The sequence below is a fragment of the Rhopilema esculentum genome, chromosome 20, assembly GCF_057945365.1.
Source record: "Rhopilema esculentum isolate cy_ngs chromosome 20, ASM5794536v1, whole genome shotgun sequence".
Lineage (NCBI taxonomy): Eukaryota > Metazoa > Cnidaria > Scyphozoa > Rhizostomeae > Rhizostomatidae > Rhopilema > Rhopilema esculentum.
In genome coordinates, this window is record NC_142834.1 from 13,222,350 (window position 1) to 13,282,523 (window position 60,174).

The following is a 60,174-nucleotide window of genomic DNA, read 5'->3' on the forward strand; positions in this document are numbered from 1 at the left end:
TAAGCAAATAAATATTTTATATATACCTTGTAAGTTGCTAAATTATTTGATTTGAATTTAAAATTTGCAAGGACCCCTTAACATCGTCAGCTTATTGAGTTGAATAAAAGTTTCCCTAATTTTTTTATGCTCTGGTCCATGGAGCAATCACAAACTCTAAGCTTATTTTATATTTGAAAATTACATACATCCTTTATAGCTTATTGGAGACAAATCTTCAACTAGGGGGGGATTTTAAACAGAAAAATTAGAAACGAAAGCTGCTAATTGTTAAGGAGTGGCAGACATATTTAGTTAGTACGGGCATGAAGAATGCAGTTTACGCTCGCCAGTTGCCAAATATCTAATGCGAACCTTCCCTCAAAGACATCATAGCACAGACAGGCGACAGAAGGAATTGCCAAATATTAATGCAATCATGAATAAAACGTGACGGTTCGTCAGTTGAGAGTTTTCTTGATAATGATCTTGTAGGCTCTGCCATCACTCTCTCGGCTGTTTTACATTCAAAAGCAACCAGAAGACGGTTCTGTTAATGAGAGGCCTGGATCGAGTGATTCAACTTAATAGTTCATTATGCTAATTATCATATAATTGATCACGAATTTATTGCAATGTTTGAAATCAACGTAAATTGTGTGGCGAGACTCTTGGCGACAGCCGCTGGACAAAACCTTGGGTAGGAATTTAACCCCAATTTCAGGAGAAGAATGAGTCACTCCTCTTAGATGTACAAATCATGAAATCCCAAGGTTTGCTTAACCCGAGTTTACATTATTTCGTAACATTGAAAGAGGATTCACACCTCAAAGTCCAGTGATTCGGTAGTGGCGGCCTAAATTTGTTCTCGGATTAGGAAGTCTGATATTCAAAACATAATTACGATCGATTAAAATGTCTTGATGAATTCGAAGATCTGCCCGCACATATATAATTAAATCCAGTCGCCAAAGGCAAAGCGAACGTAATAATAATTCAACAGTATATTGAATGCACTCATTCAGTCATAATGTGATGAAGAGACCAATTTCAGATATCTTCTTTGTCTCAAGCCAAATTGTCGGAACACAGAATAATCAGATATCGAATGACGCCAAGGCTAGCGTTGGATTCAATGATAAATGATACCCTTTAGACTTACAAATGACCGCATTATTGGATCAGCGATTGTTCTCCGTATAATATACTAGACTGATGACGGGATCATATCTGTAAATGTTTGTCTGCCCCACTGAACACGAAATTTCACATCCAAATGCTCAGCCCTTATCGTATACGATTATTGATCAAATTGAAAAATTCTCAAAGCCATCGCTCCTTGATTATCAGAGTTATCTACAACAGATTTGCGACGCGTACGAATGTTTGGAACAATTTATCTCTGCCGTTTTGAGTTTCATCAGATCTACGCTACTTTGTGGTCGATCAATTATGCCGCACCGGCTCGGTCTAGTGCGCCTGTTCAAATTATAAACGATAATCAAGGTTTTATGCTTTTGCACAATATTATCAACATATCAAAATTACGCGAGCGTGGGTCGGAGTCAGCGTCGTGAAAACATTTTCTCCCGATCTACTTAGTCTAGCGACCTGAGGCATAAAGAAGGGGTAGAGTAAAGGCATTGCGAAAGCCCCACTTACCAGGCACAATGATGGACACACATTCAGATGATGATGATATCGTGAAGGTGGAAATGCAGGATGTATACCCCACCTCAAGGCAGCAACCGGAACTTCATGCCCACAACGATCATTCTTCCATTTCTTCCTCAGGACGCCTTGCAATGGATGCATCTCGGGGTAGCCATTATGATCATGTGAGCAATCTTAATGATCAGAGCCCTATTTCGGTTGAGCAACGTGCAGCTGCCATTATGGACCGCATCAAACAGGTAAGGGCCATTTTCGCCCCCTGTTGTATTTATTTTCTTGCTCGTGATATTTCGTGATAGTTTTTTAAACAGGGGAAATAAAGCTTGGTCGATTGGCCCAAAATGGCCTATCCCTCTACAACAGTGTTTAACAGTACTGCTTTCCATTAAAATTTTTTTTGCACCATTTAGGAAATTAGGTGTTAAATGCACTAAGTTACTGTTAAACTTTCCAAATTGTTGATGTTGCTTCTAAAGTTTGCGGGTTTTGTCTCAATATCCATGCATTCTCTCTATCAGAAAGATTTTGCAAATGCTTGCCATGCTGAAAATCAATATTTTACTGAATCACACCGTTAGTGGAATATATAGATAGATAGCTGTATGCATATGCCTGAGGCGGCTATCACACTGATGTTTGCAGGCAATAAATGAATTCCAAAGTTACCCACATTTGTGCTGCACAGTTTATCACCCTCTCTACATTACAAACATTATTCGCGAACTAAAGGAGGCATTTTGCAGACTCTGTTTTCAATAGTCAGCGTTCTGCCTGCTGTTGTTTCTAACAATTTGGAACACTTTTGAGGCCCGATATCTACGTAGCCATGGTATGTATGCATACCACGATCGCGGTATGTATTAGAACAAGCATTTCTACTTCTGCTGTGTAATAATTATACCGGTTGTAGTGATAACGCTTTCCCGTGGGTCTAAATGCGTAATCCGATATGATGCCGCCTTTCATTATGCCATGAATGCTTTGCTTAGGCTAACTGGCATCAGATATACAGCAATAAAGTGATGTTACTAAGGCAGCCACGATCTAGTCAGCCGAAAACACAGTTTAACTAACGTTTACTTGCGAGATCATCGTCACGTAAGATGCCATTGACTTTGGGCTTAAACTAGAACAAGCCGATGTGTTTTTGCTGTAATGTTTCGAAAAAGCTAGTGAAATTATTGCTGCAGTGACACAAAGCCAAAGCGATGAAATTTAAAAAACATCAAATTGCTTTTGATTTATTGCAACTTCAGACTACTGGAGGCATGCCTGCTCTACCTGGAGTACTGAACTCGAATTACAATTCACAATTATTAGCTGATTTCAACTTGTAATTCAACAGTAAAATAGGGCTTCAAATCTGCGTGGAGAGTGAAGTGAAGTCCTAGTAATGAAATTCCTTGGGTTTGATAGTTGCATGTTCAACGGTATGTTTTCCAATGCAAAAGATATGCCTCCTTGCATCTTTGATTTGCATGGAACCACTCCAATTTAAGAGAAAACTCTACCTTTTGTCCGAGAATATAAACAAAAGATTTACTAATAGTGACTATTATGTATGTAACTTGCTGTTAAATTGAAAGAGTATTCTCGATATTTTCCTGCTATTTAAAATTTTCTGGTATGACCACTTTTGTCTCTTATTGTCGCGCCACACAATCCCAGGTAGTTCATTTTTTTCCATGGCATCTTCATACCTGGCTACCAAGTATAATCAGCTACGTATTTCTAAACTGAGGTTTTTGCAACTGCTCTTTGACAAATCATAGATACTCGCTACCAAATTAGGCTTTTCTCCTATGAAGTATATGGTTTTATTTCATCAAATACCACTGGCTTTGAGAGGTATGACGTTTTAGCGGGTGGGCTGACGTTGCTTTTGGTTTTTCGCCCTTTTTGGACAGGCATCTATAGAAACACTTGCATTCGTTTCTTTGTGTTCTATAACTTGAGATTGACTTCAATTTATGATAAAGCGCCTAAAAGAAGCACGGAAAAAATTTCATATTTTGACAATATTCCATATATATGATAAATGTTTAGCAGATATGATAAATATTCAGTGTAAAGAATGAATATTCACGGAATTAGTATAACAAATTCAATATATAATTAATAATTATTTCATATTAATTCTATTTTATAAAAAATGGATAGTCTGTCAAAGTTTATATTTTAAGTCATCAACTAAATCTTAGTCTTTTCTTGTTTACAATATTCCTGACAATGGAAAGGTGACTAAAATAGGCATATCAAAACTTGTTTTAGAAGTAATGGAAGATATGAAGGTCTTACGAGCATTTTATCAGAAAATATCATTGATTCTCATTCTTTTTTATCATAGTGTTTGGTAGGGTACAAATAAAATAATGTATAGATTCTGGCCATATTAAGAGCTTGTTGTTTAATATTGCCTGCTTCCATTACTATATATACAATACGCTTACGGAAAAGAACATACAACTGGCGATTTGGATAATATTATTTCAGTACTTGCTAAAGGGGAATAGTAATGCTTTCTGATATTTCCGATTTTATTTTCTAAAATCTTTGCTTCGTCTAACAATCACACAATATATTCATAAACATTCAGCTTTCTTCTAAGTTGTCCTTTTATCGTGTCTTTAATAGATTCTGGACTGTCATTTTAGCTTGGATCAAAATATATGACTCTGTGACTTCCTGACGATTTAATTCCGCTACTAACCCACTATAAATCATTCCTAACTTTACAATGTTTGATAAAAACGGGACTCTTTAGAACCATCAAGTTGATGAAAGTATGAAAAATCTAGAATAAATGCTTATGTATAAAAATTATAGAATAAAAGTTTGTGTATTTTGATCAATGAAATTGAAATCTTCCTGCAAATATTACGTTGTCTTTGCGTTTCAGCTGATAAAGATAAGCAAAGAAACACAATCTTTAGCTTCTCTCCCCATTCTTTCCGTCGAATTTTGTTACGTTTAACACAAACAGTGCCCAGTGTTATTTTTAGTTCTCCTTTTTGTTTAAAGCAGAGAAGCCGCTAAAACTTACACATTGTTTATCACAAAGTCTCACTCCCAAGATATTGTTTACAAACAGAGATCCAATTGCCGAAAACATTTGATAAAGTAGAGCGTGTTGTTGTAAACAGAACGAAACAACAATCAGGTAGACTTCAGCGCGAGATAACTTACATCGTTATCTTTGCAACACAATAAAAACCTGTCTGCTCGAAAATTTGAGCCAGCAGCATGAACGACATAAAAGGAATTGGTTATACTTTATTTTAACTTATCTCATAGTTTTTTAAAAATATTGCACAACGATTTAAACATGATTTCAAGGACAGGGAGTTTCCCTTTATCTTTATAAAAGTATATAACTTATTAAATTATAAATGTTTAAAATCATCACAGGAAACTTCATAAAGAGCACTATATATATTTTAATATACATAATTTTAACTGAAGCTTTATTGCTTACGAATTCAATCAAGCGAATTTACAAATTTCTTTGTTCAAGTATGGTTGAGTTGAGTAATTACATGTCACATTAAGTTATTAATAAAAGCCTTCGAATGTTGAGAGCAAACTTTGACAGATAAAGAAAGCTGAAAGAGATCAAAGTTAGACCATGATTTATATCACCATTTGTAAAATTATTTTTTGCGTTTGATAGCTAGAAGATCAATGCTTCTATTTATTACAGTCGATAAGTTTTGGAACAGAACTAAAGAGCCTCAAAATATTGCTGAAAAGAGAAAAAGGATTTCAAGAATATTTTATCAAATATAAAGTTGTACTTTTAAAAGGCATGCTTTATTGCTAGATATGTCTGCAAATAGAATTTAATTCAGTTGTTTTCTCAATGTTTTCGTTAATTCTGGTTTATATAAAAACTGTTATGTTTATAGGAAAAAATTCGTGGCAAGATTTTAGGTTGGAGTGCTCTTAATTTAGGTTAGAGTTCTTTGCTTCGTTGACCATTTTCACAAAATTTGGCATCATTGCTAAGCAATTATAGTAGAACGTAGATATTTAACAATACAGGACATTTAACGCAAATCTCAGGAGTTAATACACCTTGCCTCAAAAATAATGCTTTTTTTATTCAATTTAACTCGGAAATGCAGCAACAACGACGAAGATTCAATATCTATTTACTGCAGCATGGAACGTTAAATTGACAACGTCACCCTGTATGCATGTTCATCTAAGATATTCACATTTAAGTATAAGATAAATCACCATAGAATGCTTCCACCTTTGAAGACATAAATAAGTATATGACGAAAGGGAAGACGCTTACATTATCTCTTCGAAATATTTCTTAAAAACTTGCATACAGTCCCTAAATTTACATTACCTTTTGAAGTCATTTTATGAGAATACAGAAAAGGACAGTATGAAAACATTCAATTCAAAGAATTTTAACTCTATATTACTTTCTGACTTCAGTCTTCTTGATTTATATAATTTCTCCTAATTTCCTTATAGCAACACCTCTATATCTTAATCTTAATTCCACACTTTCAGTGATATTTGATTTTTCAGGCAATTTTAATATCGTTTTTACAAACTTTTGAGCCGTTGTTAAAGCAGGATGTAACGGTCATTTTGCAACAAACATTTAATATTGACATTTTCACTTTAATTTTCATCTGTTGATGCTTCAAGTTGATGCTTCCAATTACTACCGCACCATTTACTTGTCTTTGTCAAGTGAAAAAATGACCCAAAATTTCTTAAGCTATGATTAATCTCCGTGTTTGAATAGTTGCCGAAGTCGAAACTTGGAATGTTGATTCTGATCTGTCTTCAGCCCTCTGCAAACACATTTTAGTAAAAGAGTTGGAATATTGTTACATATGCCTTTGATTATGTCTTCAAATAAAGAAGCGAATGAAGATACAATCTTACTTTCCCACTGACGAGTTGTCATGGAGTTTTGGAAACGAGAATATCCTGGAAAAGAACGATAAAGATCGCTTTGTTGCTGAGTCGAAGCAAAAATGGTTAAAGCCTCTCTGATCCGAACATTCATGAAATATGCTACAAGACGAGTCTCTGCTTACTCTCTATTTTTCCATGCTCGAACTTCTGTTGCTCTTGTACCAAAACTAGAAGTATGCTAGCTTGCATACAGATGCTAAAACAGACTTCTAAAACACCGTCTTTTAAAAGACGTGTGAATTCAGTATTCGTACTGTCAATGTCGATATAGTAAATCTGGTTTTAGCATAGAGCTTGTTAATGGAAGAAAACAAACTTCAGTGTATTTTGAACACAGCAAACAAACCAGTGCCTTTTTTAAGAAATTTTAAGTAGGGGGGCAATTTTTGAAAAGGGACTAGATAAACAAGCAAAAACGGGAGATAAGGGGAATTTTCCAGGAAGCTTTTATGATCCCATACTTCAAAGAAATTCATTTCGTATTTCAAATGAAATGAAACAGCTTTGTGTTGATACTTGAAGTTAAGATATTATTCAAAAGTGAAAATATGTCTGATCAAAGTCCCAGAAAATCCATTAAAAAACTGAGAAATAAATTTTATATTTTTTTAAGTTTCTATAGTTGGTTTGATTCATAACGATCTTTTCTCTGAAAAATTTTTTGCTATGGCTGGCCATGTGTCAAACTTTGATGTTGGGATGCCATTCCATGCAATGAACAGTTTATTTCTTAATTTTGATTTTCTTAATTATGAATGTAAAATGTTGTGTGCAGAACCACTTCTTTCAACGGTCATACTGTCAGGTGATACGACGATAATGGCAGACAGCAAACTTTGATCGAGTCCAGTACTTCTTCTAAGCATGTATAAAGTCCTCGTTGAAAAGTCTTGTTTGGCCTGAAATCAGCAAAAGTATCGAATACGTTATCTGAAAACTCTTTCGCTTAATCCCATGATATGCCTGGATTATTTAATTGAATCAGACACTCTAAGAGGGAAGGTAGCTAAAAAATCACTCTGCTAAAAATCTCTTTGCAACGGAACTGTTCAAGGATGAGTGGAATTGGGATGAATCATGCAAACCAAAGACACAATCAAATTTGTGGCACAATTTTATACCTAAATGTGGACAAACACGATCCACAGCTAATTTTGCTGTTGCATTTACTAATCTGAAATGAATGACCACAGTGATACAGGAATTGAACAGTAATTTTAAGGACCTTATTTTTTAAAGACTTGAGTCCTATACTAAAGAGTGCCAATATGCATCTTAATCTAGTTTTGATCCCCTAATTTCCTTCAATCTTTTAGTTTTCGACTGTATAAAAGTCTCCCATGTAAACTTATGAAATCACTGCCATGTAAACACTTATGATATCGTATTCCAATCATTTTCTATTACTTATGGCTCCTGCAGGTGTGCCTCACAATTCTACGTAGTGGTGGCGACAAACAAGGGGTCAAAAATATCTTGAGTCGGGGGCAAAGTCGAGGGATGGTAAGGTAACTGCCCCCGCAGTTAGTATGTTAAAAAAGGCCCCGAAACAAACATACATTAAGTTTCATGATATACCCGTATTCTCTTATGCTTTGCAAAGCAATTTCAAGATATGTGCAAAGGTAACGCTTATAAACTTCCCATCTCAGGCTTTGCACTCACTATGCTATGACTAGTAGCTCTCTAAGTTACAGCGACAAAACAGAGTACTGTACTTGAATACGAGATACTGGCTGATTTCTTATAGGAAATATGCATTAATTAAAATCCTGTGCTTTGTACATCAGGTGGACGTTGCAAACAGACCTCTTAGACCTTCAAAGCTGCAAGGGGAAATTATAGTTTTAAAAATAATAATAATATATTTCTTTATACAAGGTTACTTTTTCTGCAACAAATGTGCTGTTATCAATAAGAGCCTTGTTGAAAAAATTAAAGGAGAAAAAATTACAATAAAATAAAATTAAATATAATTAGAAACTGTATTAAGTTAGAATTAATAGTACCTAGGCTTTCAAGAAGTTGTCAACTACCATTACACGTGTCCTACAATAAAAGGGTTCTTTAACTTCGATTTAAAAATTTCAATAGGTTCTAGGGAGCATATGTCTCCCCATAAGTTCATTATAACAATACGATCCTTGAAAATAAAGGGAATATTTTACAGTATCTTTTTTTACCGAGGGCAGCCTAAGCATGTTTGTGTCTAAATTTGATGTATGCATGATGACAAAGCTGCGTAATAGCCACTCTTTAAACAAAAAAAACATGACATAAGTTAAGTTAAAGCAGAACCTGGGACCGCGGAAGCAGGGGGGCTAAGGGGACTGATGGGGCTGAGGGGGCTTTAGCCTCCTCAATAATTTCCAAAATGTACTTAAAACCATACAAAAAGTCGCCTTGCTTTTGGTTTTAAGCATGTTTAGTCCCCCTTAAACGTTTTAGCCCCCTCAATCGGTAGTATTCTCCAATCGGTCCTTAAACAGAACAGATAGTTAGTTGCAAGGAGCTTGGCCTTTTGTTATCAATATCAATTCAACTAAAAATGGGTAATGACATAATTTACAATCAATCTTTATACGAAGAGTTTATGTGCAGTTTCTGAAGGTTGGGGGTAATCTGTACTCTGGTGCCTTTTGTGATCTCAGAGTACGGTTTCAGAAAATAATTTCTTATCGACCGTTTTCTTAAAGGCGGTTAATTCTGAGAAATCAGTCCATTATATGATCATAAAGTTCCTTTTTGTGCGTAGCACTGGCCTCGGTTGAAGTATTTCTTTTCTAGAAACTTTTGGATGTATCCTTCACTTCAATTCTATCTCTACCTGGTTTGTCTTTTCCAAAAATAATGAAATAGTCTTTAAAATCTCCAGTTATGATTGAACCAACTCTTGCGGGTGAACAGCCCGGAAGGCCGTTTAATGAGATGTGTCTAAAGAGAGAACATGCTCTTGATCCTACGCCTCTGTGTTAATATATCAGTTTCAGGAAGCACTTGATGGTTATTTGTTACTTTTTGAAGCCTAATTAAATCAATTTTGTAGAAATAAAGAGGAGCTTGACAGCATTATTTTAACGTGCTCTCAAACTAAGGAAGAGCACGCTCTTTAGCAAACTTGCCATGACTCCCACATCTTAAACATTCTTTTCTTAATTTTGCTTGCACGGAGGCTCCAGAACATTTTGGGGTTGGGTGCTCTAAGCAAAGTGGCAAACTTTTGTGGTAGTTTTTCCACCATTTTATTTGATGCCACGGCCTTAATATCATAGTAGTATATAAGGAACACCGCAACGCGACGAGAATGAACAACAACAGACACACAAATCAGTGATGGCTAATATTTCCCCCCGGCATACGGGGCTTCATCAGAGCAAAAGAATAAATACATAATATCATATTTCAGGAAGAAACTACTAGAGATATATCCCCCCCCCAGCTTCCCTCGTTATAAGAGCACGTCGTTATAAAATCATAAACAAATCTACTAATTCAACTTCACCAAGTAATTGAACTATCAAATGAGGTGCATTACAGAATACATGATTTTTTCTCTTAACGATTTTCTAACGATACCGTATGTTACCAAAACAGAGGATTGTAGACAAATATTGTTGAGTATCGTTCGCTTTATATTCACGTCGTACAAAGAATATTGAAAAATGTGTATAGAAAGTTTTCTATATCATAAAAGCTGTAGAAATTGAAAATTACTTATTAAATTTAATTTTCTTGAAAAGTAGAAAGCTCTGGGCAAAAAATACCAATTATTGGACCAAAATACCTTGTTGTTAAAGTATTATGGCTATCGAGGCGAGTTGTGATTCTGAAACAGAAGTCAAAATTACTAGCATTAGCATAGAGGCGAAATCCTCTTCAAAACCAAATTGTCTGCATAATGTGACGGAGATTGCCTTTCACCATCAAGAAAGAAAGTCAAAGTTGGCTTGCAAAAAATTATGTATTTCTAAAATGTATGGTTAGTTAAAAAAAACCTGTTTTTCCTTTAAGCTATTATCTTTGTAAGCAAAATCACTCAAACAAGGGTATAATATCTCATCTTTTTCAAATTTTAGTTTTGCCTTGTGTGGCAGTAGATCGACTTTTAGAATATTCGTGCATATTTTTAAATCGAGAAAATGATATCCAAAAAGCTTTTAATCAATCTAACATTTCTTGCGTTTCAAATGTATTTTAGTACAAATTTTTATAACTGATTTTTGCACAAAGGATGTGTGTTGTAGTATCGCACTTTTTCTTTGACAAACGATGCTGGTTGCTTGCCCAATCGCAGTAAAAGGTTTTTACTTTGCTATAAATTTCTAAAGGCAGAGAAATCTCACGCCCCTCCAAATATTAACGTGATGCAAAGGTGTGTCTGAAAATTTGATAAACAAAAGTAATTATTGGTGGCTGGAGGGGTATGTGAAACAACGCAGTATTCTTATGTAGGATAGACAGGCACGTCGGATCCGGGGATGGAAAAAAGGAACGTTTGGTGAGGTATGTGAAATAACGTAACAATCTGATGTGTGATAGACAGGGACATCAAATCTGGTGATGCATTAAAAGAGCTTGCCCCCAATTTGACCTTTTCTAAAAAGTAATGTATTCGAAAAGTCCCCCTTTCCTGCGACCTTCTGCCCTCTTATACCTGGGCCTCGCAAACAACGAACTGCTTCTGACGTTCCATTAAGTATCAGTTGAAAATAACTGTGGAAATCATCGGCACTGCCTACATGTTTAATAGCTTAATGTTTAAAAAGATAGCAGAAAATGCTACGTATTTTTCACATATTGTTGAGATCTCAGTTATTGAAAATTATGTATTGGCATATCCTTGAACGTAATATTGCTTCGTATAAGATGGAAATTTAAATGTCTTTTTACACACACACACATCCTATGTTTTCGCATCTGCACATATTCTGTAGAGTTTTAAAGTATATCTATATTTCTAAATTTCATTATAGCTTTTGATTGCAGGGGGAATTTGATGTTTTTAAATAGGCCTGTAAATGCTTCAAGTTTCTCAAGCTGAGTTGAGGTCTTTAAAACAAACTAAGCCTTTTTCTGTTTTATCAATATTTCAGCAAAAATGAGCTAGTCAATCAAAGTTGAGCCTATTCATCTACACACCTAAATTTTCAGTTTTCTTTACTATGAAAACACCAATTCTATTGAAAATCGATATTTTCATGGATTCATAGCTTCTTTTAATATCAAGGTAACAAATACACCATAAATAATTTTTCAAGTGATGAAAGTTCAAGATGGTTCAAGAAGTAAAATTTTCTTTTTTAACTTTAAAGTAGAATGAGGCATTTTTTCAGAAAATAATTCTCAAGGACTTGGTTTCGGGTCAAAATTTCAAAACGTTGAAGTTGTGTGTACATGCCCCTTAAGTGTCCCATTGCCACCCCAGCAGAGCTTTTTGGAGTCATTGCATTATCAAAAATATATTTATTTGATAAAAAAAACGTGAATCGTTAAAACATGATTGCATAAAACCTTTAAGCGATAATTTTCTTGGATTTTCTTTTCTAAACTAGTGTTTCCTTTAAGAAAATATGTTATTAGGTTGTTAATTATTAGGTTAACAAGACAGAAAAAATGTTTCTACATATTTATGATGGTTTTGCTTAAAGTCAATAAGCTTATCGTACTATGCAAAATGAAAAAAATTTTGCTGTGAATGTCTGCATCCAAAATATAAGAGACTTCCAAGAAAGCAGTTTACTTTTAGCCGTTACAGATAGAGATTTTACCATTTGCAATACAAGGGAGGCTACCGTAATCTTTTAAGTAAATAGGGGGGAGAGGGGCTAATGCAAATTGCACGTAGTGAATGATTTGTACCATGTATTCTTTTGCGTTGTGATGTGACATAGCCTTGTCTTGTCTAATTTTTCGGAGGCCCTGACTTTTTGAAACTTTTCTGAGACTAAATTCATTGTTTCAATTAAATTGGAATACCTTTCCTTGCATCTTCCTGTTTAAAATTTGATTTTTAAGTAGTATACTGTAAGAATTTAAATGCAAAAGAGTGCACCTTCTGACCTGGGCATGTATTGTCGAAAGGACTATACTATTCAATGTAAGTTTCTAAGTCGTGAATATAGCCATTGGAACATTCTGTTTTTCTACCCAAGTAATATACTGATAATCAGTAATAATAAAATGGTGCAAAAATTTTATTTGATTTATCTTCTAATCTTTTTTATCTTATCTAAGTTAGAAACTGATTTTATAAAATGGACGTTTCCATCATTTTAAAAGCATCTGAGGGTGTGACACCAAAATCCAATCATTATCTAAGACCCCTCCTTTCTCCACACGATCCTTTCCGCTTATCCCGGCTTATTTCAATTTTAATCACAAATTCAAGTAATTTATCGTTAAAGTATACAGAAGAGATCCGATGCCACACTCTAGAACATGTTGCAGAAACAGCGCTCAATTAGGCAGAGGACAGTCAAATACGATAAACTTTCCATCTATAGTTCATGCTTGTGCTACTAAAATTTTCCCGCCACTCTAAGGTATTCGGCGTAAGCACCTATGCAGATTTTGTGTAGCCAATCTGTATGAGCTCTGAGGTCATGTGATGAAATAACATTTAATATTGAGAATATACGCTGGCTCAAATTATTTAACCTCTTGTTTTACATAAGCAGAGAGCATGAAATAGCTGTTAAGACGCAAGGGATAAGTCGTCTTTTAGGGCAAGGCTTTAGATAGTGCTTTCAACAGTTAAACAAATTGACCAGATTTTTTTGTTCCTGTAGTCGTCTAGGAGTCTGACGAGGCAGAATTCTTGTCTTTGTTAGGAAAACAATTTCTCTGTCACTCATACCGCTAAACTGTTCTTTTCGTCTGCGGTTATTCATTGTGAAGGAATAAAAATGGTCCAATGTTAAGTTTTGTTTGCAAGTTATTAGGGAAATCCTTTTTTATTACCGATTTCTAATCAAATCGTATCGTCTTTTCCTTAAATCAAATAATGAAAATTTAGTGATTCTGAGACAATTGTTTCTTGGTCGGTCTCTCCTTTTTTCCAAATGATTTTTGCCGATATCATAATATGAAAAGCAAAGTCACCCGCACTGATATCTTCTATGTGAAGTGACTTTATTGGATCTGCTTCAACTCCTGCTCGTTTAACCCTCCTGTCACCTTTCTTTAATTACGATCTTTGATTTGCTTGAGACAGAAACGCACGTGTTGAGACTTGTTTTTGTCTAGTTTTAAACTGGGTATAACATTAAATTTAAACAGGTAAAGCTTCCGTTGTCTCATCAGTTTGAAGCTACCCTTAAAATAAATCGAAGCTCAATGACAGCTTTACTGTAGATATATATTAACATACCTATACAATCTTTTCGTGGTACAAAAGTTAAGAACGGTTTTGAAAAAAAAGCAAACGTTGTGAGTCATATTTAAGCTTCTGAGACTCTCTTCAGAGTTTAAAGCGTCAGAACATAGAGACAAAAACACAAGGCTAGGAAATGTATCGACCCTGAATATAAATTTCCTAGGAACTGGGTATATATATTTCCCAGCTTAGTGTTCTGAGCTAAGCATCTCGGCAATTAATTGTTGCGCTTTTGCGCATGCAAAGCTAGAAATTTTGTCTTTAGATGTCTTCAGAATCACGGAGTAAATTGTGTCTTTCTCAATGGTACAATTTGTTTAACGTAATGATACATTTGTAAAGGAAAGCTTGGAATGTATGTTTGTTGCTGCTTTTCCAAACCCAATTCTTAGTTTTCCAGCCAAAACAAAAACAAATGAAAAAATTTGTAGATTGGCAAGGACTTTTAATAAAGCATGTGTTAAATAAAATGCTTTGACTATAAAGACTTGAAAAATCTAAGCACAATGGCTGTCTCAAATGTTTGATACTAATTAATACTTAGTTTGCGAATAGTAATACAGCGGAATCCCGATAAAACGCACTCTGAAGGGAAACAGAAAATAGTTCGTTATATCTGGAGTTCGTTAAACCAGGAGAAATTGTTTTTAAACGCAACCATATCCCTTGTTTAGGCTATCCCCAACATTGTACACATTTTACTCAAAACAAACAAGCTAGATTCAAGTATCATAATGGTTAGTGATGAAAAATGAAAACCCTGTTCATCTCACATTACAATTTGACTTTCTGTGTGTTGGCATTTATCACTGAAATGTCTTACAACCTTGAAAAGGTGTTAGCTTATGCACGCACCTCATCTCAATTTTCAGCATCATAAAAAGTGCATGTTTGCCGATTTATGTTTTGCCGATAAAAATAATGATTTCCTCTCATGTCCAATGATAAATGAACACCGGCAAAAAATATATCAAAATTACAGATAAAAAATATATGAAAATTTTGTTATATCGAGGGTAGTTAATATGAAGGGACCTAAAAATGTTATACCGAAGGAGTTTGATAGGCAGAATCCAAGGGACTAGAGATTTAGTTCGTTATACCGGGATATTCGTTTTATCCGGGGTTCTTTATATTGGGATTAGACTGCAAGTTTCTTTTAATGTAGGTACTCGTGCTTCTAGAGATACAGAAACTAACTACATTCACTTTTTGTATTCGAAACTGGCCATAAGAAACGAGCACTGAAGAAACTTTAGTACTCGAAGCAAAAAAATTAAGAAAATATTAAATCGTGATAAAACTGAGAACAACGAAATTTTGTAAAATCCAAGCACATGATTGCTCTGTTGGCCTAGAACTTAAGACACAAGGGATAAAAATATACTTCACAGCATCAGCACGGAAGCTAATCTCTTGACATGATAAAAAAGGTCACGAACATTTCATAACATCATTCATGACATCATAATTTAGAAACTCTTAAGAAACAACAAGTATTGAAATTTCCAGAACATTAAGAAACTGGAGTACTCAACATCGACCTTTGTTTCTTATAAAAAATGAGTGTATATTGAGATAATAGAATCATTGGAGAAATGCAGCTTTTATGAATCAAGAAATTGTAAAAATTGTATATAATTGAGAAAAACAACAAAAAACGATGTTATTGAGTTACTGCTCATCTAGTTACAGTTGCCTGTGAACGCATTGGGCGTGAAAAAACGGAAAGCATACTAAAACCATCCTGTTCTTTGCACCGAATGGCGTGTACAGCTCTGCCAATGCGCCATCGAGTGACAGACCGGTATATAGTGATTCTTATTAGTTGGGTAACTGAGTAAAGCAATTGCGAGAATTACTTAGAATTTGAAGTTTTATAAGTTCCCTTTTCTCGGTGAATCAATGTATTTCAATCATAGTAAAAAGTTGCGTATAGACTGATCAATAGCGAAATTATTGTTGTAATCCTATGGCGCGCTGCTCCAATCCACTGGTGCAATGCTTAAAATCTCTTAACGCACTTGGGGGTATTGACCCCAAGTCGGCAGAATAGAGGTCTTAGGGTCAATATTTTGTGTTTCATAATTTCAATTGTAGCTAAATCTATCAAAACCGTGCCTCACTGTTTATAAACTTGAAAGTATGAAATACCCTTCCTTAACTACCTATCTATTTTTGCTATAACAAATATGTTTTGATTTTTCCGAGTTTTACCCGCTTATTTCCCCTGTTAATTTGCCATTGTGGAGGAGACTAAACAGGATATTCGCGGGCTTTTTCCCAAGAAAACAAGCTTTCGAGGAGAAGTACAGTGAGCCGGGGGTGGGGGCAGTCATCTCAAAGAATAATATATCAACCTAATCTTGGTATTTTACCTATAAAGTGGCATTTTGCAAAAGAAACGGTTAGATGGGATGCATTGAAAAGTACTATTGTCGACAAATGCATTCAAATCCAAAGAGAGCATCCACACGAAGTCAATTTTTATACATCAAGGACCCCCTCTACAACGTGCGCCCTTTTCCACGTGGAGAAGTTCGAGACCAATCAATAACGGCTGTTTTCTTTTGCATTCAGTGTGGCATTTGAAGAATAGAGGCAATGAATGGGATTTTGTGGGATAACGAAAAGGAAATAAGCTTATAAATAAATTTTGAAAGTAAGTACATGATCACTTGAATCATTTAAAGAGCAACAGACGGATTGACAGTTCAGTCGACACTAAGACGCATTCCGATGCAAATTTGCGATCAAGTAATTAGGCCCTATCGTCAAATTCTATTCTTCGTTTTATTGATCTTTGCAAAGTAGCTTGAAATTTTTTGATAAGCTAATTATTATGATTGCTTCTCTGTTAACTGTTGCGGGCTCCAACCCGGCATCGGAAATCAGAATTTTTACACTTCGGTTCGTTTTGGAATGTTGATAAGTATAAGTTCAGGGTACTTTTTGGGCCTAATTATATTCATTAGGAGAGAGCAAACCAAGTACCTATGCAATTTGCCGACTATTCCTTTCAGCATTTCAACTAAAGAACCTGCCGAGCGCTAGTTCCCTTGTATCATCCAAAAATTTTGGTCTGTCCTGCCCACGGTGCAGTAATTATTTTTAAGTCTAGTGGAAAAACAGGAATTATTTTAAAAAGCGTGTTGGAGTTGGAGTTCAGTTAAGTTAATTCCAAAACGACTTTGCTATTCAGAAAATAATGTAATTCTATAACTACAGTTCCTTAACCGGTGGTGGCTTGGCAAAAATTAAAAGGCCCTAAAACATTTTTTTGAAAGTGGCCCATGCTAATCCAAACCATTTTTCTAAAATTCGACTTACCATATTCTTGTTTCACAATAATAATAAATGCAAATGATTGTAAACAGCATTTTAATTTACAAAATTCACGGATCTCCCAACCCTATAGATCTGTATATCGGGACAAGCACAGGATATCGAAACTACTGAAGCTGCACCTTGACGCGGAATAAAAAATCAAGTTTTGATGTTTTAGTTCGCCTAAAAATGCACTCTTTTGAAACATTTTTACAAAAGCAATTTTACTAATCGTACTGAAAATTCTTTCATTTTTCAAAACAGATTGTGCAGCAGATAAAAACAACTGTTGCAAATTTGCAGTAGTCCTGAAACACAAAGTTTTTACGTTACTTCTAAAGCCAGGTTACCAGCAGCACTAATCTTACCAAAGGGAGTCTTGTTTTTGGATTTAGTTCCAACAAGAAATCTTGAAATTGTCAATGCTTTGTTTTTCTTTTCCTTCCGGAGAATATTATATGTAACCGACGAAGCTACTTCCTTTGCCAGATTCGTTATTGTATTTAAGACGTGAATGTCTCTGATTACTTAAAACCCACTTTCCATTCGGCGGATTTTACCTGAAATTTTCCATAATGTATGATATTTTTGGGCCCCTCTTTGGGGCCCCTGTGTGGGTACTAGTCCCAGAGCCACATACATTCGATCGCGGAGATGGAAGATAAGACTGGGGGATCTCTAGAAGCTCTCCACTTTGGTTTTTCTTACGCGCTCGAAACATTGTGGCTCTGGCACACAGGGTACTGTATGTGGCCCTTTATTGCTTTCTGGGATGTTTTGCCAAAAAGAATAGACAGATGGTCGCCATTCACTGCCTCATGATGATTTACAGACAAAAGAGATTCTAGTAATTGTCTTCAAGTTTCTTCTCTGGAGGCCCATATCTGCAGCCAAACTAGGATATACAGTGGCCCATACACGCCGCCCCTGGCTTCAGTGAAACTTTACATTCGATTCTACGTGTGAACACTTGGCTAGCCCAGCCAAAACCAGTCATGAAATTGTGAGATGAATGAAAACATGGTACCTTCGAAACTTCAGAAAAGAGATAAAAAGAGTTACACGTGGACGATTGACAATGAAACTAAAGTAAACTAAGATAATTCTGTATTCAGGTTTAAAAACAATCAGGTGGAAAATATGGTTTTGTTTTATTGGAAGTGATTTCCCCTTTGCTAAAAGAATCTTACTAAGATACGATGCTAAGTCTAAGTATATTTGGAAGCATTATCTCGATAAAACGGTTCCTTATTACCAGCACCATCATTTTTACGCCTCTATAATCGACACGTTTTAGACTATGATCCATGCACATCCTAATTCTGTATTGAACTTCTTGCTGCAAAATTTCAATTTTCCTCGTAAAACTTCGACCATGTTATCACATTCGTTTGTTTCGTCACACACCATCACTTTAGAGCAAGTTCTATTAGTTCTTAACTCGAGGTGAAACCAGGATCCATTATGTGTAGAGAGAAATGGTGACTTTTCGAGCAGAAGTGGAATACGACTTGTGCGGTGAAAGCTACTGATTCAATTAATTTACAATACAATTTTGTCAAGTTTCATATGTTTTTGAACTGACCTGTTGAAAGGAGAATTAAACAAAAGCATTCCACTTAGAAGCAATGCTTGGTTAATGAATTTAATTGCCTTGTGTACAATATGATACAATGTAAAGTCTATAAAAATAAAGTAAGATTGGATTTACCCCCGGCATATATTTGTCCCTTAACTTTCAGGGAGGGTTCCCGTTTTTATCTATCCAGATTGTTCCTGTTTCTGGTAAGGGTAGAATCCTGCTGATGATTGGTCAATAGACAGCCAATCAGACACACACGTCTTAACGCCTTCTGTCTTATTCCGACCCGCCCATAATTACTTGAGACATCTAGGCCATCGGCTATCAAAGATATTATCATACTATGACGTTCATTAAAAGTTCTAAAAGTTCCGCTTGCTTGATACTTTTGAGTCTTTTTCTTCCCAATGCGAAGCAGGGATATAAGATTTTCGCTGCTAGTTTGCTAACAAATTATCAGATTTAAAGAATTTCTAAAATTTTCACTTTTTTCAAGGAAATAACATCAGTCTCTCTTGGAAGACAATGAATATTGATCAAGGATGTAAATTTTGCTAAACTTATCACAATCCATAAAATATCACGCTCGAGAAAAGTCAGCAATTGCATGATATCTTGGTTTCAGCTTTAACAAGGACCTATCGATAAAATGCTTCATTCAATCTCACTCAGTCAATATTGTTTTTAAGAAGTAATCAACATGCTTCATATTCAAGTTCTTGTTTAATCATGACACCTGCAAAAGTATGTGATTTTCTTGATGAAAGACAAATCTGTCTAGCCGGAATTAAGAACTCTTAAACTTACTTTTGTTGGACCAGCATAGCTTAACTTATACCAAATTGCAAAATTTCGATAAACACCAGAAAACTCAGACACATCCCACGAAGGCATTTTTGTTTAATGAACAATATCTTTGATAGCATTTTGCAATCTCATAAAAATCAACCCCACATGCTGCCTTGTGCGAAATATATTGCAAGCTTCCTTTTGGCTTTTTAAAATAAAGCTTCACTCGGGGTTTATAATTAATTCATCAACGTCTGAATAATAAGCACAGTTTAAAAGTTTGTTCATTTTCTTGGCTTACGCAGAGTTGCAATGCACTGAATTCTCTGCATACATTGTTGTTCAACACGTTTATGTGACTTTTTTAGAGGCCTGGAACGAGTCACTCTCTTATCAGTCGAAAGGAAAATGTTTTGGTCTAGTGTTTAGCTTTATCATATGATTTTTTTGTTTAATGAATTTATCGGATCTCCCCGTCAGCTGGATTAAACAGAGATAGTGAATGATAATATACTTATGATTTTGGTTACATCATAATATAACTAAATCGACTCAGTCATTTCATCGATTTTTATCGTAAGCTGTCTGCTTCGCTGTAATTTGAATATCTCTTTATTAAGTAAGTCGAATCGTCTCCTTCATAGATGTTCTATAAATTGTAATTTTTAATTCGCATCAGAACGAGACAACACCTCTTTTTCAAACGGATTAGATTATTCAAATATGCATCAAAACTGTGAATCTTTGTAACCTTTTTTTTTGCAAAAACGACATAACGAAAGGCGTTTGTAACACTTAAAGAGTTTGAGATATGATTTTGGTAAAGGAATCATAGATTTTGGTGTTGAGGCTCCCACAATACTGAGGGTATAATGCGAGCTCAAGATTGTTGTGGTATTTCAGATCTTTTTTTTAGAGGGTCTGAAATAGAAAAAGTGTCTGAATTCAGGGCCGGCGAAACGTATTTGAAAGTGGAGGGGCCAAAATATCAAAGTCCTGAAAGGGCTTAGGAAAGGCCGCCACCATGGTTGGCAGCAAGAAAAACTTCAGAATTATGGTGTCTTAGGGATAGCCAGAAACTGTATCTAAAATGAATTTTGACTGAAGGTGTCGCATAGTCGCGTCTATTGTGATGTTGACTTGAAATAGAAAAGTTTTGCAAAATTTTAGAATAACAACTATCATATAGCTCGTAATGAAACCTTTTTTTAGATTTTGAAAGTACCCAAAATAAGTTGGGGGAGAAAAATAAATTAAACACGGATTGATAAAAAACATTAACGTTGAAATATAAACAGAAGAAAACATCTGATCTTAACTTTTTCGGAAATTAAGTGCTTTAACAAAATTTTGCAAAATCCTTCAAACTGTGCTTGTCAAAATGAGTTTCAATAGAATTTATAATTGCGTCGATATTTTCTCTTTCTTAGTAGGAATGGATTATCCAAACGATCAAACTCTGAAGTTTTCTTGTTTGACTTTTTAAGATCAAACCTGCCCATACTTTATTTCTCATATTCTCAAAAAGTTCTTTCCAGCTGTTTATTTTCCTTAAACAGCTGATTTTTCTCTTTTTGTAATGTTTCTGAGAAAGTTTTCGTTAACAAATAGACCTTGTGTGCCAAGTTTAGGCAATGGAGAAAACGAAACTCCGTCAATTTGTGCTGGCACCAAGTTATTCTGGACTAGGTTTCTCGATCTATTTGCTAAGCCAAGCTGTTACTCGTTGTAAAACTTAGACAATGACCGATTTCTTCAATCTAATTCCCATATTCAATTTTATGTATGTCTTCTATGGTAAAGACATAGCAACCAAGGTAAAGCTAAGGACACATTTAAGAGAATACCAGGCAAAGTTACTTACAGAATCATATACTACATTTATTTCCACTTTTGCCTAAAATGTTTCTTTAGCTCTGCAGAAAAGTTGGGAGGGGGGGGGGGGGGTGGCATGCTGCTATTATCTGAGTTGTTTGTCATAACTGCTGTCTGTTGTTGCTTTTGCCAATAAATTTTGCATGTAAATGAAAACCGCAACAGTATGATCAAATAAATAATGAGGGAAAGTAGCCCTTCAAATTTCTAGATAATCGTCATTTGCCTATCAGCTTCAATGGGTTTTTACTTGAGCAAACCTTAGAAAGATCCTTGAGCCCACGGTCTCGAAGGGGCGTCTTTTTTAAGGCCAGCAGACCAATTAGCTGCCACTATTACGAAGTTCCCTCTCTATGCTTTGGCTCAAATTCCAATAGCGAGGCTTCTGCCCTTTTTTCAAGTTCGAACTTCCCCCCCGGAATGTACAGGACTCCACTCCTACAAAACGTACGTAATGATAGTTAGTCGCTAAATAAATGTTGTTTTTATGAATAACAGTGATAAATGATAATCAATGGAGACAACGAGTTTCTAAGTCCTAATTCCCCACACTTAGTAAAAGGGCAAGTCCAATAAGAATGGTTTTGTGACGTTTAGTTTATTCACGAGGAGAAATAACTGGCGCTCTGTGTATCTCGTTTGTCTGGCTGCAGTAGACACTGATATTACAAGTGGTTAGAAACTGATATTTCCAGTGTTTAACGGTATTGGAACTGAAAAGAAGTAAATAGTCTTTCTCGAACCGAGACATGCAGATCATCATGATTAGTTCTCCGTTGCCGTGTGGCTTTATCGATGAACTTTGCGTGCACGTTTCTTTCTACAAACAAACATGAAAGTCATTTTTAAGTCGATGGCCGCAAGGTTGATTTTGAATCAATATTTAAAACTTATAGTCAAGTATAGCAAAGTTTGATAAAGCTGGTTTATCGTCATTTTTAAACACCTGGAAAATTATTGTTGTCTTTGACCCTAAGCCGGGGAATTTGGGAAAAGTTCCTAAGGGCCCCGATTTTGTAAATATTTCTTCTAACTAATGGCAACTTTTATTCAGAGTACGTTAAAACTTTCATTTTAACTGGTCTTTAATTGTTAAACAACTTGTCAAATCCAAAATCGGACGACGATCTGTTCTTATTAGGAAAATCACGTTTCGCTTTCAAGACATCGCTTTCAAGGTGGAAATCTTTGAGCTGCATGTACTGTCCTTTTCACAAAACCTATTCTCGTTTTGATTTTCATTTTAAAATTCTCCATGATAGATTTTAACAGAAATAAGTCACGTATTATCAATTAATAAAATTTCTTGATTTCTTGAATAGGAACTCTCTTAATAGATAGTCGACCCCCCCCCCCTCCCTCCTATTTAGTTATGAAAATATGGCAGGAGTGATAGTCAAAATGAGGAGAGTGTTAGGAAAGCGCAACAGTCGTGAGATGACTATGTCATATTCCACCGTCGTAGATAAAGCAAAGCGGCTTAAGAAGAGGGATATTATTCAATGAGGTGTGTTGCAGCAGGCCCGTAGCTAAGGGGTGGCATGGGGTGGCAATGCCACCCCAGTAGCAAGAGAGTACCAGCTGTTTGCCAATTTTGTTTTCTTTTTTTTAATGGGGTTTTTCTTCGTTTTCATTGGATTGCCGTGAAAATTTGAGTCAAGCTAGTACTGGTGGAAGAAAAATTGCTCAAAAAATCTTTCGCTGCCAAACCAAAACTTGGCGCTACTTGGGCACTACTCAAAAAAATTGCTGAAACAACTGCCTGCAACAACGTACCTGCACCTAGGCAAAATCACATATCATAGGAACAACACTTTTTTGGACAATATACTATGGTACAGTATATAGACAGGCAACGGTTTAAGAAGTAGGGGTGTTATGTGTTGTTATGCCAGAAAACGTATTTCTTGAGTTAGACTTCGGAATAATCGAACATTGCAAAGAAGGCACTTGAAATTACCTCAAAATCAAGATCATCGAAGAAGTTACAGAAGCGAAGACCGTGGATTGGCTAAAGGATGGCCGTATCTGCTTAGAGGGGATATGACCAACTGGATGTTCATTTTTGTAAATTGCATTCTTAAGCCAATAGCACTATAGTAAGAGACCTCGGTACCTCTATAAAAATATGCAGCGAATAGTTTCCTGTTCTTGAGAAAATGTTGGAGGAGCTTATCATTTTTTCTTCAAGCTGTGTGCAAAATCTTCTCCCAAGTGCTGTCAAGTGGCCAGAAAGCGAGCTTTGGGAAGATAGATTCAGCGACTGCATAGAGAAAGCGCGCCGATACCGTCAGATGTTTATAAATTTTTATGCAGTTACTTTTACTCCTGTTACTGCTGGCTCCACATCAACACATAACGACCCTGAAGAGTGCTTGTTTTCTGCATCAACAAGGGTAGATTCCCCTAAGAGAAGTTCTTTGCCGATAGAGAGGGAGTACTTCAATGTCTGGCATTTGAAGAGGATATCTTGATGGAAAACAAAATAATTGAAAATGTTCTAGCTTAATAGAAATTTAGAGGAAGAAAATTGTTTAATTGCTGAAAAAAATGATTTTAGCTTCTTTGCTTCGACTGACTCTACCATCACCACCTCCGACCCTACAAGAACTGCACTTTAAACTTCGCCTACATTGAACACGGGGGCTTGTGTTGCAGGGGCGTCACAACCGGGGGGTGTGGGTCACAAACCCCCTCTAATAGTATCTCAATAAGAAATTTCAGATCAAATCCACTCAGTGGAAAAACGGTTGAGGCAGTTCAGAGACCTTTACGTCTTATAATCAATAAAGGATCATGCAAGGGTAGTTGCTCCGTTGGTTACATCTGATATTTCCTTGATACGAAGGTAAAAAGATCTAAGCATTAATGATTTCAAGATTTCTTGTTGGCACTTAATCCCGCCTTCCCCAGGTAAAAGTGTGCCTAAATCCAGGCCTTCCTCAGGTAAAAATGTGCCTTGTGTCAATTTCAGGTAAAATGAGCTCCAGATATTTTTACATGAAAAAAAATTCCAAGATTGGAAGAGGGATCTTAATTGACAACTAGTACTGCTTTTTTCCTGGCTTTAGAAGACTTTCCTTTCATTCGGTGGCATCCTTGGTGCTGTTTAAAGTAATAACTTTATCCTCTGCTCGTCCTAATATACAGTTTTATAGGGTCGGAAAGGTCCAAGGACAATCATATCATATAAATGTTTGTTGTGAATTACATGAAATTGAGTTAGATTAACAAAATGTATTGCAGAGGTTTGTGCCAGAACTATAGAACTTCAGGTATTTATTTTCTAATCAGGTAAATTCGTTGTCCATCATGTTGGATTTGTAGTTTTATCTCTTCCAAAATAACGTATTCAACAATGATGGGGGGGGGTGGCGGTGGGGGTGAAGCTATCAACTTTCCTTGAAAAGTCTCAACTATTTTTGTCCGGGATTTTAATTGGAAGGGGTGTTGAGAGATGGTTGATAGAGACAAATTTCAATATTCCTGACCCCAAAAGGGGTTTGTGCGAATAACAGGGAGAATAGAGTATAATTAGTATAGGGAGAATTCTACTTGCCTTGACAAAGTGAAATATTTTTTCAAAGCAATATATCTTTAAGCAAGGGCATGATTGTTGAATGATGTATGATCCTTGCATATTTTCTCTCACATATTTGCTAGCCTTACAATTTCATTTGTTGCAATTTCAATTAGTATTTTAGAGAATTTGTTTTTTCCTTCCTATGAAAGATATTAATCAGGTGCATTGGTATCACCAAATTTTGCGTCCATTTTCGAATAATGAAGAAAAAACCCTTGCATGATAATTGTTTCTTATGTTTCTTAAATGTCTTCTCGAGTTTTATAGCTGTACTTTGCCAAATACCGATGCATTTTTTTGTAATTTCGTATGTTAAATGATCAAAAGCTCCCAGCCTACCTTTCCCCTTCCACGCATTTATAGAGAGCACTTTTTGGATTACACGATATATTCGTTTGCTGTGGAGGGGCATAAGCACAGTGAGTCGTTTACTGTAGACGACTCCTTTTGTATTGAAATACCCGTTTTTAATTGGGTAAAATGTCACTTTGAGTAAGCTTAAAATCAGGAGAACTTCTGGTGCTTCTCTCTTGTATCCCATCGTACAGTCTTAATGGCAACCAGACCCATCAGTTTCTGAAATCGGGCACTGGCTGTGTTCAAAGTTAAGCCCCTTGTTTCCTTTCACTTCAATCTCTGGCCCCCTTCTCTAGAATATCTACACACGCCTTGCTATGTGACTTGCAGCTATAGATTATAGAAATTCTTTGAGAACTTTTATACAGATTTATCTCTCTCTTTTAGCTTTACTTCATTGACGATGATCCTGCTCGCAAAGAATTTCTCGACGATTATTTCGATTTCATGCGTAAACGAGGTGAGGTAGCACATTACCGTTCAGTACTTTAACAATCCTACTTCATTTGTGGGATAATCATTCATAAAAGATGAACTTATTACGGTCTAAATGAATAGATTAAGGACCCTTGATATTCATGGACTGTAATTGATTCGACTTTCTTGCAAATTGTTATCTCCAGACGCGAAATCACCTTTCATAATAACAAATATTGTCGGTAGCTGACTATATTGAGTACTGTCTCGAGAATAAAGAGCCCTCACACAGCATTCGTTTTTCAAAATTCTACCATGTGCTTTTGCGTAATCAAATGATTTTTAAGCTTGGGGTGTTTCTGCCACGTAGACATGGGAAAATAACCACAGACTGATTCATTTATGCATGCTTTCATCGACCCATATTCGACAAGATTTTAATTGGTGAATCTCGATTTTTCTTGCTTCTATATTTTTATTAACAGTGCGTGTAACAATTTGATATTTTTTCAGTATTTGGCAGTTGTCATCAGTTTTTCATCTAGAACTGCGTTCTCTGTTGTTATAAAAGACTTATTGTTTTGTGTTTGAGAACATCCTTAAGCTTGCCTTTCTAATTTGTTTGTGTTGCACTGTAATCAGAAGGGCTTATTTGCACAACAGGTGTTGTTAAGATAGTTTGAAAGGTTTTGTATACTTCTATTCTCAAACTATTTCCATGAACTAGAGATTCTTGTAAATAGTCAGAAATTAAACACTCAGTTTTATTAAAGCAAGTATCATTTTGATTTACAATGTTAAAACAACGTTTTACCTTGGCAAGGGGACTTTTAAAAACGATGGACAGTTCAAGCTTACAACTGACTTTCCTTTTAGTCAGTTCGATTCTTAGATTAAAAGCAATTTTTCGAAAAAAGCAACGAAAAAGCTAGAAAACTTCCATTTCAAAGGTAGACTGCAGGTATTAGGTTCCTACCAAATAGAACTTGAAAGATACGCAGATTGCAAAAATTAAAAAATGTCTTGCGAGAAATAGAATGTTTAATGTCAGAAGATGGTACTGAAAATGTGAAAGACCACAAGGGTTGGAGGATGAGCTTATTAATTTAGTGATGTAGTTTCTTACTGAATATATTTTAAGATGGTTCAAGAAGATAAAGCAAACTGATATATTTTGAAAAGCTCTGAAATGATTTAAACCTTGGACTAAAATAAGATTCTTGGACTGAAATAAGATCATAAGAGCAATATTTAGGCTCATTTTCTACAAGACTTATTGTGCAAGAACCTGTTGGTTTGGTTTTAATAAAATGTAAAATATATTTCTCCATCTTGCAACTTTTATAAGGGTAGAGTCTTATGCTGATTAATTTTGATTAGTTAATTTTACAGATGCTACCGTTACAAGAATCCCAACCATGGCCAAACAGCCCCTTGATTTGTACAAACTTTACAAAACAGTCGTTTCACTTGGAGGTTTGACCGAGGTATGAAATTATTTCTGTTTCAACGTTTTATTTCATAGGTACTCTATATAGTTCATCGTGTTGTACAATTTGACATATAAATGGCTTTGAAAAAAAAACAAATATTTCACAACATACTACTAAAACCTTTTGAATCTGACACTCCTCGGACTATAAAACGTAAGGATCCGAAAGAACATGATGGAAAATATATACCCAGCTGTGGATCGAAATAGGCCTATCAGAAAAACGCAGGCATATGACCGGCATTTACATGCAGTTCTTTCAAATGTGCAAAGTCGTTATTTAATTTCATAAATAAAATTCAGAGGGTCGCCACAATTTTAATAATTATCTTGCAATGTATAAATTTATATGTAAGGCGAAATGGCTCTCAGTGATTTAGTCAAAATTTTCTTGACTCACCAACCAAATGAATGAATTAATCTTCAACATAAGGTCTGAGGTATCTTTCCTTGGTAAATGAAGTAACCTGCATTATTTCTTTGGCATATAGAACATATCTTTGTAAAATGAAACTCATGCTCGACCTAATGACCGAAAATTTGTTTTGAAAAGGCTCTAGATTTTCCATACGTTTGAACTCAAGTTTATCCTTAATCTTAGCTTTAATGTTTGTTTTACTATCTTCATCATAAACATCATTTATAGAAATTTTTACCCAATTTTATTCCCCCCCCCCCCCACCCACGTTAGCATAATTTGATAACATCCCAAAGGCTTCCATTGCATAGAACACAGGGCAAGTAGATGCCAATGTCCTCGCCAAAACTATAATTAGAATATCAAATTTTACGGAGGGAATCCCCAATAATGGCGGATTTTCAAACTCATTTGAAACTCTAGAGTTCACTGTTATGGTGCATTTTTCTGTTCTTCTTGGTAATTAGATATTGGCATTTTAATGTGATTCAGAGCTTTCTCGTTCTTAAAAATCTTATTTCAAGAGCTTAGAAATTATTTTTTATCAATTCTTTCATGAAAACAACTTTTTTATTCAAAAACCCACAAAGCAGCACTTTCACGAAATGTAGATAAACTTTTTCTAAGCAAAAGTATTTATTTTAAAGTGAGAGTTTTCCACTGCATTTCTTATTTTCACTACCGCTCTATACAGGTAATTTAGTCAGAATAAAATGTCAGAAAGTTATGTTTTTCTCTTTGTACCCCGCTGAGCAAAAAATCACCCATGAAGTACCATGAATAGAGATCGTCAAGAGGTCTTCGATGAACTGAAATTGTACCGTTCTGCCCTTTCTGTGTTCCTGAACTTCTTCACTTTTTAAAATTTCAACCACCAAAAAGCAACGGCCAATAGTGACAAAAATTTTAGTAAATTATCATAAATTTGAATAATTATGTAAAACCCGTTTAGGCATTGACCAGAGATATTAGTTAGAAGGTAAAATACATTAAATAAACATTCAATCGTAACAAAAGCGAGAGCAACTAAATTAAATGACACTTTTTGCCTCTTGTCCCCGTCCTTTAATGGCAACCAGTAATGGATTCAGTTCAACAATGTTTGCCATGGAAAGCAAATACGATCAGATTGCGAGAAAATATGAATTATTTAGCAAGGTTGTAAAGTTCCTAATAAACTAGCTTATCACACACTAACATACTTGCCTGTAAGAACAAATTTGATCTTTGGCCAGAGGAAATCACTTCACAAATCCAGGTGAATTAATTGTCTCCGGTCTTAATGTTCTTTAAGATTTGCTAATTCTTTCTCGCATTGAAAATTCGTCTGGCTGCTTTCGTTAATCCAAAATGACTCTTTAGTTTACTTTCATTGGATTTTGCAGAATTCAAAAATGACAGGCTTTGTTCTAATCTGTAATTCAAGTTTCACTTGTATGTTTTATATAGAGGATGATACAGAATCGCATTGCAGACGCGATCTCAAGATTTATTAAAAGCTCTAAGTTTCATTTGCTACACTTAATCAGCTTATGATATTCGCCTCCCACATGATCACAAAAAAGCTGCCAGAAAACAAGTGCTACAAGAAGTGCCTGGGGCCTTCATCTTTTCTGCAGCTTTCTGTAATAAGTGACTGAAGTTTTATATCCGCATTTCAAAATTTACGTTCTACTTTGTCCACTAGCTTTCCTACTAAGTGAGGCTAGAAAGATCATGCCCCATTTCCAGCTTACATTCGGAAGCAATGATAGTACACGTTTTTTTATAATAAGAACCCTTATAAGAAATATCAGGATGAGATTTGCCCAAAAAATTAGAAGAACACAGGAAACAAGGCAGGCTTAAATTCAACAGAACTCAAAAAATAACATACCAGCAAAAATGGAAAAAATGAACGAATAGCAAATGAAAAACAAAAAGCGATAAGCAAAATAGCATTAATTACTTTATCAAGCACAGGTAATGTCGAGACTCTGCTATCCACAGGAAATTCTATTACAAAAATAAGAGAAAAAATAAGAAACACGTTAGGCTGAAATTTTACGGAAAAAAAATAGGAAACACCAGGCTGGAACTGGAGGGAAGTGTTCTTATAAAAAAACGTGTAGCTGTTCATGTGGCCCCCCCCCCACCCCCTTAAGACTACGAAATGAAAATTATAAACCAGTTTAATAATAAGGCCATACTTTTGCATTTTATTTAAGGCCGAGTATAAGTCAGTAAAATGGTTTGATCTTTAGGCCTTTGCAAGAGCAATAATACTAAACCCCAAATTAAACTCCAAAATATAATGTCAATCATTCCCATATAGTTGAAAATAAGATATTTAGGTCCGTAGAATCTCTGTTTGATAGGCTTTGTAATATGTTCACAGTTGTGCCAGTTGGGAATTTTATTGTAATTTATTGTCGATCAAATGCATTCAAAGAATTAAATGCAAATTGTGCACGTTTTAAAGTATTCAACGTTCAAGCTACTTGTTACATTTGTGGGAAGCCTTCGTGAATTAGTAACATTGGATGCAGCTGTTGGTCTTGCACAAACTTTGCTTTTTAATAGACTCAGTTAGACCAAAAGGACAGTCGCGAATGAATAATCGTCTGCACAAAAGAAATTTAACGGCGTCATCTCTGCTGTCGCAGTTTCTCAGGTCAAAGACCCACAGAGGTCATGACCCTCCACCTACTCAAAAAGGGTAGCGATGAATGGATACAGTCTCCCATACGCTCCTTTGTTTCCATGACTCCTTTGCCCATTAGACTTAATTTTGTAAAAACAAAAGCAGAAATAAAAGCTTTTTTCATTGGAATAAACTTTGAAACAGAAACTAATAGAGGAAAATCATATTGCTGAATTAGGCTGATATGGTCGAAAATTAATTGTGATTGCAACATTAAGGGCCACGATGTCAGCCAACTGTCGTGGTCAAAATATTTCAGATTTTACTAAAGCAGTGTTTCATGTAACGTGGGTTTTGAATTTCAAAGACAAACGTTTACTGTCTCGCGTAATTTTTTTATTAAATAGAGCCAGCTGTCGCGTATGTACGTGCTATGAATGCTGGGAGAGATCACATGATCTAACAGAGGAAAGCAGTTGATTTCAGAATTCAAATGTTTAGTCTAGGAGAAGATGAACTTTGGGATTTCTTAAAAAGCGATGCCGTTGCTATTTCGCCTTGGGACATCGTTTTCTAAGAAATCCCAAAGTTCATGAAATCAACTGCTTTCCTCTGTTAGATCATGTGATCTTTCATTGTGTCTCCTGACATTCAACTGAAGGACGCAGTAAATTTCAAGCTAAAATTTCAAATACAAGAGAAATCAATAATTTCATTTTTTTATTATGTTAAATTTCAAGTCTATTAAAACCTTAGCCATTTCATAGGATACAGGCAATTTCCTACAAAAACAAGCCAACGCAGCATCTGTAATATTGCCAAACTAAACTGGTTAATGTGCCAAAGTGTTGAAGGTAAGCCCCGTAACTTTTTAAAAGTCTTCCTAAAACTACTTGACTAAAAACTTGGGAAAACATCAGTGATATGCTAAATATGGTTTAATTAAGTACAATATACTATAATTTGTTTAATATACTATAATAATTTATAATAAAATATCATATGATACAATACAATATAATAATAAATGACATAGCAATATAATATGATATAATATAATATAATATAATATAATATAATATAATATAATATAATATAATATAATATAATATAATATAATATAATATAATATAATATAATATAATATAATATAATATAATATAATATAATATAATATAATATAATATAATATAATATAATATAATATAACAAAACATAACATAGTAATAAACTATATCAGATAACTACATAGATACAGGGGCTTGGTATATAGAACAGGGCGAATCTATTTATGCTTAGCGTAGTAACTCATTGCAGATGCTTCGATGAATGCGCCGCGAAATGGCCTGGTCGAGTCTTGCAACTGGAGGTTGATTAAGCAAGATCGTAATAAAGGAAAAAATTTGTTGGCACAACCAAGCCAAACAGATGTGTGTGGTATTTGCCTTCCTTAAAGCTGATAGCTTGAATTGATCATTAAACACCAATCTTCCTACCACAAATCGTTATTTTCTCATTCTCTTGGCAGTCAAGGATTTCACTGCACCATCCCGTCTCTATTCTGATCTTTTTAGGACATTCCTATGCCTCACATAGATCTGTATGGCACGGCTTGGAACAGGCAGTGCCAAATACCTAGAGGCACTTCTACCATGACGTAGTGATGGAGCATGGGTGGCGTTATTGAGAAAAAGATCTCAATGTACTAAAATGCTACTATGCAAATAAGGGGCAAGCAACGGTGATCACGGTCGCAGCTACTTCGCCCCTGTTCGTGTGAGATCGGTTTAAAGGCGCCCCGCCAACGTCCCGCTCTTTTCTCCACTCGACCCCGTCCGTCGATGGGAGTCTGGGATTTTGCTTCTTTTCTCCCTCTGTCTTGGTTTTCCTGGTCGAAAATCCTCAAAACAAACTTTTTTTCGGCGGAAGTTGCCTTGCTTGCGGACCTGATTGCCTCTCCAGAGAAAAGGTTACATCGGGTCGTTAAGCGTGTTAGGCTTTGTCAGCGAGGTCGTTAACCGCCACCTCTTTGTGCGGAGGGCAATTATCTCCGCAGAGTTGCTCTGCCAAGGCTCTGCTAATCACCGTCGATTTTTTTGGCACGAAAACGGTGCTGCGTCACGGCTCGCTTCTCCCTTCTGGATGGAAGTTTCGATTCGAAGTTTTGGGAATCAAAACCGTTCGAATGCGACACCTTTCTCCCAAAAACTCGAGACCGTACGAGCAAAAGTTATGATTGTCATGATTTTGCCCTGTACTGTAATGTACAGTACACCACTGTACGAATCCTTTGTGTTGGGGCTCTGGCTCGACCGTGATTGGTCGAAAGTTTGATCGTTATAAGTACTAAGAATGCGATCTCATTGTTTAAACTAGACGCTCATGCTTATCATGTTCGAATTTAGCTGTATCACTACTTTTTACATCACGTGTCCCTTCGTTTTGCCATCTTTGTTTACTTGGCGAAATCGAAAAAATAAATGTCAAACCCTCGAAAAACTTCTTCCCGATTTTTTTCAAAGGAGCGTTGGATTTAAATGAAAATCACACAGAAAACGAAAAATTAAGCTAACCAATTCCTGTACGAGTGGGGGTACGGGCCCCGCCATCCCGCCATCCCCCATCATTGCAACAAAGAATTGACCGCTCAATAAAATCAACAAGAATTTCCTATCCACATGCACTTCACTGAGCATTCCAAACATACGATTGAAGTTAACACGGACGTAAAAATGCCGAAATTTTCAAAAATGAAACTTTACAAGAAAGTTTGTTTTGGTTGCGGACGATTCAGGATGTTTCCCTTCCTAATCAAACTATAGCATTGATGCGAGATCATTAAGTGGCAAGCTGATTGTCAGTGCGGATCGTTAGCGATCATTAACCTTTCCTTCTGCAAAGCTCCGCGGTGAAAAACCATCTTTTTCGATTTGCTAAACTTGCTGCGTCATAGCTTGCCCCGCCGTTGTTTTACGCAGTATAAGTCGGTTGACAGCATTTTTATGATGGAAAAAACTTTCTTAGTCGTTTCGAAAACAAATTGGAAGCTTATCTTTACAATTTCATTTTGTTTGATTGCGAAGGATGCAGGACCTTTCCCTTCTTGATCAAACTATACAAATGAGGCGCGATCATTAAGCGTCAACCTGATTGTCAGTGCGGGTCGTTAGCGATACTTAGGTACCCATTAACCGTTCTTTCTTGAAAGAACCACTGTGGAAAGACAACTTTTCTGATTTGCTAAACTTGCTGCGTCATAGCTTGCCCCGGCGTTGTTTTAGGCTAAACTTGCTGCGTCATAGCTTGCCCCGGCGTTGTTTTAGGCATAAAAAATGACTAGACTTCATTTTCATGAAGCAAAAATTGCCTTTAGTCATTTCGAAAACAAACTGAAAGCTTATCTTTAAAAAAATTTCTCCGTGACATTGGATGATGATTATGTTTACTTTGATACGTAAGGGCTATTCCTTCTATTCACGGTCGCTTTTGAGAAGAAGGGCGATATCCACTCATAGAAAGGCCCTTAATTCAAGCCAAAGGGGCCATAAGCTTGGTGGCCCTCCTATGACTGCCCCGTATGCAGTGCAATTATCATAGACCAGTTTGGAATGGCTTCGAAATTGCTTTTTTGCCAAGTTGATTAATTAGTTTTGCTTAACTCACGTACCAATAATCCGTACAGTAACGTGGCTCCAACATTAAAGAGGATCATTTAGCATGCGGACAACACTCTCGAGTTGAATCGTCCACTATCGACTGCAATGTGAAGGCAAGCTATAGAACAGCGGGGCAAATCACTTCGGCCCCACTGGCTTATAATCTACACTTATTGGCAGTTTTAAGAGCATTTTACGTTAGAAAGGATATACCATCAAAAAAGTGCCACTTGAATTCGAAATTCCATTCCAATTGAACTTTTTCAACGAAAATAAACCCCAATCATGCGAATTTATTTACCTTTGAACAAATAGGAAGGGGTTATAGAAATTTTATCCTTTAATCATCAAATCGTCATTTACCAAAAGTTGCGTGGTGAGAGGTTTCAAAACCAACCCTTTTTTTAAAATGCCCTCCGATATTGTTCACCTGATGCCAAACGAGGACCCCGAAACATGAAATTAGCGCCCTTACGAAAAATTACTACTGTTAATCCAATTAAGGCGCGGTTAAAACTTATGAGGCGGAAATATAAAATTTTGTCTTCTCGAATAGGGAATTGCCATTGAGTGACATTTTCTAAACTAGCCACCAATTTCCAAAACTACTTCAAAGGGCCCTTCCAAAGAAGCATAATGGGGACCTGACTAATCGAAATTCTGCCTCCTATATTATTAAATTCGAAGTTACTAAAGCATATATCTTAAAGTTTTATTAAACAATAAGGGATTCGCAAAATTACCAACAATAAAGAACCCTGATAATCACTGATCCAATTAAAATTAAAAAAGCTTTTATAAAGATAAAGAATTATTTTTTAATTCAGCATAAAACAAAGAAATATTGCGGATATTCCCTACATTTAAAAAAGGACAAACCGTGGTATTCTCAGTAATAAACCACCCTCTCTAAAAAGTCTCTCAAAATTTATGGGCACTTGGCAAACGACAAAGCAATCCTTCACATCGACTCGCACTTCGTTAAATTAGCTCCAGATATCTGGGCACTTGGCACATACACAGCCATTATATCTATTATTGCTAATTATACATGAGGGAACAATGCTACTCAGGCCCTTGCAGTGCATGACATCAGGTCCAGATATCTGGGCACTTGGCACATACACAGCCATTATATCTATTATTGCTAATTATACATGAGGGAACAATGCTACTCAGGCCCTTGCAGTGCATGACATCAGGTCCAGATATCTGGGCACTTGGCTCACAAGAGACATGTCAATCATATTTGCTGATAAACAACGTCTCCATTACAGTTATTTGACAAATTAATTTATTCATTGAGGCTTGGAGGATTCACCTACATTTATAGTCAGTACAGTAACAAGGCTCCCACATTAAACCAAATAATTTGGCTACGCTGACGAAGCATAGGAATTTAGATGGATTTCATATATCCATTATCGAGTAGATTTCTTAGGCTAAGGCTTAGATGCATCAAATAACACCTGCGCGGTGCATACGGTCCACATGAAACTCCAATTTTTTTATATTTAAAGCAATGACTGCATTAGACCTTACTCATACTTTTGAATCAAAAGGGTCAAAGACCTTTTTTTGATACGATTTTTTAAACTAACCAGAAACAACAAACAATACTGCCCAGACCCTTCCAGCAAAAGAGTTCTAATTCTTAATTACAATTTATCACATAAAATATGTCACAACTTCCATCACTTTATGGAAATATATTATAATCCTCCTAAAAGAGTTTATTTAATGTCATTGTTATTTATTATTATAAAATAGAAATAAACTAGCCTTTCTTAGCGACCCCGCCAAAGCGGGGTCTTGCTTGGGTGGACCGCCGGCCCGCGACACACCGAGCCAGTGGACCGCCGCCCCGCGGCACGCCGAGCCAGTGGACCGCCCCCCGCAACACACCGAGCCAGTGACCCGCAAGCCCTCCCCAACCCGAGCTGCAAATTAGCAAAGAACGAACTAACGCCATCCCAAACACACAAAACCCCCCTCGCACAAAACCCCAACACACACGACCTGCCCCCCGCTGAGGCGTGCCCCCAACAGAGGCGTGGCTGCCGCCCAAAAGAGGCTCCCACCAAAAAGAGGCTGTGGCGTGCTCCCCCGCAGAGGCTGAGAGAACCACGCCCTCTGCCATCACAAAATTTTCCCTCAAAAAAATGTGCAAAAAACACTCGCGCTCCTACGCGATTTTTACTCGCACGACTGTCACTGGCGCTAGAGGGCGGGGAGCCTCCTCCTCCCCGTTTTCTGCTCCCCGCCCTCTAGCGCCAGTGACAGTCGTGCGAGTAAAAATCGCGTAGGAGCGCGAGTGTTTTTTGCACATTTTTTTGAGGGAAAATTTTGTGATGGCAGAGGGCGTGGTTCTCTCAGCCTCTGCGGGGGAGCACGCCACAGCCTCTTTTTGGTGGGAGCCTCTTTTGGGCGGCAGCCACGCCTCTGTTGGGGGCACGCCTCAGCGGGGGGCAGGTCGTGTGTGTTGGGGTTTTGTGCGAGGGGGGTTTTGTGTGTTTGGGATGGCGTTAGTTCGTTCTTTGCTAATTTGCAGCTCGGGTTGGGGAGGGCTTGCGGGTCACTGGCTCGGTGTGTTGCGGGGGGCGGTCCACTGGCTCGGCGTGCCGCGGGGCGGCGGTCCACTGGCTCGGTGTGTCGCGGGCCGGCGGTCCACCCAAGCAAGTAATTTACTATTGTGTGCTGCTCTGGCTTCAAGTTGAGGGTTCACAGATCTCATACCCCGGTTTCTATCCCAATTTGCTTTGTCATGAAAAGTAAGAAAATCTCTGTGATGATTTTGTCCTCATTGATAAATCTTTGAGCTTTTCGAGAATGCCTTTCAATTTCAAATGAATTCCGGACATTTGCATCAAGAGGCATTTCCAAGTACAATGCATAGAAAAAAAGAGAGTTTTTCATAGACTTTGAAAGGCCCTATACCTCATTGATAGCAATTTACTTGAAAATTTGCAGGCTCTAATGGCTGCTGATACAACATCTTGCACAAAAAGTTAAAAACATCATATTCTCGTGTCCTTCGCATTTTCTGCCAGTAGTGACACCATGTGATAATTCTTGACCCTCTGAAGAGGCAAACGCTCAGTGCCGGATTTAAGGGGGACAACAAGGGGCAGTTGCCCCTCCCTCACCGAGCTGAAGCAAGTCTGGGCCCCTTTTTGGAAACGTTTTGGCACAATTATTGTGAAAATTTTCTAAAGAATGTGAATAGAGAGCGAGCCTTCTGTTAGGACTCTCGTCAAAATGTTTAGTGCCCCTACTACCAACTGTCACTACCACCTACTTTGTTCTGGATCCGCCCCTGCAAACGCTAGCACATAAATTTGGTCATCAATCGTTTGTCTCAAGTTTCAAGCTCTGCTACAATTACAGTAGACAGTTATGCTACAAGACGGATGCTGGGATTCCTCAAAAGATTATTAGAGTTTTTTCAATTTTTAAAAAAAAATCAAGGTCGTCAAATCAACCCTGTTTTATTCGTCAGTGTATTTTTTGTTCCAAGGGAAAAGTATAATTATGTAACTACTTTAACTAGTTACTACTCAACAACAAGAATGAAGAAAGTTTCTTAAGCAGTTTTCTAAATCTATTCACCAATAACGAAATAGATCTTTATATAATATTATTTTCTTTTCAGGTTGTTAGAAATAGGCATTGGAGCAAAGTGACAAGGGAACTGAACCTCCCAGCCAGTATTACTAGTGCAGCGTTCACATTAAGAACACAGTACGTTTTTCTGCTCATCTTTTTCACAATAAAGTTCAAGAACCAAATTTTCTTTATCGCTTAAAGCTTAACTACTGCTTTTATTGTTGTTAAAAATTACAAAGATATAATCTATAAATAAGACTTCATTTTTTATCCTAAATGGATAGTTATGATTATGATTTGACCATCTATTGTTATTGATGCTGCATAATCAACAGAACATGAAAATATTACGCTTTTGAAGCCAAATAATATTGTGTGAACTAGGCCTAAAGAAAATATGCGCAACTTTTGTAGAATGGTAGATTTAGAAAGATTTAAAAAGATAAAACTCTGGAATAGATTGAAGGACTGATATTTTTAACTTTTCGTAATTAAATGAAAAACAGTTCCTCTTCTTAATAAACCTTATTAAGAATTCACTTTTTCAAGGCAGTTTACTTTTATGATGAATGTTGATAGCTTGTAAAATAGAATATATAACAGTAATCTCTACAGTATAATTTTGTGATATTATTATAATTAATCATTATAATCAGAGACGCCGGAGAAAGGGGGCGTGGGGGCCAACCGCACCTTTGCCTTTTGATATGAGGGACAAGGGGGGCCAGAGTGCCCTTTTTATTAAGCTGCCCTTTAATCCGGCCTTTTGTAATAAACGAGGGTTCTTAGCCATGTGTGAGTGCTTTTTCGGTGAATATTCAAGCTTGTCGGCAAATGAAGGTTGTCTCATTCACTTTGTTGGCAAATGAGGCTGAACACCCCCCTAGAGCAAAAAAGCTAGCAATCGCACTGCATACACCCTATTAATTTAAAAACAAATTTAAAACAATCAAGCCCCAAATTTTCGAAAAAATTAAGAACAGTCTGCCTGAACTTGAATTTACTGGTTCTTATAAAAAACAGAGTGTAATCAGAGTGATTCATATGAAAATCGTGCTCAATTCATGATGATATTTCTCAAAACTTGTAAAATAATTCCTTATGCCCAAAGTTAGCTAATGTTCAAGATACCAACAGAAGATCGAAATAAAACGGCAGTTACGAAGTAATTCTTAAAAGCTGGGAATCATTTTTCAAATGCCCTTCGAAATTACTCAAGCCTGTCTCTTTGGCCCTCGGTCGTTCCAGCATCCCTGATTATAATGCTTTGTTATGCAATGCTGATCATCCCATTCTCTCTAAAGGTACCTTCGATTTCTCTATGCGTACGAATGCTTCCAAAAAGGCATCGATGAACAGGCTTGGAAGATAGAAGAATGCGACGATCTTTCAAATAGCTCCTTCAGAGCAACGCAAGCAAGTCCATCGTCTTTTCCTGACAATCGACCATGCTTACCATCACGTGATCTTTCAAATAGTCAGCATCATTCGCCCCAATGGCCTAACGAACAATTGATCAGTGGTCCCTTCGGACCAAGACCAACATTTCCTCACCCACAAGCCCAATTGAATCTACAGCATGGTCCACCGCACACCGGATTTCCCCATCGCGTTGAAATGCGTTGCTCTGATATGTTGCATCGCAGTCCAAAAGTAAATCACGTGCCAACGGAGCATATTGCAAACAGTCGAATCCGACCAGAGACAAATAATAACGAATGCCCTCCGAACTGCGATTGTGGCAAGCCGGTAAACGGCGCTCAAAGTCCGTCGGTACCAAGCCAAGTGACTCCACCTGGTAGGCGATCAAATGATACCCAGAGTTCCTCGACGTCATCAAGATCTGGTAATAGAGATCTGGTAACTAGCAAAGATTCGGATAAATCAGATACCGTAGAGGTAAGTCATTGTGCCGCCATTGACGCAGTCTACAACATCTGTGCTGCCATTGACGCAGCCTACTACATAAAGTGCTTTATTCTTCCAGCTACCCTGAAGCCTACTGTTTCGATCCGTTTAGCACAATTAAATTGCTGCCTTACATTATCTAGTTTTCTCATTTTTTAATGTTTACCAACCTTGACTAAAGATCTAGGAACATCACAATAAAACTGCAACGTATTTTTACTAAAACTGCCAAGCTTTTAATCTATGTCATAATATTATTATTTCCTCTCTGTCCAAGCACCTCATATTCTAAATTTTCTAATTCTTGATGCCCCAGTAAAAACTTAGAGATGGCTGTCTATACTTAACTTAGAAATCTGTTTTCTTTTATGTTAAGTCATAGTTAAGCTATTTCCTATTGCTGGGTTGAAAATGATGTCAACGAATTTTCATTTTAATTCACCATAAAGTCAATTTTATTAAACCAATTTTATTTCGATTAATTATTTGTCTGTCTGTTTGTTTATCACGATGAATGGTTAGTAGTTGTTGATTGGTCAAATCAGAGAGCCAATCAATAAGCTATATTTCCTTTCACGTGACTGCCCTGCACTTGGAAGTAAATTTCAATTTATCAATGTCAATATCCTATGTGTTTTTAATGTTCATGGTGACAGACTAAAAATGTCTGTGTATACTTTCCAACCTCTTAACGTTTTCGTGTTTTTTAACACTTTGTTGAAACATTTTGTTTGATTTTTCTTTCTTTTAACTACACGTGAATTGAACCACCTGTCATTTGCCAATTAATTTGTTGTCAAAAAGTCCTTTGCTGCGAGAAATTTCCAATTATTTTTTTTATAATTCAGGAGCCAAATGCTCATCAAACTCGGCCACCTGATTTGGAGACTAGTCAGCCAACCAACCTGCATTCGGATATACCTGTCTGCTCGACTTCAGATGGATCTTTACCCGGGCAAATGGTAACTGAGACCACTGTAGATGTTCACTCTGATTGTCATGTGCTTCCAGGAGAAACAGGGAAGCATTTTTGTGGCAATAGTAAGGATGAAAATCGTTCCAATCACCTACTCCACGACCATAGCATTCACGATCATAACATTCATGAACACATGAGCAGGGTTCACTTTCCAGTTAACGGACCAGTCATGCCCTCAAACATGTTACCATATACACGTGGTCCATACTGTAATCCACGCAAAAGGCCTCGCTTCTATGGGCCTAATGAACCAACAAGAGGAGGCTGTGGTTGTGGGCGAGGTGAGATTCTGGAAAGCTCGGAGCCAATGACTTTTAAAGTGCATTATCGAACTGAGCAAAGAGTATTTGTGACACTGCAATTTGGAAAGAGAATGTACTTAGGTGAACTCTTTGCTGAAGAATGGGAATGACTAATAATTCATGAAATCAATTAAAATTGGCTTACCTAGATTAGGAATTTCATTTTTTACATATGGGAATTTTAGTGAACTTTTGCTGGGAAGCAAATCTAACTCAGAAGAGAAATTTATGTTATTTTGTACAAAAGTCGGATCATTTTAGATTATTTCTTGAAGAGGATCAGTAGTGTCTACGTCAGTATTCTTTTCTGAATACCCTTCTTTGTTGCCTTTGTTTTCACCTTCTTTTAATTCAGAGCTTTTATTGGCAGATGTAGTCTGCTTATCCTGAAGCTTCTTCTCGCTAATTCGTGTCTCAAAGTTGAGCAGAGTGGCAAAAAGAAGACCTTACAAAATTTAATTTTGATTTTGGGAGTTTTGACGTGAAAAAACACCAGAAACTTTAATGTACAAAATCAGTTGGATCTGGTGCAGATTACTAGAATTATGACGTAATCAATCTGTACTTCTGTTAAATCTCTGACTATTTTCTAAATTTTGTGCCTTAAAAAGACTCAGTTTGATTTGCTTCATTTTTGTATTGCCAAAGTTACTTTTTTCGTTCATTCATAGTAACTCTACAATGAGATTATCACGAAACTTTAATGGAAGCTAGTTAGATATTTCTTTTAGCTAGATACACCTACTTTACTTATTTTAAGTCAAGACACCTTGATGATTTAAGATATCTAAGACCTGTCATTCAAAAGCGAAGGTACGCATTATAGAGAGGAGAAGAGCTTCCTCTATTGACCAATTGTTTGGTACTTAAAGTCTACTGTTCTGTGAATCATTACCTCTTTATAAAGCAGGGAAGTTTTCTTTGCTTAATTTAGGGAAATGTCTATTATGAAGGTATTACAGAAAATCGATTTTTTTCAAATTGTACAATTTAAGAATAATTTTAGCTTCTTCAAGGAATTTGACAATAATTCGCTTTGCTCTAGATTAGCCTCCCAACTTAATTTTGACATTTTTGCTACCTTATAATCAAGACCCCAGGCTTTATCTTGACTTGTGCCTGTTGCCACTTGTTCATGATTGTTTCTTTTGTTGAATTTTATATTATAATTCCTGACACTAGCAGCCTTATTCCAGCTTCATTTATTTCATATTCGATATTCACATAAATTTCAAATTTGATTTATTTAGGAGGACTCTCATTTAGCAAATATAATAACATCTTGTTTAAGGTTTATAAAAAAGAGAGTCAGCATTAAACATTGCTCGCCTTTGCTCGTCAAGCTAATTGCATGCCTCTCTTTTCTTTTTCTCTCGTTTCCCCCTTCTCTTTCAATTCCTTTACCCTCCTCAAATATATTAGTCTCTGGTACCCAAGATACCCTCTTGATATCTCCATCAATCTCAGTTTCAACTTAGAAATCTAAGTTGCCAAGAGATTCAAAGAAATTCATTCAAAACTATGTATCATGGTGTAGATTTTACGGCCCCAATATGGCCCATACCCCCGTTTTTTGGCCCAACCCCTCATCTCAACGCCTCTGATCACTTTATGTTGCCTTCTGGTGGGTACATATATCCGGTTTAGAATTAATGGAAAATTTTAAACTTTTGAATGGTGCTTCACATCCATTAAAAGACCATGCATCGGGTAACAGAAAAAATGGGGCCTTATGCCACAAGAATACTCCACCCCCTCCCCATAGGGGCCCTGATCAAGAAATTTCCGAAAAAGGAAGTATCCTTTAACTTTATTCATAAACCCTGGTTAACTGATGATGATACGTATTTCGTCTGTTATTTTTTACCTGGTGTTTTATATCCATTTTATTGTCTCGAAATCAAAACAAAGTATTGGCGCCAATAGTTGGCGCCAAGACAATTGCGCCAAAAGCAGTCGTGCGGAAGCGAGGTTCCTGCATTAAATAATTGAATTGGTCGGGTGGAGGTTCAGTGGGTTCTAGATCAGTGGGTTTTGTGAGAATGTCGACGATAATATCGGAGCTCTGAGTTGGATTTTGAACACGTAGAAATTGAAGAAAGATGACAAACAGGGTGAAAATTGGTTTGTTATCAGCTCTTCCAAACTTAAGCACTAGGATTGCGAAGCGACTGACATGTTTAGATGTGGTTGACCTGGACACATGTGTTTCCGATCGGCTTGCAGAGACAGGGTTGACTACAAGCGATGTTCTTGAAATCTCAAAGAGTGAACGCACAAGCAGAATTGCCAGACAGATAGAAGGGGATTGCAGTATTCTTGTCGGCGATCCAGATTTAATTGCACCATTTCTATATGAATTTAAGAATGTTAAATGGATTCAGAGTACATGGGATGGTGTGGATGCCATTACGAAGTTTGTAGATCATAAAAAGCCCTACCCCACGTGGAAGCTCTCTAGATTCTCTGCTTTTGGGCAGCATATGGCTGAGTATGTTTTGGGACAAATAATCGCGATGGAGAGAAATTTTAAGCAAAGTATTTTGCACCAGATGGCTCATGAATGGGGAAATAGGCAAGAGTATCGTTTGTTGAGCAACCTTACTTTAGGCCTGCTAGGAGTAGGCCAAATTGGTAGCAACGTTGGACGTGTTGCCAAGACATTTGGTATGAATGTATTGGGAATGGTGTCTAAAGAAATTCCTGAAGCTCAAATGCATCCTTTCATTGATGAATACCACTTCTCGTTGCAAAGTTTGCCAGAATTCCTGAGAAAGTGTGATTACATTTGTAACTCATTGCCCCAGACACCAAAAACTGATAACATTCTTATGAATGGCATTCTAGAAAACTGCAAGGAGAGAAAAAGTATTCTTGTCAACATTGGCAGAGGAAATATTATAAGGGAAAAGGAACTTGTAACAGCGCTAAATTTAAAATGGATTGGAGGTGCTATTTTGGATGTATTTGAGAAAGAACCTCTTCCACAGGATAGCTTGTTGTGGGATATGGAAAATGTTTTCATCACACCGCATTGTTCAGGTCTTTCATTTGAATATGAACTTGATGATTTCTTTGCAAATAATCTTAAAAGATTCATGTCTGGTGAATCGCCTAGAGATCTAATTAACTGGAAAGAAGGGTATTGATTGAGGATAATTGAAGAAATGAATATGTAGTTTTTGTTGTGTTTTGTTGTTATGAAATAATCTCTATTCAGACACTTTGGAGCAGGAGGCATGGTGGACTGTAGCGCCAACCCTACTTTTTTGCTGAAGTATGATATGAAGGTTGTAACACCAAAGATTATTGTGGGAAAAACAACTGAACTGAATAAGTGTTTGCAAACTTGTCTAGCACCTCTGACTCTGAAATGTGCGGCAGTGACTCATGATTTTCATTGAATATATTGACTTTTTGTTTTTCAGAATACTTCAAAACCTGTTTCAATAGTTTTTATAAGATTTTTCATATAACCACATTTTTGAAGTGTGAAACATCCTCTTTTTGTCAGCAAAAGTCATTTCTGTACTTCTGTACCCTTCTGAAAAGAATTCCTTTGCTTTGCCCATGATTACTGGAATTTTCCTAAAGTTTTAAGAAACTGGAGTACCCAACTTTGGTGTTTTATTCTTAAAAAAAGGATTTGTGTGTCATTTATTTGACTTGCTACGTCTAGATTTTTCAAAAATTTAGAAAAATTTTGAGGCTCAAGGCACTGCGGCGCAGGGGGGGCTGGGCATTTTTTGCAAAAAATGCCAAATATTAAGTATCAAACTATCAGAATAACCTCTTTTTATACAGTTTTAGCCCCCCCTTTTTTTAGATCCCCCATTTTTCTCAACGCTCCGCGGTGCCTGGGTTGACTGGAGGATTCCCAGAGAGTGGATATTGCCAGAAATACCATGTTGTTGCTGTTGCTTATGGTAAAGTTCTTCCTGTTCCATCGGCCTCTGTTCCTTGTTTCTTTTTTATGGTTGCCCCGGAAAAGGTCGTGTGAAAAGATGGATACATTTTATACTCTTTTAAGTCTATATCTATTATTAGGAACAGGTTTTTTATGCAATGCAGCACTTAAAGGGCATTTAGAGCGGCTAGGTTTGCAAAGGACTCCCGAAGGCCATGTTGATATTTTGACGGAGCTACCAAGTCCCGTCGAGTTTTTCGAGAAATACGTAACTCCAGGGAGACCAGCTGTTTTTAAAGGGGCTGCAAAGAAGATGCCTGCATTCAAGAAATGGGATGATGAGTATCTGAGGTTTGTTTTCGTGCTTAGCATGTTCTTTTATATGCTAGATATTCATGCAAATATTTAATCCTTCTGTACAATTAAATTCTGAAGTTATTGGCATTTAATTTAATTGGGGATTAGCAGTATATAATTAGGTCAAAGATGAGGCAAATCAAATTCTGGTGCACATCTAAATACAAACATATATTTAATAAAACTTGTGCACTTTTTGCCAATGCTTGAAGCCAAAAATGGATGGATGATGGATGAAACCTTTTCCTGACTGTCAGGCTATGGTTAAAATGAAAGTTGAAAGTTCTATTAACCATAATCTATCCAAAGATTTTAAAATGTCACAGTAAACACCTAAAGAGCTGGCATATCTTAAGCTCTGTATAGAGCCTACAATATCTTCTTAAAATCTTTTGTACTTATGCTATGTAAGATGCAACTGCCTTGCTTTTCAGAACAAACTTTGCAGATCTCAAGTTTGATGTAGAAGAGGGAAAGAAAGAAAACAGATCCTTGCGAACCTTTGTTTTTACAATGAAAGAATTTGTTGATAAATATAAAACTGAAGATGTATATATGGTACATAGCATACAGAAGGAAATGAGAGGTGTGATATTATTTTTTTTATAAACATTTCATTTTGATCTTGCATGATTGGTTGTGGTAGCCTAGTCATGTTTACTATAACAGGAAACAACAAGAAACCAACACAAGCAAGGAGAAACTAGGAGAAGACTATTTGTGACTTAGCAAAAAAGATCTTCATCACTGGGGCCTACCTGTTCAGTAAGGTTATTGAAACCCAGTGAAAATGTATATTTTGTTTATACCAGGCTATTGTTTAGCAAAAAACAGAATCTGAAAGAACAAAAGCCAATGCACGAGAAGAACAAGCTGTATAGGTTGAAAATCTACTTCTTGATCAATGTTTGGGATGGGGGCCTGACCCCAAAGCCCCCATGGTGTTTCGGCAAGTTGAATCCAGGAAAAAACAGATGGTTGCCCAAGTGATTAATTAGCTGAGATTTTAAGTTGCTAGTTGTTTTTAATTAGGTGAGATTTTAATTTTGACCTTCCTGCTAGTTATTCCATGTCAATCACCATGCCAGTTATATTTGCTCTTGCAATGCTGCCATTTCACATCTGGCTTAAGCAATTAATTCCTCCTTTCACAATACAATGTTAACTAGCATCATCATAGCTATTAAGGCAGCATTCAATTAAATTTATTAATTAAATTGTACCTCAGTTGATATTTTTCGTTCCAATTTCTGCTTATTTTATAGTTTTTAAACTTGTTTCTGCTTGTTTCTTAGTTCCTACTTGTTTCATAGTTGTTTCTATTTTTTCCAAACTTCTTTTTCCTAACTCCTTTCCTAGTCGTTTCTACTCAATTCCTGTTATATAACCATGGTAGCCTAGTATATCATGTCATCTTGGTGTGGGCTACAAAGAGGTTTTGGCTATCTTATCTTATGATGCATAAATCAGTTCTATGAAAATAAGAATGATTTGGACACCATTGTTTGAGAACAATAGCAACAAATGGAACTGCTCAAAAGGATTTTCATAATTTATGGGGTTCTTGCCCCAAAAACATACCCATTAGTCACATTTGCTGCTCTATCATCCATGCTATACTGAGGGATTCCTCTTTGAACTTTTGAACTCCAATGTCAAAAGTTTTTATGTCCTTTAGTTATATATTAATAGAACATAGCCTTCTAAAGATTTAGTTATTGTTTCCAAATATAGTTACTATCCAGAACTTCTGGATGTGCTGACAATGTGTTGCACACTTTATGTGATAATCTAGCAACTATGTAACTAATATTATCTTTGCTTCAGAACAATTATTGTTTTTTCCAGGGGATGTAACATTGTTACCAACTTTAACGTGTGGTGGATATGTAAATTTGCTGCAGGATATAGTAATGTGGTTTTCAAGTGGTGGTACCAAGTCTGTCCTTCATGCTGATAATGTAGACAACATAAATTGCCTATTCAGTGGAGAAAAAGAGCTGTATATGGTCGATAAGGTAATTTAATGTGTCAGTTCTTTTTAGATGAACTTGGTTGTTGCAAAAGTTGAACACAGTATTGTCATCAATAACTTTAAGGTTGTAGACCAGACTTTGATATCTTGTGTCCTGCATACAGTTCCAGCCCTTTGGATTTTCCTGTCTGGCCAGCATGAGTCTGAGCGACAAGAACAAAATCAAATAGACAATACAAAAACTCAAAATAGGCAGAAATCTAGATTTGGGGCAGTTATTGGTGAGTTAGAGAAGTGATGTCTGAAAACTAGAAAAGAAAGCAGAGTAAAGTTTACATTTCAGATGCAAGTTCTAGGGTTATCAGGCAGGAGATGAAGAGTCTGGCGATCTAAAAAGTCCCCAAAAAGAACATACAAAAAAACTTCAAAAGCAATTCTGTAAACGTGAATCTCCCCCAATTAAACCTTTCTATTTTCTCGCACCTGTTGAGTGGCTGGAATCATCTTGATCACCATTTTTTTAAGACTGTCAACTTTCCTTTAAAAATTTTTTATCAACCAACTTCTCATTCTTCTCCTTTATCAGGGTCTATGTATATTAGGTTAAAAACAATTACATGTAATTGATACATTTTAAACTCTTTTTCTATGTTGTTAGCAAAATCACAAATTCATGTATTAGAAGGCAGTATAATTTTCAAAGTGTGTTATCAGTCTTTTTAATACCACTGCACTTGTTTTGTCAATGCTTCTTACAGACATAACTAATAGCTAATTTCATCACAAAGTAACATGCTTTGTCACAGTTCACCTCTAGGTGAGCTATTTCCTATTATCTACATAAATTCTCATTCTTTCAGAATCACCAAGAACACATTGATATTGATGAGCCAAACGGTGGATACAGCAAGGTCAACCCAGATGCTGTCGACTTGGACAAGTACCCCGGCATCGCAAGCGCACCTTGGTGGGAAGCCAAAATGGAGGCTGGAGACTGCCTGTTCATCCCCCTTAGGTATATTGATTTTGAGAACAATCCTTTCATCAGGGCTCTCACTATGCTGGGGCATTGAGGGTACATTCCTTTCGGAAAAAAAAATTTGTTGTTAAAACAAGGAGTATTTTACAATGTAGGGGTGCTTCTTTGACAAATTTTTGGACTTGTTCGGCAAATAATTGACCTTGCAACAAGTTTGTCAACATATGAGACCTGAGCACCATAGTTTACGATGGCTCTGATCATGATCTTGACAAAGGATTCTTTTTAGTGGTGAATTTAATGACAGATAATAACGTGATACAATTCTTTTCAAGTTTCTGAAGTCTGGAAAAGGTGGAAGAAATGGTAGCTTACAACAACCAAGGGCCTAAACCATATAATTTATCGAAAATGTTGTGATTTGAAGAAGCTTGCTATGGTAGATTATTGTAAGAGAAGCATTCTTCGTCGTTTTAAAGAGTTCTGGTTGAAAAGATGTTGACTGATTATTTTGCTGTTTTGACAATGAAATTTAGTGAAACTTTGAGGCACTACATCAGAATAAATCTGTCAACAATTTTCTTCAATTTCTATAAAATATGGCAATTATATGTTGCTTTTTTAAAGAGAGATGAGAAACACTGTTTTATGAAAATGAAAAACACTACTTGCAGATTTCTTTTGATATATTTTTTAGCAGAAATTTAAAAACTTCAGACTCCAGGAAAGTTGCTTTACATTTGACTGCGAAGAATGTAGAGTGCTTCGAATGCTTCACTTATTGAAAACAAGTACAATGGCACATATCTATGATGTTTAAACCAGTTTTTCCCCCATAAAGCCATGTTATGTGGCAAATAGTTTTCTATGCCTGTGATATTTGTTTTAGTTGGTTTCATCAAGTTCGGTCATACAACAGAAATATTGCTGTTAATGTTTGGTTCACCCACCCTTTGAAGATAAATGAGTCAGATTGTGATGGTAAGGACTGGAAAGATAATTACATCCCACTGAAAAACTACAAACTTAAATCGAATGATGGGGCTCGGTATGTTTCTTTTATTTTTCACGATTTACTAGGGTTATTGTACTACTTTCAAGCTTAGCACTGTACTAGAAATTACATATAAAAGTAAATTTGATTACAGCTGTATATGGTAATGTAACTGGATTATGTATATAACGTTTTTGCATGGTGAGAGTTCAATGGTTTCAAAGGCCAAATCCTTTCGATTTTAGAAGAGGAGCAGCACTCATGTGTGGTATCAAGTGAATTACTTCCTTCCGCATGTTTTTTTGAGAGTCGTTTCCCAGATTTTGCAGATTTTATATTGTATAAACAATAAATGTATACATCCCAGTCCTTAGCAGAGCCATCCATGCTATCTTAAAAGCTTGATTGAAAAACATATCCATCAAAGGTCATTTGTGCAAATTGCTTTCAGGGCGCCACGTTTTCACCCCTTTCTTTGAGTGTGTTACCCTGGATTTTAAAGCGTCAAATAGGTTATAGAGGATAGTCGACACCCTTGAACCCAGGGCGTAACTGTGTTACCAGAACTTTGCAGAACCTTTCAACGGGCCTGTTTCTAGCAATATTGTATTTAATTATACTGTCTATGTCATTATAAAATGCCATGTCACTCAATTTTAAATAAAAATATTGTGTCTGGCTATCTTTGTTAATGCTGTAAATTTGCGCATCAAAGTTGAAGTCTCCAACCTCTTGTGATAGTAGTTAATAATATGGAACCTGCCTGATTCCATCGTTGTTTACAAACATCAATCAGTATTGAAAAATATAAAAAGAACAATAAAGAAATTAAATGGGTTTATTGCGGCGCTAGACACTACACCTTTTTTATTTAATGCCAGACGCAATCGTTACTCGACCTTCCATTTCAGTCAAATTCTAACGGAGCCAGACAATATCAACTCCCTGCATCCTTCCTCTCTTTCTATTACTCTCTTTCTCCTGCTTTTATTTTTAAGGCAACTTCTTGCACTTGAAGTAAAAGCAAAGGGAAAAATAAGCAAGAAGAACTTTTCTAAATTTTTAATGGTAAGTACTTAGATAAAAGAACTTCAAAATATCATTGCTTTTGTAACTATCTCTCGAGTAATAGCAAAGTGTCTGAATGCAAACAAACTTGCGTCTTCTAAATAGTGGGTCATCCCCATTGCTGGGGTTTAAGAGCATCTGTAACAATTATTAAACACAGTAATCCTTCTCTTGGACCCCAAAAGCGGGGATTTCCTCACACATTAAAAGTCTTTCTCTAGAATATCGTCCCAACAAATTTGATTTGATTCTTAGGTTGTCAAAATTTTCAGAATCGTTCTAAGAAAATCTTCACAATTCTTAAATTGTATAGATTGTCTCGACATAAGAGTGATTTGCACCGCTTTTAAAGAGAAACGACCAAGACACTGTTAGACTTTTGATAATATCAATTTTTAAGACGTAATTTTAAAGATATTAATTCCGGTAAATTAAAAGCAGCTGCCCTTTGAGGAGATCTAGAAACTTTAACAATTCAGATTTATAGGATCAATATCTTCCATTTCTTTCAGTCATCAGTCAAAACAAAAATTTATGTTTTGCTGGGATAAATTTGTGAATTTTACAGTAAATATGTCTGATCTGTTTGTGCATCCCCGTCCCCCAGATCTTGTTGGTGTGCCCTAATAAAACATTTGCTATCTTCTAGGCTGTTTCTTTTTTATTTGTTTGAGATTAGGAGGGGGGGGGAGAGAGAAATTGATACTATTAGTTCTTTCTTAGTTGTTACTTTATCCGAAACATAAATGATTTGTTCGAACCAAAGCTGATTCTTTAATGTCTAGTGAAATACATTCAATTGAAATCAAAATGCCAATTTATATTGGCAAGATCTGGTCAGATTTTCGCTGTTTTTTATTTAAAAACTGTACCTTTGCTAATTTAGTTCATATAATGGATCCCAGTGACTTGACTGGTTTGCATTTGTGAATCATGCAGAAGTAAGGTGATCCAAATGTAAAAATATCCATGCTCTTTTTAGAATGCATTGCAAGGACAACGTTCGGAGATAAAAGAGGTAGACCTATTTTTATTTTTCTTTTTAATTTTGTGAGATGATATTCATGCGAAGGGTTGCTAGTAATCTATACGCTTTGCCTTGGTCTTCTGTCTCGAGCCAACTTTACTTTTTTCCTCTTTCTTTATATTTTCTTCATTTCTGTCATTTTTTTCTTGTGTCCTTTTTTCGTGTCTCTCAAAATATTTTTTCTACCTTTTTCATATTCTTGTCCTTTATATATATCTTATAATAATTTATATTATTATGATCCTTCTTTGCTCCGTCATGTCTTCTTTTTTCCCTAGTTCCTTTCGTCTTCCTTACTTCATTTCTTCTTCTTTTCCAATTTCTTCTTCTATTCTTCCTTTATCAAGTTTTCTATTTTTCTACACCAGTATTTGCCTTTTTATTTGATCTCCTGTCTCTTCTTGTTTACCTATTTCCTTTCGTTTCTTAATTCCCTCTCTTCCTCTTTCCTATCTTCTTCTTTGCCCCAAATTGTATTTACCTAAATTCTTTTCTCCCACCTCGTTATATTTTGTTTGATAATATGATCCCCATTTATTTCGTATTGGCCTAGTCCAATCCATCCGTCATAATAATCCTAATTCGTCCTGATTCTTATAATTTATCTTCTTCGTTTATCTGTTGGAAGTCCCATCTTTGCACAACATATTTTGTAACATAGATTGTTTTAATTTGTGTCTTGACGACAAAATCGTGGAAATGCGAGACTGATGCCAAGTGATTTTCCAGCGTCTTAGCGCCGTCTATTTATTGAAAGCTTGAACCTATGTTAGATAAACAACGTTTATAGAACTTTATAACATTAATTCAACCATTGTTGGGGACGTTGATACGAAATTTTTGAATACACTTGAACGTGGGAGCAGATATTCATCCTCCTTTCAATCTAATAGATTCCCGCTTTGATGTAAATCCTAATGTTTGACTATACAGTGTCAACCGTGCTTCATCCTATTTCGCTCAAATCAAACTTCTTGCTTGTTCTTTCATGGGTTAATTTGATTATGGCTGGTACGTCATTCCCCATTGTGCTTTTTTTATACCTGTAAATGGCCTCAGAATATTTCGTTATTTTGCGAATTCAAGTTCCTATATACATTAACATCGATCTTTTGTCTCGAAATTTATTGCTTATATTTGAGTTAACAAATTCGACTTTGTAATCTTGTCCAATAATTTTCTATGTAGCAGACAGAACGAACAAGATTTTTTATAAATTGTTTTTCAATACGGATCACTTGTAGAGGTTGAAATTTTATGAGCTAACTTTATCAACTGGTAATAAGCACAATTTATTTCCAATTTATCGGCAATAGATCATATTTTTTATCCAAAGTGAAAGCAGGGCGGTCTTTTTGCGTTATTACGTAAAAATATTTTGTGGCAAACATTCAGCTTACAAAACTGCCGACTTTTCAAGAACTATTTGACCCAGCTTTGAGTCAAACGACCAACTTATTTTAGTGTACTGCAATTTGTTGCATTCATCTTTTTATTATCATTTGTTGCTGCTCACATATCTTAACTATTGACTTTAAATTCCTCTGACTTTTCTGAATATATATCTTTTCATTTCAAGAATCCCCCTTTAACAACTCGTATAAGGCCCTGGTCAAACGATCCAACATTTTACCCAACCTATCGCCCAACAACATAATGTTGGGCAAAATGCTGGATCACTGATCATCATGTTGGATCATTGTCCAACATAGAAGAAAAGTATTGAGCGAAAGGTTGCGTGAAATGTTGGATCGTTTGACCAGGGCTTAATTCGTTTATTTTAAGCTCTGAATTCCCATGTTTGTTTTTTATGCATCCCAAGCTCCTTTTCCTCTTTCAATGCCCATAAGACCAATGTTAGTATCAGAAGACTAAATCATTCGTCAATGTTATCGTTTACAAATCCCTAAGGTGAAAGTAGCTTATAAACTTTGGAGGCTTCCGTCTCCCTTGATACAATCAAGGGATATTGTATGATTTTCACTCATTTATGATTAACCATTCAGTTTGCTTAGATCAGCGAAACTAAATCAGCAAACTATGTTCCATCATCTGAACCGTCTCCTTGACATGCATTCATAATCACAAAGAGCACTTCTGCTCTCATTAGAAAACAATTTTTGCTTCCATTATGGCGTAGAAACCCTCCTCGCTTCTTTGACTGTAAAAATCGCTTGAGTGAAAACTGTAAATGGCCCTGAACGCAAACATCATCAGAGATTTTTCCTCTCACCCTCGAGACGTTAAACCGATAGTTTGGCACAGATTTGTTTATTTAATCCATTTCTCCATTCTACTTCACTGTCATATTTTACCTTCTGTCACCTGAAGATAATTTAGACCAAAAGAATAAGAACCCGACAGAAGGTGATCACAATTAGGCTTATGGCTTGCTTATATGCCACTGTCTCACCGCACCTGAGAATCTACCCTTAATCCCACCATTCCTAATGTATTGATTTTTGATAACACTATCAATTTTGCAAATTTTGTCTCCAGTCTTCGATTAAATAGGCCTTTGGTTGAGTTTTTATTGTAAAGTAGTAATTTGGTCTTTTTTGGTTGCACTCTCATTTAATGGAACAGCAATTGACTCTTCTCGAGAAATAGTGACAAGCGCATACACTTCTTGGATTTTTTTTTCGTTTTACTAACATTTGATCTCAACTCTATACTTTCAAATTTAAATTGTTTGCTGGTTAGAAAAACTTTTGCCAATTAAGCCATTATGGTTGATAGACGATTCTTTCCTACGGGCTCGCTCAAGATGACGACTTCGTTAATTAATCCAAGAGGTTTAAACAGATTTAATTGAAAATGAGACTAACAGAGTCTTGTCTACATGGCATTTATTCCATAAGCAACACTGGATCTACAGATCTACAATGAAATTTTTAATCAAAATGGCCGTTTCTTGTTTGACAGAATGTCGTGATTCAAGGCTTTTGGGTGTGTATGATCTTGACCATCTCTTTATGGCTAATATTTTAGTATGCATCAACTCTAAATATTATTCACGTCATTTGGAATGTATTATCTACTTATTTCCTTTGTGCATACACGCTTTAATATTTAAATGTCATGGCCTCAGAGGACATGTAAGCCATCGTCATTTCCATAATGTTTCTGCCAAGATTCCTATCACTTCTCTTAATATACCATTTTTATTAACTCTGCTTCCCTTCCTATATTATAAATCAGCCTATCATCCTATATGTTAGATAAATCGGCGCACCATGAATTCATCGTTCATTAGACAGACATTAGTTGAAGTCTTATCAATGTATCAGTCATGTTTGATTGCTAAACCAGTCATGCCTTCGCGTCTGATGTTTCTTTCAATTAGGCATTTATACCTGATAGCAATGATTGGTCAGTCATCTGTAACTTTTCGTTGTTAAGCCAAACACGTCTTGATATGTGATTGATCATTGATCGTGCGTTAATTATGATCGATGATTCCAATCAGTTAATCAGAGTTGGCCTTATATCAATATCAGTTTGAGGTGTCCACATGCCCACATGATTTCTGTCTAAGATTTCACTTCTGGATCTCAAAATGACTTGCCCTCCTAGCTCAAAACCACGCACCTTTTCATGATGACAATAATAATGAAAAAGATGCTATTATGAATTATACCGTACGATGACCCACGCCAAATATATGTTTGCATGTTGAAATACAGATAATGATAAAGAAGGAGAATGGACGTTTGTCTTCTTGATGAGAAGAGTTGCTCATAATCAAAACAATCTTTTCACCGTCGGCCCTTTTCTAATTTATTCTAACTAATCTTCTCAGAGACAATATCAATCCATGAGAGGGTGCCATGGTGAAATAGGAGACTAGACTAGAAATGAAACGATCCTAAATTAATACTGGTTTTGCTTTTAACAGCAAAAGGAACTGCGACATCAAAAATTATTTTTTTGGTTGATGACTCAAACTTGTACTCTTTCCTTGTCAATTTTTCAATAGACAAAGCCCAACACATGTCTTAGGAATTTCATTTAGATGACTGACAAGTTGGACATCGTCAAGCACGTGCTTTTATGTAAACTTTTACATTACAAAAAAACATGTTCATGAACTGTTGCTTTTCTGATTGAAATTTTTTTATATAAGTTTTAAAGAGGACGCAGTACTTTTTTATATTGATCGAGTCGTCAAGGTTTTTATATTAATCGAGTCGTCAAAGCAAAAACTAGCGCAAATCTGCGGTAGGAAACTGGGTACTGACATGTGATGTAGAAGCCGTTTTCAAGTTAGTAGCAGAGTGACTTCTTGTTTTGATCTAATTAAAAAAAGTTAGAAATGGAAAATTTAATGGAGGTGAGGAAGAATGAAAAATACGAGATGTTAGAGATTTTGGTATAAGAACCGCAAGGAGATGCTGCAGTAGAAGTCACTATCAATAATTATATAAATAATATTTATTTTAAACGAGATACCTTTCAGCAAAAAAAACTATTTGCAATATTTGTTTTTCAATAATAAGAGAAAAAAAATAAATAAAAATAAAAATAAATACATAAAATATGCGAATTGCTGTTCTACCATGGGGTCGTGTTTGGGTCCTATGAAAGGTTCAAAAGATACTCTCTAAACCCTGTTTTAAAACGAGCGATGAATTCATTTTCTCGAATGCTGTTAGGGAAATCATACCAGTTTTTGACACCAGAGAAATAGAAACCTCGCTTTGCCTACTCTAACCTAACTAAGTAGAAGAATGAAGAAGCTGCAAGGGTTTATAAAGGGCTTGTCTTGAGAGAGGTAGAGAAGAATTATTTGGTGGTATTGTGCAATCAAGAAGCTAAAAGAGATCTAGGGAAGTTGAAAGATACATGACAGAGAAATATCTTGCCTGAAGGAAGATGAAGAAGTCCTTGTATAAATGGACGTGAAATAAGGAAGTCTAAGATGCAAAGAGCAAGCTGTTTGATAGGAACAAGAGGAAGATTCCAAGATGGGAGAAGAAGAAAAAAGGAGAAGGAATTTTTGTAAGTTCGGGAAGAAAAATCTAAAAGAGGACGAGTGACATGCAGAAAGAGAAAGTTTTTTAATGATTAGTTGTATTGATATTTGTAGAAGAATTATAACATTCTCAAAAGCTCTTGAGAAATATATTGTCGATAAATCTAGTCCATTTGAAGAAAGCCGTCCTTAGATTTGTTTACGCATAATATCACGTAAGCAACTTAGGAGGGAAAAAAGTTATTTCTCCTTGAAAGATTTGTTCCAAGAAGCATACTTTCCCAAATATGGCTTCTTCTTTTCTTCTTTTTTCTTCTTCTTTTCTTCTTTTTTCTTCTTCTTCTTCTTTCATCAATTCATTCGTTGATGCATTCAATACTTAATTTTTTCTGTTTCGAGTCCTGTTCACAAAATTGAATAAAGTCGTTATTGGTATGTTATTACATAAAAAATCTCATATTCTTTTCTGAATTTCCTCATTTCCGAGCCTTAAACATTTTTCATTTCTGAGTTTTCATTTAACACTGAATCCTTTACATTTTCGGTTTTTAACCGATCGATTTCGACTATTTGTTTGTTTATTGTTCTTTCTACTTCAAAATCATTAGGTGACAAACCTTGCGGACAAGAATAATGACAACTACATAACAATGGAAGATATTGACGCCCTGACGGAGAAGGATTTGAAAAAAATTCGACAAATGATGCCCATGGGGGCCGACATTGAAGAAGAGGGGGACGAGGAAGAAAACTCAGATGGTGAAGAGGCGGAAGAAGGTGCAGAGGAAGATAAGCAGGAACAACCCGATGACGGCTTTCCTGAAGACGAAGGTGCAGAGGAAGATAAGCAGGAACAACCCGATGACGGCTTTCCTGAAGACGAAGAAGAAGCTATTGAGGAGGGTGTGGATAAGAAAAGCAATACACACACAGAACTCTAACCCGTGCACCTGTATCGTGCTTGATCAAGCTCGATATTTTGTTACACTGACAGTCGCTACTAATGAAAGAATTGTCTTTCTGTGAAGGTGCCTGGAAAGTTTTGAGGCTACAGTGAGGGATAACACAAAATATAGCTAGTGAAACGGCCTACCCCTGCAGGACCCATGTGCTTTTCAGGACTATTTTTTAGGACCGATTATAATTGTTGGTAGAGTTGTTGTTTGCCTTTATTAAATGGTATTGACCGCTGTTTCTAAATACGATTTATTCATTCAGTGACTCTTAAGAAGGTTGCAGTGAGTATCCTGAGCGTCACATCTGACTATTTGAAATGATGTCGTGGACGGAGAGGTTCGGGCTTCATATTTTCCATGAATCTGCAATTTAGAATCTTTGAAACAAATGCAGGAATATTGGCTGTGACTATGGATGTGGCCTGTTGTGTGTCTTATATTAGCTGCCTATAGCACAGTCCCGCTTACTTTTTAGCACGGTAACCCTGACCATTTCTTGCATTTTCAGTTGTCAGAATATTTGTTCCTTCAATAATTCACTCCCGAACGGAGTAAACCAAACAAACTTTTTAGAGCCATCTACTTTGCATTCCATAATCATGTATTTATATAGGAGTTAAAGCATTCAACTTTCTTGCACTGATTAATTTAAGAATATTAGGTGTTAAGCACTTTATATAAGAATATATCCACATTTTGAAATAGAGAAAAAAATACTTTTTGAAATTGCTAGAAATGATTATACAGAAAACTACGTGCTTTCTTTCGTACAATCAGGATCCATCTCTCTAATGGTCCACTGTTGAACTTTCTTTGCTGTTTCAGTTATATCCTTACGTGTACAAATAATTGCATTCTTTTGAGGGTGAGCCAAACTTCAATTCAGCAGTTGGTGATTTGATATTGCCATTAAAGCCCTGTCCACACCACACAAACTAACCCTGGTTTCGTCCCAGGTTTTCGCTAACCCAGGTTAGATTTTGCAGTGTGGACACAACTATCCTGGGTTCGCCCATCTCCAGAGGTAAGTTCGACCCAGAAGTTTTATAAATTTCCGGTGCGGACACAAACTTGAGGCGAACCCGGGTTAGTCTTTGTAGCGTATGCCAATCATATGCCTCAAAATGATGCAACACGATTGAGTCCCACCAATTTTTACTTTGGGTTTTACACCAGTATTTTCTTTCCACGTCTACTGATTGCATGCACTCTAAAGTGATTCTTTCTGACATGTTTCAAATTTCTTCCTCCTCTGTGATCTGAATCTCTTATACTGTCGAATCCGTTTGCGAGATGCAGCCAATATTCTGTTTAATCTTGACTGCCATGGCTTTTGATATTTCTTTTGAATAAACTGTATTGCCAGAAAAACTTTTTAGACAAAATACAATAAACTGCAACTTCGGCAACTTCCATTTTGATCGTGTTTGTGGAATATTTGTCTTTTCGTTGATTTGTTGTTGTGTAATTTAACTACGCATACGTAGCATTAACTAACCTGAGTTCGCCCCGACTTTGTGTCAGTTTGACCAGATCTCAATTTTGGAATTTTGCTAAGTTTGTCATTAAATTATGCAAGATTTAGAAAAATTATGCTAAATTTCAAATCAAGGCAACCCTGCTCGAGGAAGAGGCTAACGTATGCTCAGAATATCAAAAATGGCCAGAGTTGCCATTTGGCCTTTTTGACCTCTCATCTAAATGCGAGTGTTGTCATTCTTCATAAAAAAAGCGATTTAGATCATGGTTTTGATGGCCAAATTTCTCCATTTTGGCAGTTTCTCAAAACCCCTTGGCCGTCATAAATTGATTTGGCCGAAGAAGCAAAATTTGGCTGAATTCCGGCCGCATTTTGCAAAAAAGCAACAAAAACGCAAAGAAAACAAAAATTTTTGCACAGATAACATTCAAAATTTTTTGAAATAATTTCAAAATTGCAAATGCTAATTTTGATTACGCTATCACTCCCCACAATTAGCAAAAATTTAGCTTTTCTGTATCTGCATTTAGCTGGCTGAATTTGGGTGCCAACCATATAATATTTGGCTGTCAGCCATTCCAAACATCTGGCAAAATCCTGAAAGGGGATGTCACAATTAGCTCCAAAAATGAAACCACAGATGCTGATGTAAAGTATTTGCATTTGGTAACGATAGACAACGGATCAATGGAAACAATGATTTTTTTAAAAATATCAAAATTATGCCAGAGTTATGCTAGATTTCAAATTATGCTAGATGTTATGCTATATGACGATTTTTGGTCAATATCATGCTAAAAGCGTAATATTATGCTAGATCTGGTCACGCTGCTTTGTGTCCACATTACAAAACATGAAAATCAAGTGTGGACCAAACAGGGTTCGCCCTAGGTTCAATTTAACCTAGTGCGAGCCTGGGTTAGTTTGTGTAGTGTGGACAGGGCTGTTAGAAAACCGTTTCATGTGAATTTTTCTAAATAAAATCTATTTATATGAAAATTTGAATTCGGATCTGTTCTAAATTTTTTTAAATACCAATCTTACACTCTTACACTGGCTGTATCACACTTAATTTTTACCATATTTGGCTGATTTTGCACCAGCAGATTTATTTCATATTGTTCTTCTTTATGACATGTGGTCAAAAATTCCTAGAAGGAATCTCTGCGACGTGTACGTAAGAATTCTATTTTTTGATCGTACCAATTTTTTCAGGTGAAACCTTCTGGGCACCATAACTTATTTGCTACACCATCGTTTCTTTCGCAAACATTTAAATCTAGTTTTCCCTTTCTGCAAATTCTCGAGACACGTTATAAGATCAAACTAATATATTTCTATACTGACGACCAAGAGAAGTTTTTCGAAGAGTGAGACACCCCTCGTTATGGAGTAACAGGCATACGTAATAATGATCAAATTCCATAAGTATACTTTACTCTAAGATGGGGGTGGCCTCACACATTGAACAAAATTTCTTGTACGCAATCGGCAACCTAGGTTCCAGTCCAGATATACAAGGCCTGCCAAAAGTCTTGGAACACTGACATCAATTTCCAAGATCAAAATC

General features: G+C 36.2%; 3 protein-coding genes across 5 annotated transcripts; all 3 read left to right on the plus strand.

The window, feature by feature from the left end:
• Nucleotides 1-636: 636 nt before the first annotated feature.
• LOC135687695 (uncharacterized) lies at nt 637-41,366 on the plus strand. Of its 2 annotated transcripts, none has more exons than XM_065204330.2 (6): nt 637-1,892; nt 25,873-25,945; nt 27,283-27,389; nt 37,744-37,832; nt 39,002-39,596; nt 40,454-41,366. In XM_065204330.2, exons 1-6 carry the CDS (start codon nt 1,650-1,652, stop codon nt 40,994-40,996), a joined length of 1,650 nt encoding a protein of 549 aa, XP_065060402.1. In that variant the 5' UTR covers nt 637-1,649; the 3' UTR covers nt 40,997-41,366. The 2 variants fall into 2 exon arrangements, with proteins under 2 accessions (XP_065060402.1, XP_065060403.1); XM_065204331.2 differs by having other exon boundaries at nt 641-1,892; nt 27,295-27,389.
• Nucleotides 41,367-42,849: 1,483 nt separating this feature from the next.
• Nucleotides 42,850-45,144, plus strand: LOC135687698 (uncharacterized). The gene has a single exon (XM_065204335.2). The coding sequence runs from the start codon at nt 42,989-42,991 to the stop codon at nt 44,033-44,035; it is 1,047 nt and encodes a 348-aa protein (XP_065060407.1). The 5' UTR covers nt 42,850-42,988; the 3' UTR covers nt 44,036-45,144.
• LOC135687696 (bifunctional peptidase and arginyl-hydroxylase JMJD5) lies at nt 44,808-57,368 on the plus strand. 2 transcript variants are annotated; one of them, XM_065204333.2, is made up of 9 exons: nt 44,808-45,144; nt 45,585-45,736; nt 46,999-47,168; nt 47,986-48,140; nt 48,994-49,152; nt 50,097-50,166; nt 51,149-51,184; nt 56,777-56,945; nt 57,000-57,368. In XM_065204333.2, the coding sequence occupies exons 1-9, from the start codon at nt 44,810-44,812 to the stop codon at nt 57,107-57,109; spliced, it is 1,356 nt and encodes a 451-aa protein (XP_065060405.1). In that variant the 5' UTR covers nt 44,808-44,809; the 3' UTR covers nt 57,110-57,368. The 2 variants fall into 2 exon arrangements, with proteins under 2 accessions (XP_065060405.1, XP_065060404.1); XM_065204332.2 differs by having other exon boundaries at nt 56,777-57,368.
• The last annotated feature ends 2,806 nt before the right edge of the window (nt 57,369-60,174 follow it).

Excerpts from the sequence above, each read along its gene's own strand:
- LOC135687695 (XM_065204330.2), top strand. The coding sequence starts at position 1,650 with ATGATGGACACACATTCAGATGATGATGATATCGTGAAGGTGGAAATG. Across the intron at positions 37,833-39,001 it reads GCGTTCACATTAAGAACACA|GTACCTTCGATTTCTCTATG; the intron begins GTACGTTTTTCT and ends TTCTCTCTAAAG. Across the intron at positions 39,597-40,453 it reads ATAAATCAGATACCGTAGAG|GAGCCAAATGCTCATCAAAC; the intron begins GTAAGTCATTGT and ends TTTATAATTCAG.
- LOC135687698 (XM_065204335.2), top strand. The coding sequence starts at position 42,989 with ATGACAAACAGGGTGAAAATTGGTTTGTTATCAGCTCTTCCAAACTTA.
- LOC135687696 (XM_065204332.2), top strand. The coding sequence starts at position 44,810 with ATGGTAAAGTTCTTCCTGTTCCATCGGCCTCTGTTCCTTGTTTCTTTT. Across the intron at positions 45,737-46,998 it reads CATACAGAAGGAAATGAGAG|GGGATGTAACATTGTTACCA; the intron begins GTGTGATATTAT and ends TGTTTTTTCCAG. Across the intron at positions 49,153-50,096 it reads AAATCGAATGATGGGGCTCG|GCAACTTCTTGCACTTGAAG; the intron begins GTATGTTTCTTT and ends TTTATTTTTAAG.